Here is a 72,089-nt window from a genome sequence, read left to right as displayed (position 1 = left end):
CTGCCTAAGTGCCCCTTGGAAAAATCCCTAGTGAGAGAGCTAGCAGGTTTTGCCACGTGTCTCTACAAGGTTATACAATATAATTGTGCTGTACAATGTCGTTGTATTCCAGTAGGTGCCATGTTATTGAAGGACACATTACAAACTATATTGTTAATTTAGAAAATGACTACAAACTAATATGAGCAGTATGATCCCATTTTTGTTGTGTTTGTGTCTGGAAGGTTAAAAACAAGTGCTTTTCTCTAAGTGAATTAATTAAACACGATTTTAATTTTTCTTGTAATGCAAATGTCCTAGGCTTCTAAAACATCTTTTTCCTCTCTCCCTCCCTCACTTTCTTTCTTATTTCCTTTCACAACTTAATGTATATTTAAAATTGATTTTATATACTTTACATTTTAAATCATTTTTATATATTTTAGATGTATTTATAATACGTATATTTAATATGTATTTTACATTTATAATTTAATTTTATTTATATTTATTTATTTATTTAGGCTGCGTTGGGTCTTTGTTGCTTGGTGTGGGCTTTCTCTAGTTGCGGCGTGGTTTGTTGTGGTGCGTGGGCTTCTCATTGTGGTGGCTTCTCTTGTTGCAGAGCACGGGCTCTAGGCACACGGGCTTCAGTAATTGCAACATGCGGGCTCAGTAGTTGTGGCTCGCGGGCTCTAGAGTGCAGGCTCAGTAGTTGTGGCACACAGGCTTAGTTGCTGCGCGGCACGTGGGATCTTCCTGGACCAGGGATCAAATCCGTGTCCCCTGCATTAGGAGGCGGATTCTCAACCACTGTGCCACCAGGGAAGTCCCATATTTAATATATATTTTAAATTCAGATCTTAAGTATACCATTCAAGCAATTTTGATGAACACGCATCAAGACACCAAACATTTCCATCAACCCAGAAAATTTCCTCATGTTTCTTCCTAGTCAATTCTCGCCTTATTGGTAATCCCCAAATAACCACTGTTTTCACATCTATTGCCAAAGGTTATTTTTGCCTATACTAGAATGCCCTGTAAATGGAATCATACAGCATGTACTTTTTTTGTGTTTGGCTTCTTTTACTTAGTACAATATCCTTAAGATACAACTGTGTTATAACATCTATTACTAATCTTTTCCTTTTAATTGTTGAATAGTATTCCATTGCGTGAATATACCACAGTTTTCTTCTGTTCATAGGCATCAATTCAATAAAAAATAAAGTATTTATTTTAGAGTCATTTAAGATTTATAGAAAAGTTGCAAAGATAGTACAGTTTCCCTGGTAATGTCTTACATTAGTATGGTACATTTGTCGCAACTGATGAAGCAGTATTGAAACAATATTAAGTAAAGTCTGTAATGTATTTAAATTCCTCAGTTTTCCCCCGAGGACTTTTCCTTGTTGTTCAAGGATCCCATTCAGGATACCATGTTACATTTAGTGGTTTTTGGGGGGTTTTTTTAAGACTCCTCAGGACTGTGACAGTTTCTGACTTTCCTTGGTTTTGATGATCTAAATAATTTTGAGGGCAGGTTTTTTTTAATAGTTTGTCCTTCAACTGGGGTTTGTCTGATGTTTTTCTATAATTAGACTGGGGTTATAGGTTTTGCGAGGAAGACCACAGAGGTGAAGTGCCCTTCTCATCATATCATGTCAAGGATACCTGCTATCGACGTGACTTATCACTGATGATGCTAAGCTTGATCTCTTGGCTGAGATAATACTTGTCAGATTTCTCTCCTATAAAGTTAACCGTTCCCCCCCACCCCCCGCTTTTCCATACTCTGCTCTCAGGAAGGAAGTCGCTTTGCTCAGCCCAAACTCAAAGAGTTATGGAGTTATGCTTCACTTCCTTGAGGGCAGAATATCTACATAAATTACTTGGAATTTCTTATCATCGGAGATTTGTCTATCCTCCTGCATTTGTTTATTTACTCATTTATTTCTATCAGTATGGACTCATAAATATTAGTTTATACTTTGGGGTGAATCCAATACTACCTTACTTATTTCATTGCTAAATTGTTCCAACTTTGGTCCTTAGGAACTCTTTTAGTCAGCTCCTGTGTCCCTGGGGCATGCCTCCATTCTTTTGTTTCTTGAGCATTTTCTTACTTTCTGGCACTACAAGGTGCTGTAGGCTCATCCTCTCTATTTTCTGCCATTGGAGAATCAGCCATTTCTCCAAGGAGCCCTGTTTTTTGTTTTTTTATTGGAGAATAGTATTACATACCAATATCTGGGTGCTGGGTTGTGATTTCTTTTTTATACATAATTTTTTGTCATTCACAGCTCTGCTCTGCGAGGTTCTTTCTGATCACCCAATTTAAAATAGCATCCCATCCCCAACCAATCACTCTCTATGACATAATCTTTAAAATATTTTATAGGACTTACCACGACTTAATATACTTATCGTGACTTGTATATATACACACACACTTGAAACCAAGCTATTCATTGTGTTCTGCAACTTGCTTTTCCCACTTGCACAATATATTATGTATATCTTTCCAGATCAATATATATGATTCTGTCTTATTAAAAAATAACAATTTCATATTCTTTTTTCTTCTCTGTCTCTCTGCACACACGTGATAATCTTTACATTGATGGAACAAAAGAGAATTTCAAATTTTCTACTACTACAAACAGTGCTATGAAGAATGTGTATACCTTTGTGAATTCTTGAGTGTTTAGCAGTGGCTAATATTTTTTAAAAGAATTTACTAAGGGATTTTACATGTATTAAATCATATTTAATCTCAAACAAGTTTATAAGATAGCAGTTACTATCATTCTCATCTTACAGGTGAGAAAGCCTAAGATAGGCCAGGTAACTTCTTCAGTATGACCTACTTGGTAGGGGGCAGAGTCTGGATTTGTCTGAGTCCAGAACCAAAGACTTAAATATCATGCAATTCTTTTTTTATAGCTTTTTTAAAATTAATTTTTATTGGAGTATAGTTGCTTTACAATGTTGTGTTAGTTTCTGCTGTACAGCAAAGTGAATCAGCTATACATATACATATATTCCCTCTTTTTTGGATTTCCTTCCCATTTAGGTCACCACAGAGCATTGAGTAGCGTTCCCTGTGCTATACAGTGGGTTCTCATTATTTATCTATTTTATACATAGTATCAATAGTGTATATATGTCAGTCACAATCTCCCAATTCATCCCACCCACCCCCTGTTTCCCCCTTCGTATCCATACATTTGTTCTCTATGGCTGTGTCTCTATTTCTACTTTGCAAATAAGATCATCTATACCATTTTTCTAGATTCCACATATATGTGTTAATATATGATATCTACTTTTCTCTTTCTGACCTACTTCACTCTGTCTCTAAGTCCATCCACATCTCTACAAATGACCCAATTTCGTTCCTTTTTATGGCTGAGTAGTGTTCCACTGTATATATGTACCACATTTTCTTTATCCATTCCTCTGTTGATGGACATTTAGGTTGCTTCCATGTCCTGGCTATTGTAAATAGTGCTGCAGTGAACATTGAGGTGCACGTGTCTTTTTGAATTATGGTTTTCTCAGGGTATATGCCCAGTAGTGGGAATGCTGGGTGATATGGTTGTTCTATTTTTAGTTTTTTAAGGAACCTCCATACTGTTCTCAATAGTGGCTATATCAGTTTTCTTTCCCACCAACAGTGCAAGAGGGTTGCCTTTGCTCCACATCCTCTCCAGCATTTGTTTGTAGATATTTTTGGTGATGGTCATTCTGACCGGTGTGAGGTGATACCTCATTGTAGTTTTGATTTGCATTTCTCTAATGATTAGTGATGTTGAGCATCTTTTCATGTGTTTGTTGGCCATCTGTATGTCTTCTTTGGAGAAATGTCTATTTAGGTCTTCTGCCCGTTTTTGGATTGGGTTGTTTGTTTTTTGATATTGAGCTGCATGAGCTGCTTGTAAATTTTGGATATTAATCCTTGGCCAGTTGCTTCATTTGCAAATATTTCCTCCCATTCTGAGGGTTGTCTTTTCATCTTATTTATGGTTTCCTTTGCTGTGCAAAAGCTTTGAAGTTTCATTAGGTCCCATTTTTTTACTTTTGTTTTTATTTTCATTTCTCTGGGAGGTGGGTCAAAGAAGATCTTGCTGCGATTTATGTCAAGAGAGTGTTCTGCCTATGTTTTCCTCTAAGAATTTTATAGTATCTGGCCTTACATTCAGGTCTTTAATCCACTTTGAGTTTATTTTTGTGTATGGTGTTAGGGAATTCTAATTTCATTCTTTTACATTGTTGCTGTCCAGTTTTCCCAGCACCACTTATTGAAGAGGCTGTCTTTTCTCCATTGTATATTCTTGCCTCCTTTGTCATAGATTAGGTGACCATAGGTGTGTGGGTTTATCTCTGGGCTTTCTATCCTGTTCCATTGGTCTATATTTCTGTTTTTGTGCCAGTACCATACTGTCTTGATTACTGTAGCTTTGTAGTATAGTCTGAAGTCAGGGAGCCTGATTCTTCCAGCTCTGCTTTTATTTTTCAAGATGGCTTTGGCTATTCGGGGTCTTTTGTGTTTCTATACAAATTGTAAAATTTTCTGTTCTAGTTCTGTGATAAATGCCATTGGTAATTTGATAGGGATTGCACTGAACCTGTAGATTGCTTTGGGTAGTATAGTCATTTTCATAATATTGATTCTTCGAATCCAAGAACGTGGTATATCTCTCCATCTGTTTGTGTCATCTTTGATTTCTTTCATCAGTGTTTTATAGTTTTCTGTGTACGGGTCTTTTGCCACCTTAGGTAGGTTTATTTCTAGGTATTTTATTCTTTTTGTTGCAATGGTAAATGTGATTGTTTCCTTAATTTCGCTTTCTGATCTTTCATTATTTGTGTATAGGAATGCAAAAGATTTCTGTGTGTTAGTTTTGTATCCTGCAACTTTGCCAAATTCATTGATTAGCTCTAGTAGTTTTCTGGTGGCATCTTTAGGATTTCCTATGTATAGTATCATGTCATCTGCAAACAGTGACAGTTTTACTTCTTCTTTTCCAATGTGGATTCCTTTTATTTCTTTTTCTTCTCTGATTGCCATGGCTAGGACTTCCAAGACTATGTTGAATAATAGTGGCAAAGGTGGACACCCTTGTCTTGTTCCTGATCTTAGAGGAAATGCTTTCAGTTTTTCACCATTGAGAATGATGTTTGCTGTGGGTTTGTCATATATAGCCTTTATTTTGTTGAGGTAGGTTCCCTCTATGCCCACTTTCTGGAGAGTTTTTAATCATAAATTGGTGTTGAATTTTGTCAAAAGCCTTTTCTGCATCTATTGAGATCATCATGTGGTTTTTATTCTTCAATTTGTTAATATGGTGTATCACATTGATTGATTTGCATACATTGAAGAAACCTTGCATCCCTGGGTGCAATTCTTGTAAAACAAAGAAATTTGAAGGGAAAAAGATATATACACATTCCTAAAATTCCCAGTACATATCCATATCCAAACTACCTTTCTATAAGCTCTATCCAGTCTTTCTGTCTATAATTCTGCTCCATATCTGGCAAAAATAAGAATTCCTGCTTCTGATAAAACTTACGTGGTTAATCCTCTAATAAAAATATTTCCCAAAGGAACATATATTTCTCTACTTTGATATCTAGGACCTTATTTTTTAGTAGCCATTAGTGCTATTTATCAAATATTTCCAGATCTTTGCTTTCTGGGTGTATGGTAGAATTATATTTCCTCTAACTTTGAGTTTAAATGTGGTGATATTACTTTCTTTGACCAAAGAAATATGACCAGAAGTGATGCATGTCAGACGCCTGCAGATCCACACTGAACATGTCGTGTGAACCAGAAATAAACTCTGGTTGTGTTAAGCCATTGAGATTTTGATTCTGTTTGTTAATGCAATGTAGCCTAATTTATTCTGATGGTTACAGCTCAGTCTACATTTCCAATTTTCCCTCCTGTAATTTTCCATTGTAGAACCTTTACTCCATTCGTATTCCTTAAGAATACTTTATAGCCTCCTTTCTCTGACCCTTTGCCACCCTCCTTTCTGTCTTTTTAAATCATCCTTATTTGCTATGGCCATGATGAAGTTATACCTCTTTCAGGAAACCTCTCCAGACCTCCCAAACCGTAGGTAAAATATGTGGCTTCGGTAAACCTAAATTTAAATAAATCTGTTTTCTGCCACTAACAAGTTGGTTGACTTTGTGCAGGTAATTTGGTGTCTTTGAAATCTTTTGTGTTCATTAACAAATGTTAGCTACAGTAATGGATAAACCCCTGAACATTGGTGGCTTATGACAATAGAATTTTCTCACTAACCATGCAGAGATTCCAGGAATCAGACCCAAGGTGTCTCTGTCATCTTCAACATGTCGCTTCCAGGATTCTTCTGGCTGTGACAGAGAGATGAGGGAAAATGAAGGATCACACAGAGTTTCTGTGGACCAGAGTTCCTCTTGGTCAGGACTCATACCCATAGCCATACCTGCAAGGGATTTTGGGAAATGTAGTCTACATGTATGAACAGGTAAAAGAGAAATGAGTTTCCTCAAGGTTTGTCAGTCTTTGCTACACTGAGTTTCTTCTCCCACTGTATATAAAATATGGAAAATAATTTCTATTTCATGGCTTGTTGTGAGAATTGAATGAGATGCCACATGGAAAGCACTAATATAGTATCTGGAGTATAGTGGGTGCTCAAAAATGTTTGGTTTCCCCATCTTTTGAATTTATGACTTTAACTTGGGTTTTGTAGACAAAACTGCCCTGGCCGATAGTGAGTCTTCTTTATCCTTGAGCTTTCCATTGTGCCAGGCACGATGACTGGCATATGGTAGGTGTTTGATACAGATCTGGTAGTTCATTGCATTTGCTGAGAAAGGGAGAAGGTTGAGGCCTGCAAACTCCAGAACTCCAGGAGTTATAGACGTCAGAGAGCATTAGTTGATCTAAGCCCAGCACTGAGCAGAGAGAAGTGGTTTAATAATTGTGGTGGCATGTTACTTCTTTTTGGCATGCTTTCCTGAAGAAGCAAGGGGGATGAACATTGCTGTGACACCAAGACCACAGTGACCAAGGAACCATGGGTGTGCAAGGCGAGGCTAGGGAGTAGGTGGGGACAATTCCCCCATAAGAGGAAATGCTACCTTTTGCCTGATGTTTCCTCCCTATGTACAGGGACTGTTTTAACTGTGGGTGAAGGGTTGGCAAATTGTGTGGTGGAGATAAAGAAAGTCCAGGCCCCAACCCAGTCTGGTGGGGAATTTGAGCTGGACAGAAATGACTCCGGGTGATGTCTCTTAGATTTTCTTCCTTTGCTCCCCTAAAGGGGAAGTGCGAGCTTCCAGGGTGATGTTAATGACGACCAGCCCCAAGGTGATCTTGGCAGTTTGGCCTGTTGGGGATCCCTTGTTCCTGGGGGCTCCTACAGTCAAGAGGAGTTCTGTCCCAGCTCTACGTCCTCCTGACTTTATGACTTTTCGCCTCACGGACTGTTAGTGTCTCCATTTATGAGATGGGAAGAGTGTTATCTATCTTACAGGGTTGTCGTGAGTGGTATATAAATAATGTATGATATTAAATACACCACCTTGTTATTCCCTGAGCCAAACACGTTTTACCCCTGGCACCATCTAGCTTTGAAAGTAGCACTACTATGCTTCAGTTGCTCCAGCCAGAACCTGGGCATCATACTTGCATATTCTTCTCCTCCAACCACTACATTCTATCAATTGTCAAAGGCTGCTGAATGCGCCTTCTACATGTCTCTGGTCTTCATGCTTTTCTTGGTCTCTCTGATGATACTTTAGTCCAGGCCACTAGCCTCCAAATAGATCTTCCTGACTCTACTCTTGTTCCTAACCAATTCTTTCTCCTGAGTGCAGCCAGGATAATCTTCCCAAGCTGGAAATCATATCAAGTTCTACCCCTGTTTCAAGCCCATTCATGGCTCCCTAGGACTCCTAGAGAGAGTCCACAGTCATTGACATGGCCCACAGTACTTCTCATCCGTGGTTCCATCTACCTCTTCAGCCTCATCTTTCTTTGTGCCCTCAATCTCTGCCTCTCACCCCAGTGCTCTTCTCTCAGTCAGATTGAATCCCTGTCAGTTTCCCAAACACATCAGCCTGCCTTGTACCTCTAGGCCTTTGGCTGGGCTCTCTCCTCTACTTAAAACTCTCTTTGCCAGGCTAACTCTTATTCAGGGTGGGAGGACTAGCTCATGGTCCGTTCTGCTGGGAAACTTGCCTGTGATGCTCCCTTCACTCTTTCCCGAATCATCTGGTTCCTTGTTATCTCCCACACTAGGGCATAAGCCCCTTGAGGTCATGGCTAGCCATGTGTCTAGGGCACATAAGGTCTTGAACTGATAATTGTTAGAGTGAACGGAAATGAATTTAACAACCTATAGTCTCTTTTCTGAAAGAGTCCCCAGTCAAGACAAGGACAATAACTGCTGGTGTTAATGATCATACGCTAACACTGCGCTCGGTACTTGTTTTCTCTTTCTGAATGAAGCAGATTGGTCTGAAACAGCATATTTTCATGTCACTGGAAGTTGCCAGGTAACATTGGGTTTGCAGTAGAGATAGCACCCTGTTGAGTTGCTAGATTCCTCCAAACCTCGTTTCAAGAAAGTTTAGCTCTTGGTGAAGGACTTCCCGTGTGCTTCCAGGTGCCAGAGCAGAGCAAGTCTGATGGCCTTCATCAGTGAGAAGTGAAGGGATGGGGCATAGAGTCCAGAGAGGTACTGGGAGGGGAATCTTGATTCTGTGTGCTCTCAGCTCTCCTTCCTCTCCCCCTTGTCATGGAAGGCCATTTGACTTGGGAATGGGAAGATACTGGGAAAGCCCAACATCTTTTCCCTCACCCTCCTCTCAAAGTTGGGAGGGCAGTTTATTTCACTTCTGAAATCTCTGTGAACATCTGGACCTGTGTAGAACCTAGAACTCTAAGGCTGATGCTGTTGGTTGTAGAGAAAGGGGTAGGTGAGAGTTGGTGGGTCGGAGAGAGGAAGTGTGGGTGAGCTGCGTTCTCACTGTAACGATAGGGGATTCTCTCTTGGGTGAAGTGAACCTCAGAAAGGTGCCTGGGGCTTAAACCTCTGCCCACAGGGGCTGTAGGATGGACTTACCCGGGGGTGGGAGGGTTGAAGGAAGAGGAAGATGTCAAGCCTCCGCTGGGCCTCCCAGCCAGGGGCCTGGGGAGAGAGCAGTCCCCAGAGCGCCCCTCCGCAAAGAACTGCAAACAGCCTGTACAAGAGAGCCTGCATTTGGACACTGGCCCCTAGAGAGAAACAGCCAGCACTTCCAGAGTCAGACTGAGAAGCAGAGACAACCAAAAAGAAGGTCACCCGCCTTCACCTCGGAAGACCCCTGTGGGTTTGCTCGCAAAAAGGAACAAGAGTTATGAGCAATGTAGAAGAGAAGAGAACAGCCGCTCACTCACCAATAGTTGGGTGAGAACAAACATCAACCTCTTTCTCCCTCCTTCCCACCCCAACAGAGGAAGAAAGCCAGGGAAGAAGGAAGAGCGGAGTACGCACCGCATGCAGCTCCTGCCCCAGGCTACTGAAAGCACGAGCACAACCTGGGCTGGGGCCCAGGAAGAGAACTTTTAGGAGGTGGCTTCAAAACCAGGTGGACCAGGCTGTAAAAATAGAAACTAGGCCATGTTTAATATTTAAGGTGACTGAGAAGTAGTAGAACAGAAGTGAACCATATTTAAGGAAGCTTATTATCCAAAGGGAAGGGAAAGCTGGACAGAGTATAAAAGTAGCAAGAATTAGAAAAATAAAATCTTTCACTGTGTATGTACCAATAAATCGAGAGGCTCTTAATCCTTCCCAAAGCCCTGCAGCATAGGTATTATCGCCTTCATTTCCAGAGATAGAAATTGAGCGTCGTTTAAGCGACTTGCTGAAGATCACCCAGCTGAAAGGCGGATAATCATATTACAGTGTGACAGCAACACACACTGGAGAAAGGCGCAAGGTGGGATTGCTCCTGTCTCGGAGCGGAGTGGAAGAATTAACTGGAAGAATTAACATCTAAGCTGGCTTTAGAGTGACGAAGAGCGTTTTCCTGCAATGAAGAGTGCTGGAGTCAGGAAACCCAGAGAGGTGGAGGGGGTCTGGCAAAGGTCGGATGGTGCCGAAGAACAATGGTCTGTGTTTGTAGAGCACCAGTACATCTTACGCAGCTGGATTTTTGATACGTATGTGCTAAATTTCTCTCCATGCTTTCTCTGGCAGTGTATGGAAGTGCCTTTTCCCACGAACCTTGCCTATTTTGCTGTTCACATAAAAGACACTGCCCGTGAGATTTTCAAAACATGCCATTCTCTGATTGCCAATGAAGTTGAAATGTTTTATTAATCTGTTTATTGGCTATTTTATTTTCTTCTTTTGTATATATGTATCCTTTGCCCATTTTCCATTGGGGTGTTTGTTTTTCTTCTTGCTTTGCAAGAATTATTTAAATAGTGATGTTCCTAATACATTTCCTAGTTTTTGGTTGACTTCTTAAATTCTAGTTTTTGATGAATAGAAATTTAAAATATTCATCTGGTCAAAATGTCTTTCCCTTTGTGGCTCCCATTGTCAGAGTTTATAGGAAGGTCGCCCGCTATATCTTCATATGACTTTATCCCTATTTTCTCCTAGTACTTTTGCTGTTTTATATTTTATCCCTACCTAATTTTATACTTCTTAGTTTTGGTAGGTTTGTAAAATGGAAAGTTAAACTTAGCAGAATTACTAGTAGGGTCATAATGAAGGCCTTGCCTTTTTTTCTTTTTTCTTTTTAAGCCAAGTTCGTGAACTTGAGTGCAGGTAATTTTGAGTTATTTGTGGTTTCTCTCTCCCCTTCCTTGCCTCAAATTCTCCTGTCACTTCCATCAGGCTGTGGTCCTGTGGAAGATTAAAGATGGCCACAGTTTCTTTGCTAACCTCCTATTGGAAGGTGAAGACTATTTTCCCTCCCCTTGATTCTGGGCTTACTTTGATTAGTAGGACTTTGTAGAAGCAGTGCTTCGTGACTTCTGAAGCTAGCTCATCAGAATCCCTGCAGTTTCTGCCTGGGTGTGTCTCGTGGTCTGGTCCCTCTTGCGACACTCCTTCTCAAAACTGAGATGCCGTGAGAAGCCTAAGCTACGTGGAGAGGCCACATGTAGTCAGTTTGGTCCATAGCCCAAGTGGAGCTCCCACCTGACTGCCAGCATTAAATTCCATCCATGCTGGATGTTCCAGCTTGATGATTCCAGATGACTGTGATCATCCCAACTCACCACCCGATACTACGTGGAAGAGAGGAACTGCCAGTCAACGCACAGAATGATGAGAAATAATAAATTGTTCTTTTCAAGTTCTTTGTAAGTACTTGGTGATCTGTTACTTAGTGACAGACAACTGAAACAGATTCCCACCACCACACTGAGACACTGCTTTTCAAGTGTACCAACCATCTTCATGTTGTCAGATCCAGTGGTGGGCATTTCTTGGGTTTTACGTTGTGTGGTCTCCCAGAAGTATCCCTTCTTGAAACGCTCTATTCCCTTGGCTTCTGTGACCTCTCACTCTCCTGGCTTTTTCCCTACCTGACTGGGTGACACTTCTGTTTCTTTTGCCTTGTCTTTCACTCAACCTCTAAATCTTGGGATGTCTCAGAGCAGTCTTGGGCTTCTTTCTCCATCTATATCTATATGAGTCTCTCTAGGTGACCTCATTTAGCCCTGTGGCTTAACAACTATCTCTGTGCTGATGGCTCCCCGACATATAGACTGGTGTTGATTTCTCCCTGGGACTGTAGATTCATATTGCCCATTGCTTGTCTGCCACCTCCACCTGGCTGTTCAGTAAGCGTCCCCAAACTTACACAGTGGAATATAACTCTGGGCTCTCCCCACAGCCAAGGCCATTCCTCCGTCTGTTGACTCTAGGAAATGGCAGCAACAGCCACCCAGATGCTAAAGCCCAGAAAACTAGGTGTTAAGGTAACCTTGACTTCTCTCTTCCTTTCAGCACCCACATCCAACCCAGTGTTAAGTCATGTGGTATCTGTTTGAAAAACGTGATCCAAAAGAATCTCCTTCTCTTGAATCTACATCTATAGACTGTGGCCCCATTTTCTCTTGCCTTGGATCATCCAAACAATCTCCTAACTGGTGCCCTTTCTCTCCTACTCTTGCACCTCTATCATCTATTCTCTAAACTGCAGACAGATTGCTCTTTGAACATATAACTCAGATTATGTCACTACCTTGTTTACTGTTAATGGATTCCAACTGCCTATAGATTAAACCCCAACTCTTTTTCCTTATACAGAGCCCTACATGACCTGGCCCCTATCTTCCTCTTTGACCCTATCTCCCACTGCATTGCCTCCCTCCTCATTCTTCTAGGGCTACCCTGGCTTTCTCTTGGCTCCTTGAACACTTCAAACTCATCACACTTAAAGTCTTTGCACTGGTTATTCTCTGTGCCTGGAATTGTCTCTTGTTTGATCAACTCTAATTGGTTCCTTTCTGCCCACTCAATCACTCCTGATTCCATCCATCACCATCTTTAGTTCTCCTTGTAGTGGCTGCTTTGTTACCAGTTTCCCCCACTAGAATATTATCTCCATGAGACCACAGATGTTATCTGTCCTGCCCACTATGGTGTCTCCAGTACTTCCACTAATATCTGGCATATAGTATATACTCAACAAATATTCATTAAAATAACTCTTCTTTTTCATTTTTTCATTCTTCTCTGCTCCCTTTGAGCCAGAGATAAATAAAATGCTGTTTAAAAAGGAAAACAGCAGTGAGCTGTCAGGGCAGAGAGCTCACTAGAAGAAGGGAATATCCTGGACGCACCATCTTGCCTTGACTCTTACAACTCCTCCAACAAAGCCCGGAATCAAGGAGGGCCACACCCAGTTCCACCTGCCACTTCGATCTTATCCACCATTGCTGCTCTGTGTCACTCTCTCTCTCCAGTAAACTCATCTTCTTCCCTAAATAGCCAATTCTTCTCCCTGTTTCTGTATCTTTCCCATTGGTCCCCAAACCGAAGTGCCTGTTCCTTTTGCCTCAGCATATCCTGCCAAATCCATCCTCAGCCCCACCTCAACAGGCTGGCGCACCTTTATTGAGCTCTCACCACAGGTCAGGCCTGTTTAGTCATTGCTGTTGGGCAGACTCAACAGTGGCAGCCACACCTTACCTGCATTCGACAGATGGCCCAGGACTTGGTCTCTAGAGAGGTGAAGAGAGTCAGGGGAAGCTGCATCAGGGAGGGGGAGGCTCTTGGAGTTTCTCCCAGGTCACTTCATCAGAGCCACTCTGCTTTATCTGTTGTATAGTAGAATCCGATCCTAATCAGGGTGGGATTTTAAAGTCAGCCTGTGAAAACCCATTCAGAAGGCATGGCTCTGGAGAGAAACTCTCATTAAGCACTGAACAGCCAGTTTTATCTACGGTAGAGCCGCTGTCCCTTTAGTTGAGCAGCACTGTCCTCCACTTACTGGGCATGTTTTATGGACAGTGCATATCTATACCTTTAAATGACGGAGCTGCCTTCAGCTCACACTCTTAAAGGAAGCGTGGGCTGAGACCACCCCCTGCCCCACGGGTCCAGCAGCATCACACCTGCTCACCTCGTGGAATGACTGGCAGAGCCCCACACGATGAGACTTGCTGATTTTGTGTTTGTGGGCAGTAACCAAAGTAGTTTGGGATCTTGCCCAGTGACTGCCTTGCTTTCAAAGCATCTTATGTTTCATTTAAATATAGGGCTCTGCTATTAACATGTTGCAACCACATGTTGATAGCTGTACTTCAGCAAATTGCTGAATTTGCACTATGCAATATGCATATGTAGTATGTCTTGGAGATGATCTGAGGCCCACAGTGAAATTATTGCTTTCAAGTTATGGGAGCAGGGAATTCATCACCTTGTGCTATAACTACAGCCATGAGAAATGTGGATACATAGGATTAAATCCAGCTGTTTGGGCTAAAAAGAGTGCTATCGAGGTGCTTTTTTTCCTTTTTATTCTAAATTCTCAGAATGTAAGGTTATTAAATCGGCAAGGTCAAGAAAAAAAAGGTTCTCAATTGAATAAATTGAAAGCAGCTTCACTAAGCATTGTGTGAACTGAGTAATTAGGATTTCCAGTCTCTTGTTAAAATACCTCAGTGACTTTCAGGAGGGAAATTTTCCTGAAATTTACAACATATCAACAGAAAGGACTTGATGATGGGCTTGACTATGCATTTTAGAAGGCCAATGCATTCATTTCTTCATTCACCCAGTATTTGTTGAGTGCTTACCTGTTCCAGGCAGTGTTCTATACGCATTAGCCTATAACCATTAACAAATAGGCAGGGTCTCAACTCTCAAGGCGCTTACATTCTAGTGGGGATGGAGAGAGGCAATAAAAACAAACAAACATGATTTTTTTAAATTGAAGTATAGTTGACGTACAATATTATGTAAGTTACAGGTGTACAATAGAGTGATTCACAATTTTTAAAGGTTATACTCCATTTATAGTTATTAAATATTGGCTATATTCCTTGTGTTGTACAATATATCCTTGTAGCTTATTTTTTTTTAAACATCTTTATTGGAGTATAATGGCTTTACAATGGTGTGTTAGTTTCTGCTTTATAACAAAGTGAATCAGCTATACATATACATTTATCGCCATATCTCCTCCCTCTTGCGTCTCTCTCCCATCCCTCTAGGTGGTCACAAAGCACCCAGCTGATCTCCCTGTGCTATGCGGCTGCCTCCCACTACCTATCGATTTTACATTTGTTAGTGTGTATATGTCCATGCCACTCTCTCACTTCGTCCCAGCTTACCCTTCCCCCTCCTGTGTCCTCAAGTACATTCTCTATGTCTTTATTCCTGTGCTGCCCCTAAGTTCTTCAGACCATTTTTTTTTCTTTTAGATTCCATATATATATGTTAGCATACAGTATTTGTTTTTCTCTTTTTGACTTACTTCACTCTGTATGATAGACTCTAGGTCCATCCACCTCACTGCAAATAACTCAGTTTTGTTTCTTTTTATGGCAGAGTAATATTCCATTGCATATATGTGCCACATCTTCTTTATCCATTCATTTGTCGGTGGACACTTAGGTTGCTTCCATGTCCTGGCTATTGTAAATAGAGCTGCAATGAACATTGTGGTACATGACTCTTTTTGAATTATGGTTTTCTCAGGGTATATGCCCAGTAGTGGGATTTCTGGGTCGTATGGTAGTTCTATATTTAGTTCTTTAAGGAAGCTCCATACTGTTCTCCATAGTGGCTGTATCAATTTACATTCCCACCAACAGTGCAAGAGGGTTCCCTTTTCTCCACACCCTCTCCAGCATTTACTGTTTGTAGATTTTTTGATGGTGGCCATTCTGACTGGTGTGAGGTGATACCTCACTGTAGATTAGATTTCCATTTCTCTAATGATAACGATGTTGAGCATCCTTTAATGTGTTTGTTGGCAATCTGTGTATCTTCTTTGGACAAATGTCTATTCAGGTCTTCTGCCCACTTTTGGACTGGGTTGTTTGTTTTTTTTGATATTGAGCTGCATGAGCTGCTTGTCTAATTTAGAGATGAATCCTTTGTCAGTTGCTTCCTTTGCAACGATTTTCTCCCATTCTGAGGGTCGTCTTATTGTCTTGTTTATGGTTTCCTTTGCCGTGCAAAAGCTCTTAAGTTTCATTATGTCCCATTTGTTTACTTTTATTTCCATTTCTCTAGGAGGTGGGTCAAAAAGGATCTTGCTGTGATTTATGTCATACAGTGTTCTGCCTATGGTTTCCTCTAAGAGTTTTATAGTGTCTGGCCTTACATTTAGGCCTTTAATACATTTTGAGTGGATTTTTGTGTGTGGTCTTAGGGAGTGTTCTAATTTCATTCTTTTACATGTAGCTGTCCAGTTTGTGCAGCACCACTTATTGAAGAGGCTGTCTTTTTTCCATTGTATGTTCTTGCCTCCTTTATCAAAAATAAGGTGACCATATGTGTGTGGGTTTATCTCTGGGCTTTCTGTCCTGTTCCATTGATCTATATTTCTGTTTTTGTACCACTACCATAGAGTCTTGATTACTGTAGCTTTGTAGTATAGTCTGAAGTCCACAAGCCTGATTCCTCCAGCTCCGTTTTTCGTTCTCAAGATTGCTTTGGCTATTCGGGCTCTTTTGTTTTTCCATACAAATTGTGAAATTTTTTGTTTTAGTTCTGCCAAAAATGCCATTGATAGTTTGATAAGGGTTGCATTGAATCTGTAGATTGCTTTGGGTAGTATAGTCATTTTCACAATAATGATTCTTCGAATCCACGAACGTGGTATATCTCTGCTTATGTTTGTGTCATCTTTGATTTCTTTCATCAGTGTTTTATAGTTTTCTGTGTACGGGTCTTTTGCCACCTCAGGTAGGTTTATTTCTAGGTATTTTATTCTTTATGTTGCAATGGTAAATGAGAGTGTTTCCTTAATTTCTCTTTCAGATTTTTCATCATTAGTGTTTAGGAATGCAAGAAATTTCTGTGCATTAATTTTGGATCCTACTACCTTACCAGATTCATTGATTAGCTCTAATTTTCTTCTCTGATTGCTGTGGCTAAAACTTCCAGAACTATGTTGAATAACAGTGGTGAGAGTGGACATCCTTGTCTTGTTCCTGATCTTAGAGGAAATGGTTTCAGTTTTTCACCACTGAGAACGATGTTGGCTATGGGTTTGTCATATATGGCCTTTATTATGTTGAGGTAAGTTCCCTCTATGCCTACTTTCTGGACAGTTTTTATCATAAATCGGTTTTGAATTTTGTCAAAAGCTTTTTCTGCATCTATTGAGATAATCATATGGTTTTTCTCCTTCAATTTGTTAATATGGTTTATCACATGGATTGATTTGCATATATTGAAGAATTCTTGCATTGTTGGGATAAACCCCACTTGACCATGTTGTATGATCCTTTTAATGTGCTGTTGGATTCTGTTTGCTAGTATTTTGTTGAGGATTTTTGCATCTATGTTTATCAGTGATATTGGCCTTTAGTTTCCTTGTGACATCTGTGTCTGGTTTTGGTATCAGGGTGATGGTGGCCTCGTAGAATGAGTTTGGGAGTGTTCCTCCCTCTGCTATATTTTGGAAGAGTTTGAGAAGGATAGGTGTTAGCTCTTCTCTAAATGTTTGATAGAATTCGTCTGTGAAGCCATCTGGTCCTGGGCTTTTGTTTGTTGGAAGAGTTTTAATCACAGTTTCAATTTCAGTGATTGTGATTGGTCTGTTCATATTTTCTATTTCTTCCTGATTCAGTCTCGGCAGGTTGTGCATTTCTAAGAATTTGTCCATTTCTTCCAGGTTGTCCATTTTATTGGCATAGAGTTGCTTGTAGTAATCTCTCATGATCCTTTGTATTTCTGCAGTGTTAGTTGTTACTTCTCCTTTTTCATTTCCAATTCTATTGATTAAGTCTTCTCCCTTTTTTTCTTGATGAGTCTGGCTAATGGTTTATGAATTTTATCTTCTCAAAGAACCAGCTTTTAGTTTTATTGATCTTTGCTATCGTTTCTTTCATTTCTTTTTCATTTATTTCTGATCTGATTTTTATGATTTCTTTCCTTCTGCTAACTTTGGTTTTTTTTTTTATTCTTTTTTCTCTAATTGCTTTAGGTGCAAGGGTTGGTTGTTTATTCAAGATGTTTCCTGTTTCTTAAGGTAGGATTGTATTGCTATAAACTTCCCTCTTAGAACTGCTTTTGCTGCATCCCATAGATTTTGAGTCGTCGTGTCTCCGTTGTCATTTGTTTCTAGGTATTTTTTGGTTTCCTCTTTGATTTCTTCAGTGATCACTTCGTTATTAAGTAGTGTATTGTTTAGCCTCCATGTGTTTGTATTTTTTACAGACCTTTTCCTGTAATTGATATCTAGTCTCATAGCGTTGTGGTCAGAAAAGATACTTGATACAATTTCAATTTTCTTAAATTTACCAAGGCTTGATTTGTGACCCAAGATATGATCTATCCTGGAGAATGTTCCATGAGCACTTGAGAAAAATGTGTATTCTGTTGTTTTTGGATGGAATGTCCTATAAATATCAATTAAGTCCATCTTGTTTAATGTATCATTTAAAGCTTGTGTTTCCTTATTTATTTTCATTTTGGATGATCTGTCCATTGGTGAAAGTGGGGTGTTAAAGTCCCCTACTATGAATGTGTTACTGTCGATTTCCCCTTTTATGGCTGTTAGTATTTGCCTTATGTATTGAGGTACTCCTATGTTGGGTGCATAAATATTTACAATTGTTATATCTTCTTCTTGGATCGATCCCTTGATCATTATGTAGTGTCCTTCTTTGTCTCTTCTAATAGTTTTTATTTTAAAGTCTATTTTATCTAATATGAGAATTGCTACTCCAGCTTTCTTTTGGTTTCCATTTGCATGAAATACCTTTTTCCATCCCCTTACTTTCAGTCTGTATGTGTCTCTAGGTCTGAAGTGGGTCTCTTGTAGACAGCATGTATATGCGTCTTGTTTTTGTATCCATTCAGCCAATCTGTGTCTTTTGGTGGGAGCATTTAGTCCATTTACATTTAAGGTAATTATCAATATGTATGTTCCTATTCCCATTTTCTTAATTGTTTTGGGTTCGTTATTGTAGGTCTTTTCCTTCTCTTGTGTTTCTTGCCTAGAGAAGTTCCTTTAGCAGTTGTTGTAGAGCTGGTTTGGTGGTGCTGAACTCTCTCAGCTTTTTGCTTGTCTGTAAAGGTTTTAATTTCTCTATCAAATCTGAATGAGATCCTTGCTGGGTAGAGTAATCTTGGTTGCAGGTTTTTCTCCTTCATCACTTTCAATATGTCCTGCCAGTCCCTTCTGGCTTGCAGAGTTTCTGCTGAAAGATCAGCTGTTAACCTTATGGGGATTCCCTTGTGTGTTATTTGTTGTTTTTCCCTTGCTGCTTTTAATATGTTTTCTTTGTATTTAATTTTTGACAGTTTGATTAATATGTGTCTTGGTGTATTTCTCCTTGGATTTATCCTGTATGGGACTCTCTGTGCTTCCTGGACTTGATCAACTATTTCCTTTCCCGTATTAGGGAAGTTTTCAACTATAATCTCTTCAAATCTCTTCAAATATTTTCTCAGTCCCTTTCTTTTTCTCTTCTTCTTCTGGAACCCGTATAATTCGAATGTTGGTGCGTTTAGTGTTGTCCCAGAGGTCTCTGAGGCTGTCTTCAGTTCTTTTCATTCTTTTTTCTTTATTCTGCTCTGCATTAGTTATTTCCACTATTTTATCTTCCAGGTCACTTATCCGTTCTTCTGCCTTAGTTATTCTGCTATTTATCCCATCTAGAGTATTTTTCATTTCATTTATTGTGGTGTTCATCATTGTTTGTTTCATCTTTAGTTCTTCTAGGTCCTTGTTAAATGTTTCTTGCATTTTCTCTATTCTGTTTCCCAGATTTTGGATCATCTTTACTATCATTATTCTGAATTCTTTTTCAGGTAGACTGCCTATTTCCTCTTCATTTGTTAGGTCTGGTGGGTTTTTATCTTGCTCCTTCATCTGCTGTGTGGTTTTCTGTCTTCTCATTTTAATTATCTTACTGTGTTTGGGGTCTCCTTTTTGCAGGCTGCAGGTTCGTAGTTCCTGTTGTTTTCGGTGTCTGTCCCCAGTGGCTAAGGTTGGTTCAGTGGGTTGTGTAGGCTTCCTGGTGGAGGGGACTAGTGCCTGTGTTCTGGTGGATGAGGATGGATCTTGTCTTTCTGGTGGGCAGGTCCACGTCTGGTGGTGTGTTTTGGGATGTCTGTGGACTTATTATGATTTTGGGAAGCCTCTCTGCTAATGGGTGGGGTTGTGATCCTGTCTTGCTAGTTGTTTGGCATAGGATGTCCAGCACTGTAGTTTGCTGGTCATTGAGTGAAGCTGGGTGCTGGTGTTGAGATGGAGATGTCTGGGAGATTTTCGCCGTTTGATATTATGTGCACCTGGGAGGTCTCTTGTGGACCAGTGTCCTGAAGTTGGCTCTCCCACCTCGGGCACAGCACTGACTCCTGGCTGCAGCACCAAGAGCCTTTCATCCACACGGCTCAGAAGAAAAGGGAGAAAAAGTAGAAAGAAAGAATTAGTAGAAGTAGAAGGAAAGAAAGAAAGGAGGGAGGGAGGGTGGGAGGGAGCAAGGAAGGAAGGAGGGAAGGAAGCAAAAAAAGGAAGAAGATAAAGTAAAATAAAATAAAGTAAGATAAAATGTAATAAAGTTATTAAAATAAAAAAATAATTATTAAGAGGAAAAAAAACCCAAAAAACAAAAAAACAGATGGATAGAACCCTGGAACAAATGGTGGAAGCAAAGCTATACAGACAAAATCTCACACAGAAGCATACACATACACACTCCCAAAAAGAGGAAAAGGGGAAAAAATCATAAATCTTGCTCTCAAAGTCCACCTCCTTAATTTGGGATGATTCGTTGTCCATTCATTTATTCCACAGATGCAGGGTACATCAAGTTGATTGTGGAGCTTTAATCCGCTGCTTCTGTGGCTGCTGGGAGAGATTTCCCTTTCTCTTCTTTGTTCTCACAGCTCCCAGGGGCTCAGCTTTGGAGTTCGCCTTGCCTGTGCGTGTAGGTCGCTGGAGGGCGTCTGTTTTTTGCTCAGACAGGACGGGGTTAAAGGAACCGCTGATTCGGAGGCTCTGGCTCACTCAGGCCGGGGTAGGGAGGGTCACGGAGTGCAGGGCGAGCCTGCGGCGGCAGAGGCCGGTGTGACGTTGCCCCAGCCTGAGGCGCGCCGTGCGTTCTCCCGGGGAAGTTGTCCCTGGATCCCGGGACCCTGGCAGTGGCGGGCTGCACAGGCCCCCCGGAAGGGGGATGTGGATAGTGACCTGTGCTCGCACACAGGCTTCTTGGTGGTGGCAGCAGCAGCCTTAGCGTCTCATGCCCGTCTCTGGGGTCCGCGCTTTTAGCCGCGGCTCACGCCAGTCTCTGGAGCTCCTTTAAGCAGCGCTCTTAATCCCCTCTCCTCGCGCACCAGGAAACAAAGAGGGAAGAAAAAGTCTCTTGCCTCTTCGGCAGGTCCAGACTTTCCCCCGGACTCCCTCCCGGGCAGCCGTGGCGCACTAACCCCCTGCAGTCTGTGTTCACGCCACCAACTCCAGTCCTCTCCCTGCTCTCCGATGGAAGCCCGAGCCTCAGCTCCCAGCCCCGCCCACCCCGGCGGGGGAGCAGGCAAGCCTCTCGGGCTGGTGAGTGCCGGTCGGCTCGGCCCTGATCCTCTGTGCAGGAATCTCTCTGCTTTGCCCTCTGCACCCCTGTTGCTGTGCTGTGCTCCGCGGCCCCGAAGCTTCCCCGCTCCGCCACCTACAGCCTCTACCCGCGAAGAGGCCTTTCCTCCTTCACAGCTCCCTCCCACTGGTGCACGTCCAGTCCCTATTCTTTTGTCTCTGTTTTTTCTTTTGCCCTACCCAGGTACGTGGGGGGTTTCTTGCCTTTTGGGAGGTCTGAGGTCTTCTGCCAGCGTTCAGTAGGTGTTCTGTAGGAGTTGTTCCACGTGTAAATGTATTTCTGGTGTATCTGTGGGGAGGAAGGTGATCTCCGCATCTTACTGTTCCGCTGTCTTCCCAGAAGTCCCTCTAATAACCTGTGATCTTAATTTCCCTACTTGTAAACACTTGAGGCCAAAGGGGATCATATGGAGAAGTTGCACAGCAGAAACACCAGGAAAGGCTCAACATTCCAATTTTCAAAAGCCTTATAAATTGGAATCTCTGAGATTGGGCCTGGATAAGTATTACTTTACATATTTCTATGTGAGGTGATTCAGAATCTCTGTTCTAATCCTTCCTTCTGCAGGGGAATAAGCTGGCGCAGCAAGCAAATAATGAATGATCCCATTCTCTTGCTTAAAACCTTCCAATGGCTTCCCATTGCAGTTAGAATTAAATGTCCACTGTGGCGATTTGCTGACTGTGATCTACAAGGCCCTGCATAACAGGACCCCACCTGCCTTTAACCACGCCCCTCCAGGGATTCTCAGGGACTTTGCACTGGCTGTCCTTGTGCTCATAATGTTCCTCCCAGAATTTTTTGTGCCTCACTCCCTCCTATCAGTCTCAGCTCCAAAGTCACCTTCTTGGAGAGGCTTCCCCCAACCGTAGCAAGCCTGAACCCTACCCCTGCTCCCATCACTCTCTCCGTTGTTCCTGTTGTCCACTCAGAGCATGTACCACTATCCAAAATCATGTTTGTTTGTTTCAACCCAATTAAGAAATGGGCAGGAGAACTGAATAGACATTTTTCCAAAGAGGACCTCCAGATGGCCAACAGGCACATGAAAAGAAGCTCAACATTGTTAATCAGAGATGCAAGTTAAAACCACAATGAGATACCAGCTCACACCTGTCAGAATGGCTGTCATCAAAAAGAACACAAATAATAAACATTGGCGAAGATGTGGAGAAAAAGGAACCGTTGTACATTGTTGCTGGGAATGTAAATTAGTGTAGCCACTGGGGAAAACAGTATGGAGGTTTCACAAAAAAACTAAAAATAGAGCTACCATATGACCCAGCAATTCCACTCCTGAGTATATATTAAAAAAAAAACCAAAACACTAATTCAAAAAGATACATGCACCCCAGTGTTATTAGCAGCGTTATTTACAATTGCTAAGATAAGGAAGTAACCTAAATGACCACTGACAGATGAATGGATAAAGAAGATGTGGGGTGTGTGTGTGTGTGTGTGTGTGTGTGTGTGTGTGTGTGTGTGTATGTATGTATATGTATATACACGCACAGTAGAATACTATTCAGCCATAAAAGTAATAAAATTTTGCTATTTGCACCAACATGGATGGACGTGGAGGATGTTATGCTAAGTGAAATAAGTCAGACAGAGAAAGACAAACATGGTGTGATACCACTTATATGTGGAATCTAAAAAATACAACAAATTAGTGAGCATAATGAAAAAGAAGCAGATTCACAGATACAGAGAACAAACTAGTGGTTACCGGTGGGGAGAAGGAAGGGGGAAGGGGCAATATAGAGGTAAGGGGTTAAGAGGAACAAACTATTAGGTATAAAATAAGCTACAGGGCTTCCCTGGTGGTGCAGTGGTTGAGAGTCCACCTGCCGATGCAGGGGAAACGGGTTCGTGCCCCAGTCCGGGAAGATCCCACATCCCGCAGAGCGGCTGGGCCCATGAGCCGTGGCTGCTGAGCCTGCGCGTCCGGAGCCTGTGCTCCACACGGGAGAGGCCACAACAGTGAGAGGCCTGCGTACCGCCAAAAAAAGGAAAAAAAAAAGCTACAAGGGAGAAAATGGCAGCCTGCAGGGGACCTCATGAGGAGGAATATTCTCTGGAGCTTCTGCCTTTAGTGTCTTTGTCCTCACAGTGAGTCACAGGCACCCCTACCTCCCCAGGAGACCCTCCAAGACCTGCAGGTCCTATGGGAACTTGTCTTCCTGGTGGAACAGTCAATAGAGCCTGCAGACACTTCATGAAATCCATTTCTTGACCAAGGGCCCTGTCTGTAGGGATCAATGAACCCCCAGAGTTTTGGAGGCTCTCATCCATGAGCCAAGCACTTGGAATGGAAGCCATGTGACTGACAGGGTCTTGGTGCTCCGGCCAGGTGTCAGCCCTGTGTCTCTGAGGTCAGAGAGCCGAGTTCAGGACATTGGTCCACCAGAGACCTCCCGGCTCCAAGTAATATTAAACGGCAGAAGATCTCCCAGAGATCTCCATCTCAGTGCTAAGACCCAGCTCCACTCAACGACCAGCAAGCTATAGTGCTGGACACCCTATGCCAAACAACTAGCAAGACAGGAACACAACCCCACCCATTATCAGAGGGGCTGCCTAAAATCATAATAAGGTCACACACACCCCAAAACACACCATCGGACGTGGTTCTGCCCACCAGAAAGACAGGATCCATCCTCATCCACCGGAACACAGGCAGCAGTCCCCTCCACCAGGAAGCCTACACAACCCACTGAACCAGCCTTAGCCACTGGGGTCAGACACCGAAAACAACGGGAACTACGAACCAGCAGCATGCGAAAAGGAGACCCCAAACACAGTAAGTTAAGCAAAATGAGAAGACAGAGAAATGCACAGCAGATGAAGGAGCAAGGTAAAAACCCACCAGACCTAACAAATGAAGAGGAAATAGGCAGTCTACCTGAAAAAGAATTCAGAGTAATGAGAGTAAAGATGATCCAAAATCTTGGAAATAGAATGGGGAAAATACAAGAAACGTTCAACAAGGACCTAGAAGAACTAAAGAGCAAACAAACAATGATGAACAACACAATACATGATATTAAAAATTCTCTAAAAGGAATCAGTAGCAGAATACCTGAGGCAAAAGAATGGATAAGTGACCTCGAAGGTAAAATAGTCAAAATAACTACCGTGAGCAGAAGAAAGAAAAAAGAACGAATAGACTTGAGGACAGTCTCAGAGACCTCTGAGAGAACATTAAACACACCAACATTTGAATTATAGGGGTTCCAGAAGAAGAAGAGAAAACAGAAAGAGACTGAAAAAATATTTGAAGAGATTATAGTTGGAAACTTCCCTAATACGGGAAAGGAAATAGTCAATCAAGTCCAGGAAGCGCAGAGAGTCTCATACAGAAAAATCCAAGGAGAAACACGCCAAGACACATATTAATCAAAGGATCAAAAATTAAATACAAAGAAAAAATATTAAAAGCAGCAAGGGAAAAACAACAAATAACATACAAGAGAATCCCTGTACGGCTAACAGCTGATCTTTCAGCAGAAACTCTTGTTAGCCAGAAGGGAGTGGCAGGACATATTTAAAGTAATGAAAGGGAAAAACGTACAACCAAGATTACTCTACCCAGCAAGGATCTCATGCAGATTCAGTGGAGAAATTAAAACCTTTACAGACAAGCAAAAGCTAAGAGAATTTAGCACCAGCAAACCAGCTTTACAACAAATGCTAAGGGAACTTTTCTAGGCAGGAAACACAAGAGAAGGAAAAGACCTACAACAACAAACCCAAAACGATTAAGAAAATGGTAATAAGAACATACATATTGAAAACTACCTTAAATGTAAATGGATTAAATGCTCCAACCAAAAGACATAGACTGGCTGAATGGATACAAAAGCAGACTCATATATATGCTGTCTACAAGAGACGCACTTCAGACCTAGGGGCACATACAGACTGAAAGTGAGGGCATAGAAAAAGATATTCCATGCAAATGGAAACCAATAGAAAGCTGGAGTAGCAATTCTCATATCAGACAAAATAGACTTTAAAATAAAGTATTACAAGAGACAAAGAAGGATACTACATAATGATCAAGGGATCAATCCAAGAAGAAGATATAACAATTGTAAATATTTATGCACCCAACCTAGGAGTACCTCAATACATAAGACAAAGGCTAACAGCCAAAAGAGGGGAAATCGACAGTAACAAAATCATAGTAGGGGACTTTAATACCCCCCTTTCACCAATGGAAAGATCATCCAAAATGAAAATAAATAAGGAAACACAAGCTTTAAATGATACATTAAACACGATGGACTTAATTGATATTTATAGGACATTCCATCCAAAAACAGCAGAATACACTTTCTTCTCAAGTGCTCATGGAACATTCTCCAGGATAGATCATATCTTGGGTCACAAATCAAGCCTTGGTAAATTTAAGAAAATTGAAATTGTATCAAGTATCTTTTCTGACCACAACGCTATGAGACTAGGTATTAATTACAGGAAAAAATTCTGTAAAAATACAAACACATGGAGGCTAAACAATACACTACTAAATAACCAAGAGGTCACTGAAGAAATTAAAAAATACCTAGAAACAAATGACAATGAAAACATGATGACCCAAAACCTGAGAGATGCAGCAAAAGCAGTTCTAAGAGGGAAGTTTATAGCAATACAATCCTACGTCAAGAAACAAGAAACATCTCAAATAAACAACCTAACTTTACACCTAAAGCAATTAGAGAAAGAAGAACATAAAAAACCCAAAGTTAGCGGAAGGAAAGAAATCATAAAGATCAGATCAGAAATAAATGAAAAGGGAATGAAGGAAACAATAGCAAGGATTAATAAAACTAAAAGCTGGTTCTTTGAGAAGATAAACAAAATTCATAAACCATTAGCCAGACTTATCAAGAAAAAAAGGGAGAAGACTGAAATCAATAGAATTAGAAATGAAAAAGGAGAAGTAACAACTAACACTACAGAAATACAAAGGATCATGAGAGATTACTACAAGCAACTCTATGCCAATAAAATGGACAACCTGGAAGAAATGGACAAATTCTTAGAAAGGCACAACCTGCCAAGACTGAATCAGGAAGAAATAGAAAATATGAACAGACCAATCACAAGCACTGAAATTGAAACTGTGATTAAAACTCTTCCAACAAACAAAAGCCCAGGACCAGATGGCTTCACAGACGAATTCTATCAAACATTTAGAGAAGAGCTATCACCTATCCTTCTCAAACTCTTCCAAAATATAGCAGAGGGAGGAACATTCCCAAACTCATTCTACAAGGCCACCATCACCCTGATACCAAAACCAGACAAAGATGTCACAAGGAAAGAAAACTACAGGCCAATATCACTGATGAACATAGATGCAAAAATCCTCAACAAAATACTAGCAAACAGAATCCAACAGCACATTAAAAGGATCATACACCATGATCAAGTGGGGTTTATTCCAGGAATGCAAGGATTCTTCAATATATGCAAATCAATCAACGTGATACACCATATTAAGAAATTGAAGAAGAAAAACCATATGATCATCTCAATAGATGCAGAGAAAGCTTTTGACAAAATCCAACACCCATTTATGATAAAAACCCTGCAGAAAGTAGGCATAGAGGGAACTTTCCTCAGCATAATAAAGGCCATATATGAGAAACCCACAGCCAACATCGTCCTCAATGGTGAAAAACTGAAACCATTTCCACTAAGATCAGGAACAAGACAAGGTTGCCCACTCTCACCACTCTTATTCAACATAGTTTTGGAAGTTTTAGCCACAGCAATCAGAGAAGAAAAGGAAATAAAAGGAATCCAAATCGGAAAAGAAGAAGTAAAGCTGTCACTCTTTGCAGATGACATGATCCTATACATAGAGAATCCTAAAGATGCTACCAGAAAACTACTAGAGCTAACAATGAATTTGGTAAAGTAGCAGGATACAAAATTAATGCACAGAAATCTCTTGCATTCCTATACACTAATGATGAAAAATCTGAAAGGGAAATTAAGGAAACACGCTCATTTACCATTGCAATAAAAAGAATAAAATACCTAGGAATAAACGTACCTAAGGAGACTAAAGACCTGTATGCAGAAAACTATTAGACACTGATGAAATAAATTAAAAATGACACAGGCAGATGGAGAGATATACCTTGTTCTTGGATTGGAAGAATCAACATTGTGAAAATGACTGTACTACCCAAAGCAATCTACAGATTCAATGCAATCCCTATCAAAATACCACTGGCATTTTTCACAGAACTAGAACAAAAAATTTCACAATTTTTATGGAAACACAAAAGACCCTGAATAGTCAAAGCAATCTTGAGAACGAAAAACAGAGCTGGAGGAATCAGGCTCCATGACTTTAGACTATACTACAAAGCTACAGTAATCAAGACAGTATGATACTGGTACAAAAACAGAAATATAGATCAATGGAACAGTGTAGAAAGCCCAGAGGTAAACCCACGCACATATGGTCACCTTATTTTTGATAAAGGAGGCAAGAACATACAATGGAAAAAAGACAGCCTCTTCAATAAGTGGTGCTGCACAAACTGGACAGCTATATGTAAAAGAATGAAATTAGAACACTCCCTAACACCATACACAAAAATCCACCCAAAATGGATTCAAGACCTAAATGTAATGCTAGATACTATAAATCTCTTAGAGGAAAACATAGGCAGAACACTCTATGACACAAATCACAGCAAGATCCTATTTGACCCACCTCCTAGAGAAATGGAAATAAAAACAAGAATAAACAAATGGGACCTAGTGAAACTTAGAAGATTTTGCACATTAAAGGAAACCATAAACAAGTTGAAAAGACAACCCTCAGAATGGTGGAAAATATTTGCAAATGAAGCAACTGACAAAGGATTAATCTCCAAAATATACAAGCAGCTCATGCAGCTCAATATCAAGAAAACAAATAACCCAATCCAGAAATGGGCAGAAGACCTAAATAGACATTTCTCCAAAGAAGATATACAGATTGCCAACAAACACATTAAAGGATGCTCAACATCACTAATCATTAGAGAAATGCAAATCAAATCTACAGTGAGGTATCACCTCACACCAGTCAGAATGGCCATCATTAGAAAATCTACAAACAATAAATGCTGGAGAGGCTGTGGAGAGAAGGGGACCCTGTTGCACTGTTGGTGGGAATGTAAATTGATACAGCCACTATGGAGAACAGTATGGAGGTTCCTTGAAAACCTAAAAATAGACCTACCATACGATCCAGCAATCCCAGTACTGGGCATATACCCTGAGAAAACCATAATTCGGGAAGAGTCATGTACCATAATGTTCATTGCAGCTCTATTTACAATAGCCAGGACATGGAAGCAATCTAAGTGTCCATTGACAGATGAATGGATAAAGGAGGTTTGGTACATGTATACAATGGAATATTACTCAGCCATAAAAAGAAACGAAATTGAGTTATTTGCAGTGAGGTGGATGGACCTAGAGTCTGTCATACAGAGTGAAGTAAGTCAGAGAAAAACAAATACAGTATGCTAACACATATATATGGATTCTCAAAAAAAAATTAAAGTGGTCCTGAAGAGCCTAGGGGCAGCACAGGAATGAAGACACAGACCTAGAGAATGGACTTGAGGACACAGGGAGGGGGAAGGGTAAGCTGGGATGAAGTGAGAGAGTGGCATGGACATATATACACTACCAAATGTAAAATAGATAGCTAGTGGGAAGCAGCCGCATAGCACAGGGAGATCAGCTGGGTGCTTTGTGACCACCTAGAGGGGTGGGATAGGGAGGGTGGGAGGGAGACGCAAGATGGAGGAGATATGTGAATATATGTATATGTATAGCTGATTCACTTTTTTATCTAGCAGAAAGTAACACACCATTGTAAAGCAATTATACTACAATAAAGATTTAAAAAAAATTGCCTTCTACGTAATAAAAAAATTAACTCATCATTGGTGAGTGATTTATCATTGCTTGGCTAACATATGAGCCAATTGGAACTTACTTTTATTGTGGCTTCATTTTCGTTTCTCATTTTTGTGAGGACATTGTGCTGTGAGGACATTTGTTATTTCTAAATTTTCTAGTTCTTCTGACCATTGCTAGCTCACGCATGGGGAATATTGTGACAAATGCTTAGTCTTGTGATGTTGACATATATTGTATTCTTTTCATACAGTTATAGTGCCATTGTATAATAAACACACTATATTGCCATCTATTTGGCAAAAAAATAATCCTCCACTGTATCTTAAAGCGAGACCTCGGAAGTCCACTTGTTTTTTTTTTAACATGACAGATTTGCATTGGTAATATTAGGAAAAGCTGCATTACAGGTATAAGTATGAAACTCAAAATGCTCTAAGTTATGACTGCATTACTGTGATTTACAGTTTACTGCACAGCCGTTAGAGGTGATGGGAGTGGCAAATACCGGTTCTGTTGGTCTGCTGTGCCATTATTGTGCAAAAGCAGCCATAGATGCTGCCTAAGCAAATGAGCATAGCTGTGTTCTATGCAGTGAGTGTTTTTATGGACAGTGAAATTTGAATTTCATATAACTTCCCACATGTTGTGAAATGTTATTACACTGTTGATTTATTTTCAGCTATGCAACATTAAAAAATTTTTATCTTTATCAAGCCATTTTACCTTGTGGGCTGTACAGAAGTAGACAGCAAGCCAGATATGACCTGCTTGTTGTAGCTTGACGAGCTCTACTTTAAAGTCAATTGTCTTTTTTTTTTGGCGTATAATTGCTTTACAATGTTGTGTTAGTTTCTGCATCACAGTGAAGTGAATCAGCCATATGCATACACACGTCCCCTCTCTTTTGGACCTCCCTCCCACCCATCCACCCAACTAGACCATCACAGAACACGGAACTGTCAATGGTCTTTTAAAAAATTAACAAATAAGGGAAAATTTCTTTTATATTCCCTCTTATATTTGCCATTTCTGGTGTTTTCATTTCTTTGCATAGATCTTTGTTTCCTGTGGTTTCATCTTTCACAAACCTGAAGAAATTCCTTTAATATTTCTTTCAGTGCAGATCTACTACTGATAAATTCTCAGTTTCAGTATATTTTAAATGGTTTATTTTGCCTTCATTATTCCCACCCCCCCCTTTTTTTTTGATGTGGACCATTTTTACAGTCTCTACTGAATTTGTTACAGTACCGCTCCTGTTCTATGCCTTGGTTTCTTGGGTGTGAGGCACGTGGAATCCCAGCTCCCTGACCTGGGATCCACCCTCCTGCCCTGTCCCCACACTGGAAGGTGAAGTCTCAACCACTGGACTGCCAGAGAAGTCCCCATTATGCCCTTTTAAGTATTTTTATTTTCACAAAGACAAAAGAAAAAAGCAGTACACCAAATAATGACAATATTAATAACATTTTAAGGAAATTAGAAGCAATTTGTAGTTCTATTATGTAATCACTCATTTATATTCCATCTTGGCCGTCATAATATCCAATACTATTAATTTCCAATTAGCATTCACACTGCTTATTAGATACATTTTTCTCCTTTCTTTAGTTCCAACATGATGCTGGTACATTCGTTTATGTGATAATGCACATGTCAAGAGGTGTGTGTAAATAGGTGTATGTGTGTGGTATGTGCATGCATGTTTTGGTCCTCTACCCACAAGTTTACGAATGTCAAGAAAATCTGGAGTTCCTCTTTTCTGGATCTTCTTTTGTGTTACACCCTCTCAGTTGTCTCCATCTTCATCAAGGCTTCGTGGAAGCTAAGGTCTGCTTTAATTCCAAAACATTATATTCCTCTGCTCTCAATTTAACTCTTTTTTAAATAACTATCAACCAGTTGAAGTTATTCAGTTAGATGAAAATTCAAATTCTTAAGGTTACCAAAATAAAATTCATGTGTGCTTAAAATTCAGCACATGGAACTCTCCATTAAGGAGAAGAAAGTGCAGAAGAAAGTGCAGTGGCTTTAAAGACTTTTTTTGGTGATCAAGTTTAAGCTGAAATATTTTTGTATGTTTCATAGTTTTCATATACCTCAGGAATAGAATTAACATTTTTTGTAGAATGTTTATACTTCAATTTCAACTTAAAATTTTATCTTACAGACTGGCTATAATTAAAAACTATAAAACTACTTAGTGTAAATATTTAAAGATGTATAATATATGCATTCCTGCCTTTCAGGAAGCTATTTTCCAGTTGAATATTCATTCAACACATTTTTGTTACATAGTCACTATAGTTAGGGCGCTGTGTTAACTGCTGGGATTCTTCAGTGAAACGGCAGATATTCTACCTTATAAGCACTTAAAAATAAACTATGCAAGGTGACATGAAGGAAACAAAAGGGATGCAGGGCTACATGTAGAGTTTCAGGGAACTCTTCACTAAGGTAATCAGTGAATTGGACGACTTTGAATAATGACTGATAAAAACATGGGTGAGAGGGATGGTCTCTGCGGGCCATCTGAGACAACAGTAGATTCATTTCAGGTTACTTGTAGCCATATGGAATCTAGTTTCCTTTCGTTCAGTCTTAGAAGCGTTCCTATGTGTGGCTGCTGAACTGGAGCTATTGCCTATTGCTACAGCTGAGCTCTATTACCTGCTGAAATGTTAGTTCATCAGTGTCCTGAAAGAGCTGCTGCTGGGAACTGTGGTCCAAAAGACCTAGGGTAGCTTCTGAAGAGTCCACTGGTACCTGAATACCAAGACTGTCAACTATAAAAAGTCCAGATCAACTTGTTCCAGGTGTCCAGATTCTGTGTTTCAGCATTTGAAAATTCTTCAACTAGGGCTTTATTACCTATAGAATTAGGAAGAGGCCACAGTTCATCTGGGGGGTTAGTACTGGGGCCCAGATGCTCAACTACTTCAGTTGAGAGACTTGATGACTTCTAGGAGTACACTTAAATCTTTGCAATTAACCTCCATTCCATTTGATAGATTTTTAAAATTTATTTATTTTTTGTTTTTGTTTTAAATTTTTAATTTATTTTTTTACAGTAGGTCCTTGTTGGTTATCTATTCTAAATATAGCAGTATGTACATGTCAGTCCCAAACTCCCAATCTGTCCCTCTCCCCGACCCCCAGAATCATTATCATCATCTCCTTTTTTAAGATCTCTGTCCCCAACTCCATCACTTTCTCCATGGCTCCTATTGCCCATATAGAGCATGTATACTATCCAAATTGTGTTTTTAAAAGATTCTCCACTCCCACCCTACTAGAATGTTAGCTTCTTTTTTTTTTTTTGCTGTACGCGGGCCTCTCACTGTTGCGGCCTCTCCCGTTGTGGAGCGCAGGCTCAGTGGCCATGGCTCACGGGCCTAACCGCTCCGTGGCATGTGGGATCTTCCCGGACCGGGGCACGAACCCGTGTCCCCTGCATCGGCAGGTGGACTCTCAACCACTGCGCCACCAGGGAAGCCCTAGAATGTTAGCTTCTTGAGAGCAGAGACCATGCCTATGTTGTTAATGGTTATAGTCAGGACACATAGAACACTGGTACAAGGTAAGCACTCAACAAATACTGGGTGAATGAATGAGCTGAATGCATTGGCCTCCTAAAACGATATCAAGCCCATATGTCCTTTCTGTTGATATGTTGTCAATCACAGGAAATTCACCCTAGTGAAATTCTCTGGAGTATTTTAAAAAGGGAATCCTAGTTACTCAGTTCACACAATGCTTTCTGATCGCAGAGGCAGTATCACATTTACTGCATTGTTTCCATGAAAAAAACCCTGTCCAGATTTTCTCTGTACCATAAACTGGAACACTGAATGTTGAGAAGTTTCCCATGCAGTCTCTCTTCATTTATTGTCCCCCAAGAAATGTGCCTTTTTGTCGCTTTTGTTAAGGCTCCCAAGGAATCTTTTTCCATAGAAAAAGTTTTCAAAAAATTTTGGTAGTCAAAAGCTATTTCTGGGTGAACAAGTAGAAGAAATTGCCCTTCTGGTCGTGTGTCAGTAAAGTTATCATCATGAGATTTTAACCTGAGATTTTAACCTAAGAGCTTGAGAGTCATGGTTCATTTCATCCACAGACAAACCTAGACTACTGCAATTCTCTCAGGTCTCCCATGCTGAAATCTAATCTCTATTTTGCCTTCATTTCTGAAGGAGAGTTTCACTGAATACAGAATTGTGTGTTGATATATTTTTTCCTTCAGCAATTTAAAGATGTTATTCCACTGTCTTGTTTCTGTTAAGAAATCGGATGTCATTCCTATCATTGTTTCCCTGAATGTAATGTGTATTTTTCTCTGACTGCTTTAAGATTTTTCTCTTCTCCATTCATTTGAATATGATAACCTTCGTTTGGTGTTCTTTTTTTCTTTTTAAAAAACATATCCTGTTGGTGGCTTTAAGTTTCTTTGGTTCATGTGTTGCTTTTTTTCCATTAAATTTGGAAAAATTTTGCTATTATTTCATGTATATTTTCTGCTTCAGTGAATTTTCTTTTCTCTTTTGGGGACTCTCATTAAACATATATTGGACCTGATTTTGTCCCGCAGGTCACTGGGTTTCTGTTAATATTTTCAGTATTTTTTCTTCTTCTGTCTTAATTTGGTTCATTTCTATTAATCTGTCTTTGAGTTCACCAATATTTTTTTTTCTGCAATGTCCATTAAGCTGTTAAACCCATCCAGCAAACTTTGAAATTCGTGATGTGGTATTTTTCAGTGCTAGAATCTTCTTTTGATTGTTTTTGTAGTTTCCAGTTATTCCCTGAGAGTCCAGATGTTTACTTGTCATGTCCATCTTTTGATTTAAAGCAATGACCATATATATAATATCAAATAGATATTGTCCCCTATTTCCAACAGCTCTGCCATCTCTGGATATGTTTCAGTGATTTTTTTTCTTTCTGGCTGCAAGTCACATTTGTCCTGACTTTCGCACATGTCTGGTGATTTTTATTGTATGCTGGATATTATGGATGCTAGGTTGCTGAGAGCCTGGATTTTTGTTGTCTTTGAAAAATGTTGAGCTTTTTTGTGTTTTCTTTTGTTTGTTTGTTTTGTTTTGTTTCTGGAAGTCTTGATCCTGTCAAGCCATGTTCAAAGGGCTTGTTAGGATGAGACTCATGTCTACTAACATTTATCCTATTCCTAAATGTGGTCTTTCTAGGGTCTCAGCTGAATGCCTGGGCTTACAGTCATCTGTCTCTACTCTGGTTGGTCAGAATTCCATCCTATCACAACAGTGTGTGACTTCTGTAATCTCCATTCAGCTCTTAAGCTCCCTGTAGCTGTTTGCTGTGATGCTTCTGCATTTGCACAGTTTAATATTCAACCAAAGGGACCTGCGTGAAGATTCCTGCAGCTTCTCTATACAACATCCTTCTTTCCTGTATCCTTCCGCACAAATTCTAGCTGTCCCCAAACCTGCTGTTTCCTCTACCTTGTAAGACTGCTGCTTTCTCTTTGGGTACCACTTCCCTGGGTCACTGTTTGGAAACTGCATAGGCAGGAAGCTGAGATGAATGTGGAGCACATCTCACATATTTCCTTTCTCTCAAGATCACAGCCCTATGTTGTCTGTTGTCCAATGCCCAAAAGCAGTTGCTTCATATACTTAGTCCAGTTTTACAGCTGTGATGACAGGAAGTCTTTTAGTCATTACTCTGCGTGGCTAGAACTGGAAATCCCAATGTCTTCTTTATCTTTGTTCTCTCAGGGTAGTGCTTAGAGCTAGGTGCTGATGTTGGTTGAATGAGTGCACAATAATTCTGTTAAGTGACCTGGATAAGGGCATGCGGTGGAGCATTACAGGGACCCCATGTCTCTAGCCTCTTGCTTTTCTATGCTGTATTGTAAGGGGCTTCATTTTCTTCTCTCTGTGGTTATGAATTGGGGCCCAGCGTTCACCTTTGCAGAAAGAAGGCTTAAGTTCCTCCCGAATGACTTTTTCTTCCCCATTTAATGAAATTGACAACCACACTTGTGATGAAACCACTTTTAACCTTTCAGGATTCACTTTGGGGGACTATGGGGGAAGCACAGGCAAATGTCCAGTGTTTTTCAGTACTCTATTCGTAGCTTCCTTCTTCATTTACCAAAGCCATGGAACATTGCTTAGAGCATCTGTGTGATTCAATCAGGGGCTGCTTTTCTGTCTTCCTGAATAATCCTAATGATTAGCCTGGTCCATCTGGAGCAGCTATTGACTGGCTCACACTCTTTCGAGTTAACGCTGAGCCATCAATTTCTATTTAAGCCATTTCCTGGGAGTGACTGTGGGGGAAGTCGGGTTAGAAGATTGTGTCAGGTCAGAAATGTAAACCCTGGAAGGAAGAAGGCCTCTGGAAGCTGAGTTCTATTGCTTATGAGGTGAACAGCAGTGGTCAGTTTTCTTACAGCTTTCTAAGCCTCAGTTCCTTCATGTGTAAAACGGGAATATTAATACCTATCTTCTAGGTAAGGTTAAATGAGTTAACAAGTGTAAAGTGCCTTGTGTCACGCCTGCCTCAGGGGAGGTGCTCAGTAATGGCAGATATCCCTCCCTTTCCCTCCCCTCCCCTTCCCCCTCCCCTGTCCTTCTTTCTTCTTTTGGACACTTGGTGGAGGATGGCTGTGCCTCTGAAGTGCTAGGGCTCATGAATATATGGATGGGGAGAATATCCTAGGGGGTTCTAGGTATTTTTGCTGTGAGCTTCTTTGCCATAAACATCTTTGCCATGAGCCTTTTTGCCGAAAATATTTTTGCCGCATAACAAATTGATGGTAAGGCAGTTTTGCTGTGAAAGATAAGATAACTGGCTGACAGTTTGTTTTGACAGTTTGTTTTCAAATGGTTGGAATGAATAGCGTTCTTCCCAGTTAGCGACGTTATTGATGGCTTTATCAAGTTGACAGAGCGTGATGGTTTGCCCCAAGAGTTGGTTTCTTATTTTGAAACACACTACATTGGAGGTGAAATGGGCCAAGGGCTTTGAAGGCACAGAGTTGAACCCACCTTTCCCATGGGATGTCTATCAACGGACACATGCCAGTATGTCAAGAATAAGCAACAGGCTTTCACCATGCAATACAGAGCTCCGCCACAAATACGCGTCCTAGTACTTGGAAATCTCTCTTAACGACAGAAGAAATTTTAGCAAAAAGGAAAATGTATGATGTGGTGAACGAGGAGACGAATCAATAAGCCAAAAAATGTATATTACTGTGAATGAAAGACTTGGAAGACAAGTTCTTAGGTACAACCCACAAAATAAAGTCAGCTCTTTGTGCAGTATTGCCATGAATCTACACACATTTTAAATATATTCAAATATTTTGTATTTTGCAATAAAGTCTTTAACTTTGTTATTCATTTTTCATTATGTTCTTAAGATTTGAGTTTTTTTGAATTTTTTTGAAATTTTTTATTATTATTATTTTTTTTGCGGTATGCAGGCCTCTCACTGTTGTGGCCTCTCCCGTTGCGGAGCACAGGCTCCGGACGCACAGGCCCAGCGGCCATGGCTCACGGGCCCAGCCGCTCCGCGGCATGTGGGATCTTCCCGGACCGGGGCACGAACCCGTGTCCCCTGCATTGGCAGGCGGACTCTCAACCACTGCGCCACCAGGGAAGCCCTGAAATTTTTATTTTATGTTGGAGGATAGTTGATTAACAATGCTCTGTTAGTTTCAGGTGTGCATCAGAGTGATTCAGTTATACATATACATGTATCTGTTCTTTTTTAAATTCTTTACCCATTTAGGTTATTACAGAATATTGAGCAGAGTTCCATGTGCTATACAGTAGGTCCTGGTTCGTTATCCTTTTTAAATATAGCAGTGTGTACATGTCAATCCCAAACTCGCAATCTACCTCCCTGTCCCCCACCCTTCCTCCCTGGTAACCATAAGTATGTTCTCTAAGTCTGTGAGTTTGTTTCTGTTTTGTAAATAAGTCATTATGTCCTTTTTTTTTCTTTTCAGGTTTTTTTGAATTTCTGAATTTTATTTTACTTATTTTTTTATACAGCAGGTTCTTATTAGTCATACATTTTATACACATCAGTGCATACATGTCATGTCTTTTTAAATGTCCCTTTTTTTTTTTTTTTTTGCTGTATGCGGGCCTCTCACTGTTGTGGCCTCTCCCGTTGCGGAGCACAGGCTCCGGACATGCAGGCCCAGTGGCCATGGCTCACGGGCCCAGCCGCTCCGCGGCATGTGGGATCTTCCCGGACCGAGGCACAAACCTGTGTCCCCTGCGTTGGCAGGCAGACTCTCAGCCACTGTGCCACCAGGGAAGCCCTAAATGTCCCTCTTTTTTAAATTATTTTATCTTTTATGGCAAAATTGCCTTACAACCAATTGGCTATGTGGCGAAAAAGCTTGCAGCAAAGATGTCTATGGTAAAAATGCTCACAGTGAAAATACTGGACAAGGTCGTGGAGACGTGAGAAGGTCCCAGTGTGTTGGTCCTTACTCCTCTGTTCCTGCCTGCATCATATCTGCAAGCACTTACAGGGATTTAATTTTGCTGTGTAGACTTCCAGAGTGGGACATGTCTGGCCCTTCTGCTCAGGGACCACACCCTCTAGGGAAGCACTATAGAGGCTGGGAACACTGTATTGGTGTTGCTCAGACATGGCTCCCTTTATTCCTGTGAATCCTTGGGCCTGATGGTTTCCTCTCTAGGCCTCAGTTTACTTCTCTATAAAATGGTTACTGTCATGCAGACCCTATTCTCCTCTCCATGGAACTCTTGGGAGAAGGGATACATGCCACTAATTTTTTTTATGGTGTCAGATTGTGTTTCTTAGTGCCAGGGCAATAACTGGGAGAGTTCCTTAGCACAGGAAGCAAAGTCCAGTTGGGTGTCACTTCTAAAAAACCGCAGAGAGTGCCAAGAAGCATTCTCGATCCCCACGCAGTGGTACAGGAGAAATGTTTCCCATCTGAGAGCATGGAATGGAGCTCCAGGGATTGCTGGGGTGGTTGTTACCAGCCGTGCCAGAAGAGTCCAAGGTGCAGCTCATTTGCTTTTGGCTCAGGGACAGCTGGCAGCTGGCCAGTGCTCAGTCATCTTGTTCTTTGCCCCTGAACCTAGTAATTAGCAATACCCGCTGGCTGAGTCATGCTTGCTATCAGTCAGTAATTGTGTTGTGGAGCCATCAGTCCAAATGTTACTAAATCAGACACACTGAATCACCTATGTGGGTCCCTCTTGTTCTCTATCTTCGCACCCTGTTTGTTTCCTTTAGATGATGGCTTATCAGAATGTATTATTATTTTGTAATTCCTTTATTGTACCCCCCTCACGGTTTCAACTCAATAGCTTGGAAGCTTGGTGAGCTCAATAGCCATGCCGATTTCACTCACAACTCCCAGCAGGAGCCTAACACATGGAGGGTGCTTGTTAAATATCAGTTGAATGAATGAATAACCAAATCTGCAGCTCATCATCTACCCTACCCCATTTCATTATAATCTTATAATTTCCGTAATTTGCTTTTGCTTCCTTAAATGCGGAAGAAAAGAAATACAGGGAGCAGAATCTCAGGTCATTTTCTGACAGAATGTCAGCCGCCATTTATTGAGCTCTGAGCAGGGGCCATGCACCTTCATGGGCAATATCTCATTTTATCTTCACAAGGACACCTGAGGCATGCACGATCGTCATTCTCATTTTGCAGATGAGGAAGGTCAGGCTCAGCTAGACTAACTAATCTGTCTGAGGGCTCACAGCTGGAGCAGGGTGGAGTTGAGAACATAAGGCGGATCTGTCTAGCTTCAGGGCCTTGCTTTTTGCTTCATAGGCCAGTGCTTCAAAAATTCTGGTTCAACTCTGGCTGCACCTTGGAATTACCTAGGAGTTAAAAAAATACAGTTGCTTGTCTTGCATTGTTGGAGATTCTGACTTAATCAGTCTGGGGTAGTGCCTGGACATCAGGTTTTGTTAATCTAGCCCCATTCCTCCACCCCAGCTCTGGCCAAAGTGTAGTCAAAATTGAGAACTATTGCCCTGTAAAGCATGAGAGAAACATACAGCCAGACAAGCCGCTTTGCTTGGGGACAGAGCCCCCTGGGAAAGGCTTTGATGACGGTTCATCATGGTCCCCTGGGATGAGCGCACAACCTGGAGAGGAGAGGGATCTGGGTAGGATGTCCCCTTAAAAAGAAAGACCTGATCTTACTCATCTATAATATGGCGATGATGACAATTCTGGCATTGCTCAGCTGGGATTCCGAGGATCTTAGGCTGGAAATGAACTTAGAAATTCACATTGTGGCCCAGAGACGTTAGATGGCTTGCCCAAGGCCACACAGTGGGTAAGAGGTAGAGACGTGGGCAAAACAGAGAAGCAGAACATGACGGTGGATAAGAGGTTGGGATTAGGCTGACTGATGGATCCAAATCCAGATTTATCACTCTGGCTGTGTGCCTTTGAGAAAGTCACTGTGCTTCCCTGAGCCTCAGATTCCTCATTTACAAACTAGCCATACTGGTAATAGTATCTACCCTCTAGTGTTTTGTGAAAACACTAAGAGGAAACTGTGTTTGCAACATGCTTAGCATTGTGCTTGGCCCTGGGTAGGTGCTCACATCTTTCTGGGGTTGACAAAAGCAGAATGGAGAATCAAGACAAAGGCAAAATGGGGCTCTAGTGGTAGGTGGTGATATTGGCAACACCCTGGGGCCAGTAGAGAAGGAAATCAAGTGAGCTGGAGCTGGCGTGAGGGATGAGTGTGTCCAGATTTAGGGCGTCCCAGCTGGGGTAAGTTTGAGCTGACAGGACAGTGGTGCTGCCAGTGTTCCTATTCCAGGTACCAGGATTAGGACATCAAGTGGGACGTGGTATTCAGGAAGGGAGGGCATCCTTGGATCCCTTCTCAGGTTAGAGTGGTTGTTCAATCAGTGGTATTACACTGCACAGAAGACCCAGTCATCTTTGGAGGTCCGTTCCTGAGAATGCCAATCTCTGTGGGAGCAGATGTGTTTTACTGATTTGAGACTAGGAAATCAGCCTCTGACTGAGGATTAAATGAGATGATGCAGTGCTTATCTAAGTGCCCACTGAATGTCAGTGATTGTTATTTACTGCTAACAATAAACCCTGAGAGTTGGGCACTTTTATCCTGCCTGGGTTCAAATGTTGACTTAGCTGAGTAATTCTGGGCAGGTAAACTTAATCTTTTAGGCTTCATTTCCCTCATATGTAAAATGGGGTAATAGTGCAATCTCATCACATTGGGAAGTAAGATGAACTGTCTGAAGAGTTGAGTTCAATGTGTTCCATAAGGTAAGAACACAAAAAATGCCAGCTCTAAGCACTAGCGTTAAAGTCCAACCTCAGCCCGTGAGGGGCCATCCCTGTTAAGTGGAATGGTGAGTGGGCTGCCATACCCGGTGGAGAATTGGGGTGGGAGGGGCAGAGGGGCATGGGGAGTGTTGTCAGCATGGAACAGCGTTCACCGACCCTGGAGTTGAGGTCTCAGTTCCAGCTACCTTTCCATTTCATGCCCCGAAGGGGTAAAAAGTCCCTGTGTGCCAAGTGTAAGGTACATGAAGTGTACAGTACATGGGGAATTTTGCTTTCCCTTGCAGAAACCCTCTCCTCTACCCCCACACACTGAAAAAGGGAAGCTCGTTTGAAAGTCAAGCATTATAAGCATAGAATATTGAGACCAGTTTCTAAACTACAAATGGAAGGGGCTTTAGCTCACTTTATCCACTGCTACTCATGATTCTCACAGGAGGACGTTGAGATTCATAGGAATGAAGTGGTTGGCCCAAGGCCTCAGAATTTGCCAGCTGGCAGACCTGGGCCTGGAACGAAGATCTGTTGACTCCAATCCACTGTGTTTTCTACAATTCCACCCTGGAGCATTATTATTATTATTATTATTACTGCTGTTATTTTGGTGTGTACATGTGGGTGAGTGGAAGCAATGTGAACAGGGATGGTAAATAAAGATAGTCAGACTATCTAACAGTTGGTCAGTTTTGTCTCCTTGATCTAAAGTTGCTAGGGATGAAGAGTCTCTTAGAACTGAGTGCAAAAGTTGTGTTTGGTGAGCTGGATTAGGAGAACAATCTTTTTCATCTGGAGAACTGGCATTATGACTTTTGTAGACATTTGGCTTTTAATAAATTCAGGGCAAATAATTCATTTCTTTACATAAGGGTAAAAAATGTTTTGTTCTCATCACTCCCAGGAGTTGGGTACAAGCTAAAAGTGAGAACTGCACTTCAGAAGGACACCACTACATGCTTAGATTTCCCACTGGGAGGGGAAATTTTGAGACTGAGTTTTTGGAGGAGAGCGTTACCCTCTTCTCCCTTAATCCATGTCTCATTTTACCTACAGCTATTAGCTGGAAACAAATGAAATTTCAGTGTGACCCTTTTTGACCCACAGAAATGGCAATTTAATATGGTCCCACGCTGTTATTGGCTGAGCATCAATGGTGACTAACTACTGCTCTGGGAAATGGAAAGAGATGGATGAGTTGAACCCTTTTAATTCTTGCTGATTGCCGTTTCATGAGTGGCAGCATGTATAGTGTCAGAGAGACCTGGGTCCAAATTCTGGCTCCATCAAGTACTAATATTACTCTCTCTGGCCTTTCTTTCTCTTTTTTTAGGGTTGTTTGCTGTGAGTTTAAGCCACTTAACCACAGAGTCTCCTAATTCATAAAAAGGAACTAAGTATATTCCCTCCTTCTCTTCCTTTCCCTCATCTGACCAGAGTGGCACAATCTGTGGGGTTTCATAGTCAGTTTGTCATAGGATTTATTATGACCTGTGAAAATCAGTTGCCATTTTGAATTCAAATACATGGAGAACTAGAGGCATTTTAAAACCCCAAGAGGTTATCCTTAGACCTTAATCTAGAAAGAAAAATAAATGAACAGATGGACAAAAGAATTGATCTAATTATTAAAATTCTGCAGCTTTCAATGCCAATTTATTAAGTTACATCTGTTAAATACTTTAAACACGTACGACATTTCATTCACAGTGATTGGAATCCATACAGTAGTGCTGGAAGACAGGGCACTTACATCAGTTAAATACATATCCAACAACATACAATATGCAATTTACCTTGGGTTTGTGATGTTTTAACATAAAACATAAAATCAGTAAAAGCACATGGGGCTTATCATTAAAACCACATAAACACCTATACTTGTTTAATCTTTTCACCCCTGAAACAAAAGGGGGAAGTTACATATTTTAATGACTTTACAAATAAAGTCATCTGATTAAGTTCAGCTACTTTATTTACTCAACATTGTGTGTCTCCTTCCTCCTGAACACATATGCAACATGGTAGTGGGACTTGCCTGTCATACTCCCTCTTGCCTTGGCTCTCCAGCATCTAGGTAAGTGCTGCCATGTGACATATGCTCAAGAAAATAACTGAGTCGTGGATGACATGGAAAGATTGCTGGGCTGGGTGTCAGGAGATATGCATTCTGGCCTCACACTGGTACTAGCTACTGTCTGGCATTGGGCCATTTACATCACCTTTCTGAGCCTTGCTTCCTTCATCCTTAAAATGATGTAACTTGGAGCAGATAAGCTCTGCAGATCCCGTCAGCTCTAAAATTCCATGATGTGCTCTATTGGTCAACATCTCAGAGTCACTGTGTTGGACAATCTCTGAACAAGTGGGAAATGGCAACCACTTCTAAGCTAGAAGTCCAGAACTCTTGACAAGACCTGTCAGGTTCTTAATGATCAAATAGAACACACAGAAGTCAATTGAAAAATGACCGTGTAATCAAAGATTTGGAAAAGACCTCAGAAATCCTTTGGCTCAATCCTTTCTCTCACCTCAATGAAGGAATGGTTTCTACAAAAGCCTTGAGATGAGCCCTTTGCTTGAATGTCTCCTGGGACTGAGCAATCACTATCTGGGGACATTCTATTTTGGGGTGGAAAGTTCATTTGGATATCAAGCCAGAAATGGTAACCCTGTAACTTCAACTTATTAGCCCTAGCTTTTTCCTCTAGGGAGACACGGAAGAAATTTCTTCCCCCTTTCTATGTCACCCCATAGATATTTGATAATATTTCTCATGTCTTTCTCCAATTTCTCCTCCAGTTGTTATTAATTACTATTTAATAAGAGCAGAGGGTAATTGGGTGAGCCTAGGATTATGATTCAGGGGAACAGTATCCTAGCTCTAGATCACCATTAACTCATTGTGTGGTCCTGAACAAGTAAGTCCTGTCTGAGCTGGTATGGTATTTTCTTCTTAAAATGGGTGATGGAATGGATGGCAGGGGTAAATGTGTCTCAGAGCTTGGAAAGTTGTAAATATGGTTAACAGAGTGGAGCAGGGCATAGATGCGACTACTCTGACCCTCACTCTCACTGCTGGAGCAAAAGCATTCAGGGGTTAACAGTCCACTGAATTCTTCCCAGGCCCAGCTGTCAGTGTGATGCAATAGCTCTTAATATCCAGGACAGCGGTACATTGTTTAAAAAATTTCTCCTAAAAATGGCAGAATACTTCCAGGACTCTGGGTCTTGGGAGAGTAAGAAGTCTTGAGGCGAGTGGCTTCTGCATGTGTTTTGCAAGGTGTAACGTGTAAAGAGTCCTGTGCTGAAGAATTAATCCCCGGTGTCACAATCATGGAAACACGACAGGGAGAGGACTTGGGAAAATACCTTGCGAGAGAAACTTGGTAACAGACCTGCCGTGTCCACAGTGAGCTAGTTGAACTTTTATAAGCCAGAGGGGTTATTGACGATCGCAGAGGTGGAATTTCCTCTGGGGTGACATAGCCTAGACTGAAATAGAGGCAAGGGCTCTGGCATGCCTAGTTATTGAACTGAACCAGACACCTTTCTGGATGTGAAAGTGTACTTTTTCACGTTCTACAGTATGTTAGTCAAAAAAAGCTAGGAATTTTAGTAGCTTAAGCAATTTTGTTCCAAATAGATCTAAACCAGGGTCAAAATACTAGTGACCCCATGCATTTTGATCATGGCTTCTGTATTGGCTGAGAAACACAGGCTTTTCAAAACATCTGGGTTATCCATAAAGTTCTAATATTTTCATGGGTGTTGATGGCCAAACTCTAGTCCAGGAGATAATAAACCTTTCTCTACGTGTGGCTTAAATAATGGATTTTAGCACAGAAAGTACCTTTATTTTCCCCCCTTTTATTTATGGAGAACTATCCTTGAATAGCTATTTAAAAAAACACTTAGAGTAAACACAAGTCATTTTGTTAATGATCATCCTTCATCAAATGTCACCCATTTTTGTAATGAGAAAATATCCATGTGTCTAAAGTTAGCTAATTAATTAGCTAATACAACCAAAATAATAAAGGATCTGCAGACAGTGGAGGTGCTAAGCAGTTAGAATGAATACGTCTGAGACTAAAATAATTTATCTTTGTATCCCCAGGGCAAGTAGGTACTCAGTAAGTGTTTGTGGAATTGATTTGAATTCAGCCTTTTCAGAGACGTGGAATCGGTAAAACATTTTCTCCCTAAATTAACTATTTTCTAAAGCACATAAGCATGCTCCTTTTTCCCTTTCAAATCTTTGGATGCACCCCATTTACTCCTTTTAGGGGACCATCACATTCTTAAAAATCATTCTCCCACCTCGCTCTCCCAACTAGTATGCTAAGTTTTGCTATGGACATAATGCCTAGGAAACAGAAGTTCTGACTTGAGTTCCACTAGGAACGTCTGGCTGGGCCTATCTGAACAGTAAAAGAAATATCAGAGAGAATTTAACAAATTCAGCAGTGACGACTTGAGCACAATACAATCTTCAGTAAACAAGCTTATGACAGGAGCAAAGCAAATGTGTGGCAGGGATTTTTCCAAAGCCCCAAGGCTTCCAGGGTGGTAGGGAGTTCCTCTTTGTTGGATAAACTTCCAAATTCACCAGACTCCCTGTGGAAGAGAGGGAAGGTTTGAGGGCCCTTGGTATAGGGGTTCCTTTCAGTGGAGGGGACTCTGGACTCTTCTATGCATGCAGATCCTTTGCCACATCCCAGGTTGCTGGGTGTGCTCATGGAGGTGCAGGCAGAGCATTTTCCTTCCCTAATAGGGTGTTAGTTCTGATCTTGGAGCCAGACTGGAGTCATTGATAAAGCATTCCTGATTTAACAATAAATATTGTTCTAGGAGTCGGTTGAGGAAACATTCTCTCATCAAGCTGAGTTTGTAGTTACTGAGGAACCTTTCCTTTCTGCTTTAAGTAAAGGGTAATTAGTCTGTCTGAGATGCCCTTTCCCTGAGGCCATCCGCTGCCTGCCCACCTCCTTTCAGGAGTCACTCAGGCTTCACTCCCCTTGTGAAGTCACTTCTGAACCAGGTGGAGGTGACCGTGCCCTGCTCTGTGCTCATGCTGGGCCTGTGCTGTTCTGAGAAGCTGAGGGCTTTAGAACCTTAACCTCCCAACTCAGAAATTAGAAGTTAATTTTTATTTAATTATAACTCAACAGATATTGATCAAGTACTGCTACACCAGTCATCATGTTCAGGAACCCCATAATGCATGTCTCTGCCGCTGTAGTCTCCTGGTGAAAAGAGTAAGTGAGAGTGATGTCATTGCCAAATTTGCTTTCAGACCAACCTGTGAGGTCTCTCACAATAGGGAACATTTATTATAGAGACCAAGGTGCTGGAGATCACTCCGCATGTCACACTGACATGCTCTCAGACTTCACAGAATGCTTGAAGTTAGCATGTTTCATCCCCATGAGCTCATTTGATCCTGGGAAACAGATTGGTGGATTCCTCCTTTACAGACAAGTCAACAGAGGCTAAGAGAGCAGAAATGCCTCTCCAACCCTTGACATATGAGTGCAGAAAACTCATACAGATTAGAGGATATGAACTCATTGAAGCAATGGAAGGACCTTCTCAATGTTCAGCCTCTTCTTCAGGAAAGATGCCTTGGCTGGGCTGATTAGCCAATTCTACATTTAAATCCCTTTGAATATTTTAAGAGAAAAATACCCATATAATGCTCTGCATAGAAAGTTGTGAATCAAACCTCAGAGCAGATCTCGGTTAACATCTCCAGATGTGGTGACTGATATTTCCCCCCCAGGGAATAAATCCATTGTCTCTTGGCATCAGTCAAGTTTGTTATATAATTGGTCTGTTAGCTAGAACTCTGTCTTCAAGTTTTTTGAGTGACCTAATCAGCTGGTTATATTACATAGTCAGGAGAGCTTCAGAAATCTTCTGTAACAGTGTCTGATTTGTTAGAACTTAGAATTAGTCCTTGGAATATGTAGAGCGATATTTGACCAGAAGCCATCTAGTGTATTCATATACATTTGGGTAGAGTCTGTCTCAAGTCTTCATAGTGTCTTTTGGGTTAAGGTAGCACACACATAAAAGGCGCTCAAGAACACTGTTCTGAATAGATGCTATTGTTATATGTATTTCGACATACACATGTGGAACTCACACTTGCTTGTTTTGATGCATGTGTACATAGTAAAGAGAAAGGTAGTTTTTCTCACTTGCCATAGATGGCGTGAAAATCAGTTTCTTTTTTTGAGAACATTTATGAGAAATATCAGCTCTCTTTTCACTTTTGTAGGCAAGGCATTAAAGTATGTGTTTAGAGGAACTGACGTAGGATTTTGCCTCTCAAGGGTTTACACTGTTTTCTAGGGCATTAGGTTTTGTTTTCAAGGTTCCTGAACCGAAGCAAATGCTTCATAATAAAATTGAACAGTATCTGGGCCCTCTGGTGACAAATGTGTAGTAGGAAGGCGTGGAAATGTTCCGTTCATCTGGTGATCAGTGTTTTAATGTTTAGAAACTCACCACTCTTCCAAGAAACCATGATAATAGGTCTGTTCTCTTATGCCTTTTTCCAATTAGTATTCTCATCAGTAAGGCACATAAAGTGTGAACTTTGGGCCCCTAAATTTCATGGCTTAACCACTGTCTCTATGGATGTTCCAAAAAAACCTTCTAGTTATAATTACATATGAATGAGGAAAATTAGGAGCTAAGAGGCAGAGGACCTTCACACAACGACATCTGCCTTGCCACTATAGCAAGAAGGCTCCGAAGAAGGTTTTATCTTCTTTTGTGTAATCCACCAAAGAGATGTCACTGACGTTCACCATGAGCTTGTCCCCTTCATTCAGGAAGAACATGGCCCCTAGGTAGATGGGTTGGAACCAGTTGCTGCCTATTTCACACACTGACTTGGTCCCCATTAGGAGCTGGGTCGGCTCAGGGTAGCTGTCCGTTACCTTGGTGATGACCACGATGATGGAGTCTGGCTTGTTTAGTCGGCTCCCTTGGCTGATTTCACCACACTCGGATGTGGTCCCTCGGAATGTGACCTGGGAGTAAACAAAGTAGTCTCCTGACTCTGGGATCACCAGAAATTTGTTGGTGTAGTTCATCCGGTTCTTGGTGAAGGCCAAGCCAAGTTCATGTTCCCAATGCAGAGCTGGGAACTGATTTTTCAAGGACTGCGTGGGAGTTTGTCTCACAACTGCAAAGACAAGAGGGAGGTTTCATTTGCTTGTGTCAGAACCTGTGGAATTTGCTAAAAAGAGTCTTAAATCATTTTCAAAGAGTAAAGAGATTGGATAAAACCAACAGCTAGCAAGTTCCTTGAGGAGGAATGAGTAGAGGATGTGTGAGTGGACATACACATCTGTTCAGAGAGTAGCATCTTAGGTAGGTGACCTCAAGCAAATTGCTTTGCCTCTCTGAGCCTGAGTTTTCTTATTTGAAAATCTTGAATTTTTTCCTGAGCCCTGTGATCCTGGAAAAGAGTTAAGGTTAAAAAATCTCTTTACTCCTCTGTGTTTTGGAAAACAGCTTACAACAAAGAACTCCTCTTCCCCAGTGACCTAGATAAAACTGATGGATGACCTCCCTTGTTTAACTGTGCCAGGGCCAGACACCAGCCCCTCCCAATTCCCATTCTTTGCTTCATAAGTGATTAGCTGGACTGTTTTATCCTCACTGATTCATCGGAACAAAATGTTTTTTAACCAAACTTCAGTTAAGTTTCTCTCCTTCCTCCAGGCCCCTGAACTTTGGCCCACCCTCAACCTGACCCTCAACCTGAACCAGCCTCCTGAAAATAGGCTGGCCTCAGGGTAAAACATTCTCTGAGCCTGTCAAGCCAACCTTTCATCCCACTTCCCCACACCTGGTTCATTTCCGCTTTGTGTCCTCCTCTCTATAAAAGAAAAACCCTTTTAGCCTAACTCTTGAGACACTTGCAGACTTTATGGTCAGAGGTTCTCCTGCCTGCAGTAGTCCCTCACCTCCCCTACCTCCCCACCTTGTGATAATCCTTTTGCTTAAAGTATTTCTTTACTAAGCAAAGATTTGCTTTTTTGATGTACCTTTCCTTAAAAAACAAACAAATAAGAAAAAAAGAAGAAAGGAAAAGGAGATAATAATGCCTGTGGAAAGGATTAAGAGATGGTTAATTTTTTTTTTTAATGTGGATTAAACTACATTTACTTTTGTTAGGCTTCTGGTTTCAGAAATGCTCTGCTACAGACAGAGGGCATTGCAGAGAGAGAGAGTCATGTTCCTTGTTACTCCCTTCCGATGCATGGTCCAAAGCCACATGAAACACAGGTGGTAACTAATAAAAAATTAGCTTGCAGAACACCAGAGATCCAGAAGATTTTGTAAATGCTTCTCCCACATCAACAGGGCCAAAATGTAAGACAAAATATAATTGAGTTGTGGAGTGAAAGGGACTGGGGCTCCGGGCTTCCGACTCTGTATCATGTAGGTTCTTCTCTCTGAGTCTCACCTTCCTGTCTGTGAACTGGAGACAAAGCTCCCTTATAGTGTTGTTCTGAAGATCAAATGAGTGAAAGAGACATGGACATATTTATCATGGTGGCTGGATACAGTGTTACTCAATACATATTTATTTTCTTTCCTCAAATAAACTAACATCTTTCATTTTGACAGATTAAAAAATAAGCCTGTTTCATTTTATATATTTTTATATGTTTTTATGTTTGCATTATTTACAAGTATATGTTATATAGAACATATGAATGAATGCTTCTTGTGAGGTTATATCTATAGCAGAAAAAAAAGAATAGAATCACACCATTGATTCAAACCAAATAAGATAACCTGCAATAAAACTAATACTTTTCAGAAAAAATTAAAACACATTTTAATTTCCTACAACCTCTTTTGAAATCCATAGCAATTACCATTATGCACCGTTGGCCATAGTTTTGGGATAGGTCATATTTAAGTAAGTGTTCAGCAAACTTCTCACCTGGTAATTGACCAAAAACCTGGTTCCTGGATTTTTCTAAAGTGTCTTTCCCATTGCTGACTAGACTATGGCTTCTTTTGCAATTATGACACATGTTCAGAATGTGTGTGTCTCCCCTGGCCCCTGTACTAAGTGGCCCCTGGAGAGCTCTGTTGCTTCTTTGCAAGATCTGTAAAGGGCATTTTTATTAGTCACCTCTTATAGTCTCTACTCCTTTGTGGGTGATGCAATAGATTTAACAAATTCATCTCAGATGATTAAAAGCAAAAATCATGTATTTTCTAGACAAAGCAAGTTCTATTAACTTGGTATGCAATTAGGCCAACACAGCAGCAAGTAGGAGATTGGGTAGGAAGTATTTGTAATGGAAACAGTTGGAGTCAGTCTCAGATCTCAACCCTCCTAGTCCTATGACTTGGGATAAGTGAATTTAGTTGTCTGAGCCTCAGTTTCCCCATCCTGTTTTGCTGATACGCAGATTAAAAGAGATCCTGGATGTAAACTGCCTACCACAGTGCTTGGTACATATTAAAAGCTCAGTAGAACCTAGATTCCTTTCCCCATTTCCACTCCCCCCATTCAATAGGAAGAGGGTTGGCATCTCCATACTCAGTTTCTAGGATTTTCCTGCCCAGCCTGTTCAATAACCCCCATTCTTAGATGCAAGTGGTAAGTGATGGTGACTGGCATCTCCCTGGTCCTAATCCTCACTCAGGACTCACCGCAGTTCCCTCTTGGTCAAACGTTAAGACAGGTGTTGTGGGCCACAAGGATATCCCCCTTCTGGGTTGCAGGTTTTCTTACAGCTCAGAAGAATATGCTTGTTTTTTAACTTTCTAGTTTTTCAATGGATTCAGCAAAGTTTATTTATTTATTTTAAAATTTGTATTGGAGTATGGTTGCTTTACAATATTGTGTTAGTTTCTACTGTACAGCAAAGTGAATCAGCTATACGTATACATATATCCTCTCTTCGTTGGATTCTTTCCCATTTAGGTCACCACAGAGCACTGAGTAGAGTTCCCTGAGCTATACAGTAGGTTCTCATTAGTTATCTATTTTATATGTAGTATCAATGGATTTTTAACACGTATTTCTGCACTGTCTTGCTCTTTTCTCTGGAGTCGTAGAAGTATATGTGACTCCAGATGTGAGGTGTCAGGAATTTCGACACTAGACTTGGGAATCTGGCCAACCGGTGATGTTAAGAGATTGCTCTTAATCTCTTTACATCAATGAAAATTCTTTAGAAATACCTACCTGAATCTAAGTGTCCAATAACTTCTTGAATGGACTCAATAAATTGGCTTAGGGGAGCTTTCATCTTTGACTAGATTCAAAATTACATGAATCTCTGAATCTGAGGAAAGCCATTTCTGAATGACTGAGTGTGAGAATGAAAGAGAGAAACAGTAGATAAGGAAGAGAGCTGATAGAATCTGGAAGAAAATGCCCAAGAAACATGGGGCTTTGGACACTTCGAGAGAGGAAGACATCTGAAGACCCTGACTGAGAGGAGGAGTCTGTTACCAAAGGGTGTGGTTTCCAGTTTAAAGCTACAAGAATGAGTTTTGGCAAACACTGAAAGAAACCTCAAGCCCAGGGCCCATAGTCTCCTGGAAAACACACCCGGAAGAATTACCTGTTAGGTGTGCCCTTGGCTTATCCCCACCGGCTCCAGGAGGTGCGTCTGTAAGGAAAGGAGAAAAATGCTTTGTATGAGTCAGAGGGTGATTGGAGTGAAGACAGCCTTTGGTGAGCTGCGCGGTGCCTGCAGCTGGAGAGAAACATTCCTCTCCTGCAGTTTGGTCCAGGTCTTTCTTGGGGGTGGGCAGGGACAAGGCAGCCTCAGGAGAAATAATCTTGAACACAAATGAACCTTGGCCCCATGACTTTGGACAAGTTATCCATCCTGTCTGAGACTCTGTTTTCTCGTATCTAACATGGGTACATCAATTCCTTCCATGGATGATGGGTGCTCAGAACGATTCCTGGCACATGCTTGGTGTTCAGCAAAGCTCACCTCGCCTCTCCTTTGCTTCTGTTGGTTCTGTGGGAGCTGGTTGGCCTTTTGCCTTCTTCGTAGTCCCTTTAACCATATCCACTGAGCCATCTGGATGTCCTAACAGAACTAGGTGGGGACTACTCTGTAGCTATATGACCTTGGCAAATCCCTTTCCCTCTCTGGACCTCTGTTTCCCTATCAGTTCTCCAGAAGGCCTCAGCATTTCCTTTTGGTTCTCAGAGATGACTATACTGGACAAGTGTGTTCTAACTACAGTGATAAAGATGATGTTATTGATGATAAAAGGAAAAATTATTGCATACTTTTGATGTGCTAGGTATTGTTCTAATATCTTTAAAGGAATTAACTAATTTAATCCACACTAACCCTGGGAGGTAAGTACTATTATAACCACTTTTATTGGTGAGTAAACTGAGACAGAGAAAGGTGAAATTATTTGCCTAAAGGCTGTCAGCTCCACAGGCCATGCACTTGGCCAGGGCACCATTTTGCCTTCTTAGTGACTGGGGAGGAGCCTCTCTTTTCCTCTGGGTCCTGCCTCTTAACTTCCCATGTATCAGACTATGAGAAATGTGCTTGTCCCCCACAAGAAAAGGCATAAAATATGAACACACTTACAAGATCGCTGATATGAAGGTCCAAGCTCCTGTCCTTTTGGAGTCTATTGGGAAAGAAAGATATGGTTCATATTATCTTGTGGTCCTTTTGACCCCATACCCATGCAGCTGCCCATGTTATGGGCGTGTTTAAGATGCTGCTGCTACCCAGCCTCAGTACTCAGAGATAAGGGAAATGGGAATGAGAATATTGAGTTGATGGGAATCTTGCACCCAAGCTCTCTTCTTTCATCTTCCAGCACCCCAATGACCTTTCTCTCTCCTATGCTTGTCTCTGAAGCTCAACTTTAAAGTTTTGTCCTGAGAGCTTTTCCTGTTCCATTCTAGGGCACTCTGTCATCTTATCATTGCTTCTTTTATTTGAACAAATAGCCTCACTTGCTTTATTTTCTTTTCTTCAGCACAATTTAAAAATTGGAACTGTTGCAAAAAGTGATACCAAAAAAGGAATAATGACTATGCTCTCTTTCTCATCAGCCTCCAAAATCCTGCCTTGTTTCCATGCAATATATGAAGACTTTTTTATTCTTGCAACCCTAGTTTGTGAGCCATTTCAGATACCACATGGTAGTTAAAAAGAGTAACTGATTTGGGGGTAGACAGACCTGAATTTGAATCCTGGTTCCACCATTTATTAACAATATAATCTTGAGCAAGACACTTCCGCTCTGAGTTTTGGTGTCATCATCTGAAAAATGGGAATAATAACAACCCCAGCGATAGATAACTCCCAGATTTGAGATGAAGAAAATGTATGAGTCAATGCAAAGAATGCATGGAAAATGAAGAACCACCATTCACAAGACCTGCGTATAAACTCAGGAGCAAAACCAAGCTCTTAGTTTAGGAATGACATCACTCTCTTACATTTTCCAATGTTCTCTTCTCTGATACAATTTTGACTCAATCCAGAGTCTTCTCATTTGATCCTCATAACTACACAGTCCCCAAGACCACTGATCCTCATGTCACCATGAACACTTGTCATTTTACATCTTAAAATTCATGTGTGTTTGTGTGAGTGTGTGTGTGTGTACTTGTGAATGAGAAATTGTATGTCCATGTGAGTATGAGAGAAGACAGCTTCATCAGTGGAAGAGGGTATGAGTCAATGTGTTTTTGCATCTGTGTGTCTACGTGTGTCTGTGGTCTGGTGTTGTGTGCATGGATTCTCTACACGCATGTGTGGTTGTGTGGATGCAGCTGTGTCGTTGGTGAGTCTAGGTCTGCGAGCAGTCCTGTGATAACAGTGATCTTATTAGAGCCCAGAGCACCAGGCTCTTTTTGCTCCAAGGCATGTTACCTAACCTCTATTGGAAGCCCTCTTGAAGGCAGAGATCTTGTCTTTGAATGCCTAACTGACTTTCTCCCCTTTCCAGTGCTCTTTTTTCCACTTCCTAGTTCTGTTGATGGCAACACTACTGCCTCTCCTCAGTTACCAAGCCTGAAATTTCTTTCTTTCTTCTTCCGCAAACCCAAGCTGTCATTTCTATTTTGGAGTTTTTCTCATTCATGCCTCTACGCCAGGCCTCAGCACGCTGCTCTCCGGGATTCTTCCCATAGGCTCCTAACAGAGCTTCCTCCACCTGGTTCCTCCTTTTCTTGAACCCGTCTCTTAGCCTGCCTCCAGAGGGCTTTTTCTAAAGCATCCCTTTGAGACACGTCTCTGTTCATAAACCTTCAATGGCTCCCCATAACCTTTAACACAGTCCCGAATACTTATGTTGGCATTCAGAGTGCCAACTGCCATCCCAGTCTTGGTACCTACTGTTTATCCTTCTCCAGGTTCTCTGTACTCCAGCCATGAGAGGCGACCACGGTGAATGATTCAAGGGACATGAAAAAGGCAGTAAGTGTAGCTACCGTTTATTCACCGAGTAGCGGCGCTGGGCCGTGCCAAGCCCTTCACGTGCCTTATCTCCTTCAGCCTGGCAGTGACCCTCCACGGTGGATGCTGTTTATATCCTCATACTGAAAATTAGGCCTAGGACATTAAGAAACTTGCCCAGTGTCTTATACCTGGAAAGCGGAGGAGCAGGATTTTAACCCAGGTCAACTGACTCCAGAATCCCAAGCCCTCAGCCATTGCTCCTTATAACTTCCAGGCAAGCCCCTCATCCGCTGAGGTGGATGGATAAGTACTAGTGGTTCCCTGCACTGTGACAGTGGGGGAAACACAGAGACCAGAAAACAGGAACCTGGCCCAGAAGTGGGAGAATCAGGGGGGATTACACCTGAACTGCATCTTATATATACTCACAGGTATATAATACTCACAGGTATTAACCAGGTAATAAAGATAATGACCATTTCAGACAAGGCTAAAAGCTTGTGCAAGAGTTAGGAGGCCCAACAGAGCACAGGAGCAGTTGGGAAACTGCAAGAATTTCTGCTGCCAAGTGAATATATTATACGCTTTTAGCATAGGGTCATGAGTACCATAGTCTTTGAAAACCTAAACCCAATCGACATGACTGCTTATCCAGCATCAGTAACTTTGATGATCTTGGGAGGTGGAGAAGCAGCCTAGAAATGGCCTTATTCTGTAGACTGTTTCCTTACTTGCTATTGACAGAGCTGACAAAGAACTCGATCCTTTGGCAAGGCAGAAAACTGAAGGTGAACTCAAAAAATTTGGAAGAGCCTGGTTGCATCCCCTTGTGTAGGAAATGGCTGCCTTGGTTGGCCACCTTCTACTTCATTTAGTTCTCTGCTGAGAAACCTTCTTGAACATCCTACTTATTTTTGTCTAAGCAGACCCTCAGCTAAGAGTCTGGAGCATTTCTTCTGGTTCAGAGTCCCATTGTCATTAGCAAGAATTTGAGAGTGAACACATTTCCTTATTTGCTCTGCTGGATTTCTGTAACTTAGACACATTTTATTTTCATATATGGATGGATGTGTGTGGGTTTTAAGTGGCCCACCCGGAATACTACTAAACTTCTGGAGGCTAAGATAGTGCCTGTTGGCAGGTTTGAAGAACACAACATTCCAAGAGTCTCCACGAAGAACATCAGCTGGGACCCTGTTTCCAAGAACAACATCTAAAGGCTTCCATTGCTGTTTCTCTTAATAATCACTCTGTTTGTCATGGGAGGAAGATTATTGTGATAAGAAGCAGGAATGAATGAAGAGGAGATTTGAGAGGATGAGCTAGTAGGTCTTTGAGGAAAGGTTTATGCATGTGAGCTGGCTCAATGCCTGCTCTCGAGATGGTTGCTTATAAAAAAAGTCAATAAATGGCTTACTGTCTTCCAGCTCTGACTCATGTCCATCACTTCTGATTATTCTGGGATACCAAGGAGATGATGGCTCCCGAGAGATGCTGGTCACTGCAACATTAGCTTCCAAATCTGAATAGACATGGAGTCCAAGAACACCCCTGAAGAATGTGATTTATTTCCCCTTACATACCTTCTCAAATCACTAGCTGAGAACCAGGGTCCAATTTTATTTCCCCTTCGGAGCATTTATTACTCCCTCAAGTGATATGACTTATTTGTGTGCTATTGATTTTCTCTCTCTAGCAGAATTCCAGCTGCCTGTAGAATACTGCCTGTCTTGCTCACCACTATATTTGTAGCACCTCAGACAGTGCCTGGCACTCCCACTGGATTAGCCAGTTGGCAAAATACACTGATGCTCGGGCACCAGTGAGACAGGCAGGAAACAGAGCAGAAGATGGAGTCAAATTCAGCTTCAGTGACTGTAGCCAGAGTTTTACAATTAAAAAAACTAGGAAAGAGACCCTGTAATTTTAGAATACATGCAGAGTTTTGAGTTTTTGTTTCAATTTAAAAACGTGATTATGTAGAGGTGGGTAGCCATAATCTTTTAGTACTGGGGCCTCCAGAGTTTTTCATCAGGCTCTGCTTGGAGCATAGCCATGGCTCTAGAAATGCTTGTTGAGAGTCGTGACAGTTGGCCAGGATCAGAGCCAGAAAAGGCAGATGTGTCTGCCGATGGGCATACATATTAGTGGGAGAGTGGGTTGCCTGCCACCCTGGTATTTATTAGCCCGAGCAAAGTAAGCTGGTGCTTTTCACCCCTTAGTTCTTACAGGTCAGGGAATTTTCAGTCTCACTTGATTTTATTTCCTTTTTTCTTCTTGCTTTTTTTTTGGGGGGGGTGGCTGCATATAGATTGGTAAACCCCAACTCAAACTAACCATGACCTATTACTTTAAGCATTTTCGGAATTCTCTAATACTTCCAACAAGGAACAAAGAAGGATGGAGGGAAGGAGGAGACTACTGTCTAGCTGAGGGTTTCCCTGTGCCAGGTCCTTCTGGTGTTTGTGTGGGCTTCTCAGCTAGTAAGTACTCCAGCTGCTCTCAGAAGAGGTTATCACCTGATAATAGTCTTTGTAAGCCAAAGGCAAAGAGTACATGAAAGGCCTGAGAGCTAAACCTTTAGACCAAGTACAGACTGGCACATATCAGGAGCCCCGTAAACGTTAGCTGACTACATAATGGATGAGCCTGAAGCGATGTGGTCTTTGAGATTCTCTTATTGGCATTTCCCCAGAAAAATCCCCTGAGCGTATTTTAACTAATGACCCATTTAGCCTTTCTCCCATATTCTGTACTCACTCTCTAGTATATTCATAAACAGGAAGAGATAGCTATTTCTTGCCGTCATAAATGCCACAATTGCAAAGGCATAAACGTTTTATGATCCATAACATCCTCCCAGCACTTCTAGGAGAAATACACAGACATTTGCCTTTTCCTCTTGCAATTTCCTGTTTATACTTGCACAAGGATACATCCAACCTGGACGTGTTTGATTCCAAGGTGGTTTCATTTCATCCTCCTCTAAGGTGCACTGGACGGTGGTGTTTTTTTCCCCCAGATCTTTATTGGAGTATAATTGCTTTACAGTGTTGCGTTAGTTTCTGCTGTACGACGAAGTGAATCAGCTATATGTATACATATATCCCCATATCCCCTCCCTCTTGAGCCTCCCTCCCACCCTTCCTATCCCACCCCTCTAGGTCATCGCAAAGTATCTAGTTGACCTTCCTGTGCTATGCAGCAGCTTCCACTAGCCATCCATTTTACATTTGGTAGTGTATTTATGTCAATGCTACTCTCTCACTTCATCCCAGCTTCCCTCCCCACCCCCATGTCCTCAAGTCCATTCTCTACATCTGTCTTTATTCCTACCCTGCCACTAGGTTCATCAGTACCATTTTTTTAGATTCCATATATATGTGTTAGTATACGGTATTTGTTTTCCTTCTGACTTCACTCTGTATGACAGACTCTGGGTCCATCCACCTCACTACAAATAACCCAATTTCATTCCTTTTTATGGCTGAGTAATATTCCATTGTATATATGTGCCACATCTTCTTCATCCATTCGTCTGTCGATGGACATTTAGGTTGCTTCCATGTCTTGGCTATTGTAAATAGTGCTGCAGTGAACATTGTGGTACATGTATCTTTTTGAATTATGGTTTTCTCAGGGTATATGCCCAGTACTGGGATTGCTGGGTCATATGGTAGTTCTATTTTTAGTTTTTTAAGGAACCTCCATACTGTTCTCCATAGTGGCTGTAACAATTTACATTCCCACCAACAGTGCAAGAGGGTTCCCTTTTCTCCCCACCCTCTCCAGCATTTATTGTTTGTAGATTTTTTGATGATGGCCATTCTGACTGGTGTGAGGTGATACCTCATTGTGGTTTTGATGTGCATTTCTCTAATGATTAGTGATGTTGAGCATCCTTTCATGTGTTTGTTAGCAATCTGTATGTCTTCTTTGGAGAAATGTCTATTTAGGTCTTCTGCCCATTTTGGATTGGGTTGTTTGTTTTTTGATATTGAGCTGCATGAGCTGCTTGTAAATCTTGGAGATTAATCCTTCGTCAGTTGCTTCGTTTGCAAATATTTTCTCCCATTCTGAGGGTTGTCTTTTCGTCTTTCTTATGGTTTCCTTTGCTGAGCAAAAGCTTTTGTTTCATTAGGTCCCATTTGTTTATTTTTCTTTTTATTTCCGTTACTCTAGGAGGTGGGTCAAAAAGGAACTTGCTGTGATTTATGTCATAGAGTGTTTTGCCTGTGTTTTCATCGAAGAGTTTTATAGTGTCTGGCCTTACGTTTAGGTCTTTAACTGGATGGGTCTTTACATGCAACACTTAGAGTGGTACAGAGCAAAGAATGTGGTGTTTGCAGCCCAGCAAATGTGGAAATCCCATCTCTATTATTTCCTAGTTGTCACTTAACCTCAGTAAGGCTCAAGTTTCCTCATCAATAAAAGTAAACAATGGGGCTTCCCTGGTGGCACAGTGGTTGAGAGTCCGCCTGCCAATGCAGGGGATGTGGATTCGTGCTCCGGTCCGGGAGGATCCCACGTGCCGTGGAGCAGCTGGGCCCGTGGGCCGTGGCTGCTGGGCCTGCATGTCTGGGGCCTGTGCTCCGCGGCGGGAGAGGCCACAGCAGTGAGAGGCCTGCATACCCCCCCGCCCCCCCCACACACAGTAAACAATGATTCTTTCCTCCCAGGACTGTTGTGATGGCTAAGAAAGACCAGACGCATAGAGTGGATAGCCAATTCATTTTCCTTCTGTGTTTGTGCTCAATCAATCCTTGTGGTATGTATTTTTGGTTCCATATACCTTCCCCTTGGTCCCACCACTGTAGTGGTAAACAGAAGCCACCTGTGTGTCTCTTTATGACCAGCGGCACAGAGATCATTTCGGAGCTCTGGATGGCTTCCCGCTTCTCCCAACAGGAGGGGCCTCCTCAGTCCACAGTTTGCTTCTGGACTCCTGCCGTTTCACAGTCTCCAGGAGTTTAGGGAATGGGATATCCCTCCACCCATTCATACTCCATGCTTGTTGCCGCTGTCAGCTCCTGGGCCTCATTAAGGACACCAGGCTGGGAGATGACCTCTTACAGCCACGGTGCTGCGGCTGCTGGGCTGCCTGTGGTCTGTTAGATGAGGAAGCTGGGGTTGAGCGATGTGCGTGTTGATTTTAAAGGGGGAATGAATGGATCGTGGAATCACCAGCCAGGAGCTGCAGCGGCGGTGTGGGATTCACTCTCCCTGCTCGCTTGCTCTCCCTTCATTTCATTTCGACAGCGCACCCTCACCTTCTCTGGATTCTCTGTCCTTTGCCCCTGGCCTGACCTTGGGAGTGAGCTGGGCTTCTCCTCCAGCTGTGCCAGGGCTCCCTGAGGCTACAGCAGAGGCAGCCACTGAGTGCTCAGTGTTTTGCAAAGGGGCTTATCGTTACCATCCTCATCCAACAGAGGGAATTGCTTGAGTGAAATAAAAGGCTCAGATGTGGAGTCTGTAGAGAAGTAATGTCTGTGGAGCATCTACCTTATGGCAACAGCTTTCCGGACTTGTCCTTGCAGAATTCTCAGCAAAATGCTATGAAGAAAGTGTGTTACACTCCCCATTTTGTAGACAGGTAGTATGACTTAGGGAGGTCAGGTACCTTGTGCACCTCTCCATCCTTCTCTCCAACTGGGGAATGCTTAGTGAGTGCCTCTGTATGCCAGGGATAGCTAGGTGTCCCCAGGGGAGGAAGGGAACTAGCATTTATGAGCACTTACTATGTGAAAGGTATTTTCTAGGGTATCATTTTTAAATCCCCCTGACCACCGCCAGCAAGTGAATAATTTGCTGGGTTTATACTCAGAGGCACACTAGCGTAGTGGCTAGGAGGAGCATACACGTGGGTTTGAATCCCAGTGTCACACTCTGTGTGACTTTGGACATGTGGTTTCGATTTTCTAAGCCTGAGATTCATCTTCTTTAAAGTGGAGATAACAGTAGTACTTTCTTCATTGTGCAGTTTCAAGGATTAACTGAGATGATGCATGAAGTACCAACGGTAAACATGTAGTACACGTGTTATATGCCAGACCTCACATTAAGAACTTTATATCATGATCTCATGTACTCTTCTCAAAACGCTAAATATGAAAAAACTTAGAATGGAGTCTGATATATAATAAATTATTATAAGGCCACAGTTGTGATGTGGTGGGGCCATGGCTTTCCTTCTAATCTGTGTACCTCTGAAGCCTGAGCTGGCCTCACTGTGGGGTCCTGCTGGTCTGGATGGAAACCAGGGCCTCTCAGGGGAATGTGTAGGAGAAAGGAGGTGCAGGGAACAAGGACTAGGAGCCTTGCGTGGATTTTCGGGAAGGGTCGAAAGTGAGATTGGAGGGGACCAAAGAGAGGTGAGGAGAATGTGTGCAGATGATTCTAGAAGTAGGACTTGGAGGGAAGGGCAGAGACTGACAGTGGTGCAGCCCTGGGAAGCAGTGCCTCCCTTGGCATCCCTGACTCTTCATTGCACAGTGCTGAGTCCCCGTTCTGTGCTGGGCTTGGGCTGAGCCAGTGTGGTGCATTCAGTTATGCCTGGAGCATAGAGTCCTGTGTTCTGGAGCAGTGCTTGGGGAAGACAAAGGCCTGGCCTCTGGGGACCTGTGGGCCAGAGCGGGGGCGGTGGACCTGTCCTGAAGGCAATGGATGCCACTAAGGACCAAAAGAAGGCCCAGGCCATGGTCAAGTGCAGCCGGTAAAGGATGGATTGGAGCGTGGGTTGAGGGTACAAGACCAGGGTGGAGAAGGAGGCACGAAGATAGCTCACAAATATCAGGGGCCAAGAAAAGCCCTCCAGTGCCAGAACCTGCTCCCTGGACTGGTGATGGCAGATTCCAGGGCAGCTGCAGAATTCGTTCTCTTTGACATAATTTCCATGAGCAGGGAAGTTCCGAGGACATAACTGTTACACTTGCTAATCCTCCACCCCCTGCCACATACTTTAAGGGTTTTATTTCTAATTATCTCTGTTTCATACATTAAAAAACGGAGGCCAGGAAGCTTAGGTAACATGGCTAAGAAGTGGCTAAGCCAGAAATCAAACTGGGTTTGAACTTTTGACCCATGGTTTTTCCACGTTGCAAATCTATCTAGCATTCTCCAGGAGTCTAAAGATCCTAAAACATTTTACTGTGTTGCTCTCTCTATATTTTTTTTATATATATATATATATATATATATATATATATGTATTTTTCTGTATAGGTAACATATACATTTTGTACAAAAGGATATAGGTTCAAAAATGTGTCCCCATTTCCCTTGTTACCCAGCCACCCAGTTTCCCCATCTGGATGCTAACAGAGTTACCAGACTCCTTGTTCATCTTCCTGAAATAGTCTATGCCTTTATAAATACATTCATATATATTAATGTACATTATTTTTTCAGAAAATGAAGTGTTTCACATTCTATATGCTGTTAATGTACTTTGATTTTTTCACTTAATATACGTCTTCAAGAAATTCCCTATCCTTACACGTAGAGATGCTTCATTTTAATTTTCCATTGCATGAAAGGACCATGATATATTTAATCGATGCTATATTTATGGTCACTTCACCTAAAGGCAGTTAACCCAACCTTCTCAAATCTAATTTTGATTTCTGCTCTGCAACTTACTGGATAATAAGTTTGTCATGTTGAATCTTGCCTTACACAACCCCTGAAGGAAGAGTCCAGTTTAAAATATTTTTTAACAGTCCTGGTGACCGTTTTTGTTGCTGCTAATAAAATCCTGGAACATTACTCACAAGTTGCTGTTGCTTTTCCACAGTCTGGTCTAGGGACCCAGCAGGAAAGGAGTTGGTCCTGTTTTCTGGTAGAACGAGGCCAGGCAACATAGAAATAGTATCTAGTTCTAGGTCTGCCCCCAACCTGCTCTGTGACCCTGAACTTTTCCTTCCCTTCTCTGATCCTTGGCTTCTTCAAGTGTAAAACGAGGAGATTAGACTAGATCAAGGGTCAGCAAACTTTTCCTGTAAAGGGCCACATAGTAAATATTAACTTTGCAGGTCATATGGCCTCTGTCACAAATACTTAACTCCTTTGTTTAGTGTGAAAACAGCCAAGGCAGTACGTAAGCAAGTGGGTGTGGCTGTGTTTCAATAAAACTTTGTTTATAAAACATGCAGTGAGTGAGATTTGGCCCATGGGTCATAGTTGCTGGCCCTGGGACTAAGGGCACTTCCATCTCTTAATTTCTATAAATCTGTGAAGAGCTTTTCCACTTAGGGGAAAGAAAGGGACAAATACCCAGCTAGTGCCCATATTGCAAGCACTTGTGAGGGGCTTTATAGAGATTCCTTAGAACCCTCACTGCACTTCAGTAGGGTGGGTATTATGGGAAGACTGAAACTCGGGGAGCTTCTGTACTTTGCTCACTCTCTTCCTTTCAAGTCCTTTTGAGCCTTCTCTTCTCAAGCCTCAACTCCCTCCTAAATTAGAGTAGAAAAGATTCTCAGGGATGCTGGCCTCCTCTGGTTGCTACAAGGATGGAATGAGGAAGTCCCTTAGGGCAGCCCTGGCAGAGGGAACGGCCCCGCTGAGGACTGGGGACAGGAGAGCACTGGAGTCCTGAGGGAACTGAGGGAAGCCGGGGTGGCTGAAAGGCCAGAGGCAGGAGAGAAGGGAAAGGGGTAGAAGATGAAGCCACAGAGGTGACACAATGCAGTGAAAGCTTCCAAGGAATAATTTTGGCTCCTGTGTGGAGAATCAAGACCAGGCCCATCTTTACAGAATTTCCTGTTTCACAGAATACTCCTGTTTCCTGTCCTCCTCAACACATGAGGGTGATCCCCTCATTCATCCACAAAAAGGGCAGATGGAAAGTATTTTCGTTGATCGAGAGCTTGACTGTGGTTGGGGAGGAGGTGGAAGGGAGGCAACAGGGAAGCCGAGAGAAACCGGATTTGCCAACTGAGACTTGGCTCCGTCCCTCCCCGCTGCGACCTTGGGTGCTCACGTAGACGCTCTCTCTCCAAGTTCCTCGTCTGCCACACGCCACTGCTCACCGTCTTACTGCATCTCTGGGTTGGTGTGAATATCCCGCGGGATCATGTTTGGGAGAGCTCTCTACGAGTCTGAGGTGGGAGCTCATATCTTGTCGTTATTATTGTCATTATTATCATCAGCTTATCCTCTGCTGCTGCCGAGCCAGCTCTTCAGGCCTGTGAATGTATCTGAGGGTCTGTGTGGCCCTCCTCTCTCAGTTTTTCTTGTGTTAGGATTGAATTGCCTTTTGCCTGGCCACTGTGGGAATGGAAACCTCATTCCATAAACAATCTCAGATTCCATGGATCTCATGAAGGCTGTGGGCAGAAGAGGAGGACTGTGGGGCTGCGTGCGGGAGGTGAAGAGGAGGGGGGAGCAAGGCTGGGACACGGGGGAAGCGGGTGTAGGTGGCGGCGAAGGTGGCTATTGGCCCCTAGGTGAGTCTGGGGGAGTCCACGCGGGCAGATCACAGTGGGGCTTTGTATTTGCAGAGCTCGTGGAATGTTCCAGGCTTTGAGGGAGACAGATCTGAGTTTGAGTTCTGGATCTAGGTCTTACTAACTGTGGGGTCTAGATCATAAGAACAAGTGCAAATGAAAAATAAGAGGCTTAGTTCCCCCTGTTGAAAATAAGGGACGAGATTTCTTTCCCTTCCTTTTTCCTAGAGCATTTAGGTTAGAAAACTTGTAAGTACTTTCTTCTTGCTTTGAAATGTATTTAAATCCTTTTGAAGAACAGATAGGCCTTTTCTTCCCCCCCTGCCCCCGTGACCTGGGAGCATCTCTCTGAAATGTGAACACCAGGAGAGGTAATGCCCCCACCTCCCAGTTTCTGTAGGAAGACAGGTGCCTAATTTAGGTGGGCACCTTGCTCCAATTTGCCAAACTACCATAAGGAAATTAGAAGTTGGTTTTTCCCCTGGAGAAAGCCAATTACCTAACACAGATGGTCACTTCAATTAAGAGGAGAAGTTTGGACGAACTCTGCGTGACAAATGGTGCTGTCGAGTCCTGTTACTGCGTAATTGTAGCTCTCCCCACATTCCCAACATATAAACTGCTCCTGCACATACCTTATTAGTGCTGTCAGAGAACTGATATTAGTATCTTTTTTTGGTAGAAAGAGAAACAGACTCCAAAAAAAAAAAAAAAAAAGCCATGTGCTTATTTACACAGCTGGAGGTTATGGAGCTGGGAGTCAAACTCAGGTGACTAAGAGTCCTGACATTTCATTGTTATGTCCCCAAGCTGTCCCGGTGACCTGGTTTTCCCACTTGAATCCCATCTTCTTGCATCTCTTTTGAGCTGGTTATTGTCTGTTAGCCCCTGCGGATCCACTCTATGCCCTGAGCCCTCACTGACCTCCTGGCACACTTGCTCCTTGGCTCTTTTGAGCCCGGCTTCCAATTGAGTCTGGCCAAGGGGATGAGAGGCTGGGGGCAGACTGGTCAGAGTTTCCCTCGCTGCTTTCTGTTCCCTCCCTGCTGCTTTGGCAGATGGCCTTCCTCAGCTCAACCCTCAGCTCCTCCAGGCAGGCCTTCTCCTACGTTTTAGGTCTCCTTGGGTTCCTCTAAAACTTTTCCCTCTATTTGCCTCTTCAGCCCAAGGGGTGGTGACGAGCTTCATACTGTGGTAACCCCAGGATGCTTCCGGCCCTGCGGTTCTCATTAATCCGTCTGCAACTCAGTAAATTGACCTTTCTTTGAACTCTTTAAGCACTCTTACTTAAATCTCTTCTTTGAATGGGCCAGGTGTTTCTTTTCAGTACTCCCTTTGTTTCATGTGCCCCAGCCTTAGCCCCATTTTCCTTTCTTTTTCTTCTGACTAAGTTATATAGCTTGGCCAAACCACAGCTCCAAAGGTCCCCATGACAGAATGGGGTATTGGCCTTTGCATCTCTTTTTTTTTTTTTTCCGGTACGTGGGGCTCTCACTGTTGTGGCCTCTCCCGTTGCGGAGCACAGGCTCCGGACGCGCAGGCTCAGCGGCCATGGCTCACGGGCCCAGCCGCTCCGCGGCATGTGGGATCTTCCTGGACCGGGCCACGAACCCGCGTCCCCTGCATCAGCAGGCGGACTCTCAACCACTGCGCCACCAGGGAAGCCCAGCCTTTGCATCTCTTGAGTGCCTGCAACAGGGCAGGCATGCAGCTCCTTCCCTCGAGGGGCTTCCTGGGCAGCGCCAGCTTGTGCCTCACACTCTCTTCCTAAGCACATCACTGGCCTCCACTGTACCGTGGCATCGCACCCGATGGACTTCTAGATCAACACAACATGGGCAATCTCAGACATCGTTTGGGGCAGAGGGAGTGTTTTCATCAGAACGCAGGAGAGCTCAGGTTACCGGAAGCCACTTACTGCCTCATTCAAGAACAGCCATCTCTTTCTGGCTAAAGAGGGACTGAGTCCAGAATGCTGACTGCACGCTGCAGTTTGACTTTGTTGGAACCAGCCCCATGGCGGTCTAGGCATCACAGCCTGAACCCCCGTGCCCTCCCATTCTCCTGGAACATGAACAGCATTTCCAGTTGTCTGCATATTTCTACATTTCCTGAATGATGGCATGTGGCCATGGATGTTGCTGTCTGAATCTCAGTCTGTTTGCTGACCCTCATGGGTGGTGAAAGTTACACATTAACCATGGCTTGCTCATGGTCTCTGCTTTGAAGTTGCCAGCAGTGCTTAGAAAACAGGTTTCCAATTAAACCAACTGAAAAACCTGTTTTCCCCTCTGGAATTTAATACTTTGGACCGAGGTTGAATTGCCTACCAGAGATTATGTAGGAGAGTTGTTTTTGGTTTTTTTTAAAGGGTATCCCTTGAATGACACATTCTTCAGGTTTTAAGGTTTTTGAAGTTCCTAGTCTAGAACTATGTTTTCCCCATCACCTGTCAGCACCTGCCCACCATTGCACCATTGTTTTCCCTAGACCCTGTATTCTTTTTTGACTAAGCTTCCTGACATCCCACCCCTACCAAGACCAGAGATAAATAATCAGGTGGGAGATTCTTTCTTGGGCTTCGAAAAAGAATATTTCTAAACCCAAGAAAGGGGAGTTGATTGAATTACAGCATCTACATACATAAGAATACAATACAACCATCTGTATCATCATGCTGCTGTGAATTTACTAACAATAAACAAAATCATAATAGGAGACTCAAAACAATCCCATCTTATTAAAAAGTATGAAATTATATATCCCCAAATGTTAATAATGGTCACTCTACGCAGTTATGGGTAATGATAATTATCTTCTTTTCCTTATCTGTGTTTTCTACCTTTTTTCAATGACTATGTATTAGTTTTGTAATTTAGGTTTTTTTTTTTAGTTTTTCATTTTTTTTAGAGAAAATGAATGTTCCCAAATTATCAGTGCACTATGATTATAATTATTTAAAATAAGTGGCTTGTGGTTGTTTCCATATAAACCTAAAAAGGCACAATTCATCCCCCAGAAATACTGAGAATAAAAACCAAATTGGAGTTCTCCACCTTTCACATTCTACCTTTCCTTTGCATATGGAAGCAGGGACCATGATGGACCAAGAAGCTCTGTCCAGAGCTGCGATAGCGGCCAGGTGGCCCCAGGGGGGTCTGCTGATCCCCCAGGTCACTGCGGAGTCTTGCTTACCTGAAACACACAGGCCTCTCCTTGGGCCCGGAGCTGGCCAACGAGCAGGTAGGCGGTGAGTCCTGCCAGGATAGGGAGCAACACGAGGCAGCAGGTCAGAGCGCAGCGTGCACTGTTGCTCCTGGATGCTAGCCCAGCTCTGGCCTTGGGCCTGCAGCCTCCGTCCTCGGGCAGCATTTCGACACTGACTGTTTCCCCAAAACCCGGCCCTAGATCCTCTGCCATGCCCCTGATGGTCCTAGAGTTGCCTCTAACTCCTTCAGAGCAGAGAGACCCCCCCATTAAATAGAAGCCCAGCTCTCACAGTGGGTGAATTAATCACTGCCTACTCCTCCCCCTGCCCTCCCCACTCCACTTTCCACAGCACACTGTGCCCCACCCTACCCTGCTAGGGAATGCACCGCCTACAACAGAAACCAAGTTTGGTTTAAGAAAAAGAAAAAAAGAGAAGGAGAGAAGAAGAGGAAAGCTTTCCCAAGCATATTTATATATACAGTGTGCTCATGTGCACCTTCCTTCATTTACAGAAGGAAGTTAGGAAAGTCCCTGGAGGAGGAGAAAATAAATTCATCAAGTCAGTGGGAGGGGCCAGTGAAAATATACCTGCTCCCTGAACTGGAGGCCTGCCAGTGTGCCAGTCTGGGGAGTGTGCTTCTTCCGGAAGTGAAAGTGAGTATGGGTGGTGTGGCTTGCAGACTGGGAGATGGAAACCACGTTTGCATCACCAGTTTGCTAAGTGCCGCCAAGCCCTCTGTCTTTTTGAGTCTCCTAGGAGCTCGTTCCCATTGCACAGATGGGACTACTGACGTTCTGGAAGGAGAAGGCACTTGCCCTAGGTCAGCCAGGGATTAAGACGGAGGAGCCAGGAAGAGGATCTAGTTTTTCCAAATCATGGTTTAAGGTTCTTGCCTCTACTACACGGTTGCCTGTGAAAGGAAAGCGTATTTCTAGCTTGTGTTGACCAATTGCCTGAGGAAAGAGTATGAGGTCATAGAGGTGACTGTCCATAAGGGGAGGACATTGACTTCTACTCTCTGATGAGTCCAAAGTTGACTGAGCTTACAGTTGGGTGTGTACGGGGGCCACAACATGTAACAAAGGCTAAGACTGATTAAACGCTGGCTTTGGGCCAGTCACTCTTCTGAGTGAGTTAAATGTATCCATGAAATTATTCCACCCTGAGATAATCTTTTGACATAGAAATGTTGTTATTTCCACCTGACAGATAAGGAAACTGGAGCGTAGAGAGTACGCAGTAAAGCCAGGCTCGGAACTGGGGCAAGCTGGTCCTAGAGCATCCTGCTGATTACGCTATACTGTATGTGATGCTATACAGCGCACCTGCACAGACACCCATACCCACTCTACCCGGAGTAGGCCATCCCTTCCAGTTAGGGGTTGGGAGGCTTCCTAGAGAAAGAGGTGTATTGGAACAAGGTCTGGAAACTTAGGGACGGTGATAGTGGACAAGAATAGAGGGCCCTGCAAAAAGATGGGTTACAGAAAGAGGAAAGCTTAAGGATGTCCTGTGGCATTTGGTAGAAACCAGTCTGACTAGTGCCTCCATTCAGTGGCTGTATCTGCTTATATCATAGCCTAAACCCTTCAGGCTACTTGGAAAAGCCTTTCATGACCTGCCCACCATCATCCCTCCTCGGCATCCAGCTCTTCTCTTACTACATTCTAAGCTGCAGTTTCTCCAAATGCACTGTGGACTAGCTGCACTGTTATATCTGCTGTTCCCTCCACTGGGAAATCTTCCATTCCTTTCCTTTCATATCACCAAGCTCCCATATTTTTTTCAACTTCACGTAGAAAACTTTCCTGCATCTCCCTGCCTCCAAGATGGGGTGAGATGCTCATCTATGTTCTTACAGCTTCCCATTCTTCCTCTGTGATTGACTACTTCATACTGGACTGTGATTGATTGTTTTTCATCACCCTGATTAAGGTAGCAAATCTAAGAGGGCAGTCACAAGCCTTCCCTGTAGCTTCTAACATAGTAACTGTCACACAGAAGACTCTTAACCAACATCTATTGAAATAAGCATCTAACATATTTTCAAAGAATTCCAGCAAAGGATGATTTTTTTTGTGTTCCGTGGTTACCCATTCTTGGTTTAACAAATCAAATAAGAAACTTTTCCTTGAAACTAACCTAACTCTTTGCTGTTGTAACTTTTAAACACAAAATCACACTTAACATCAAATCATCTTGAAGGGATTTACAGGTGTGTTCTTACCCTTGTATTTCTTTTTTAGAAAGTTGCTGTGCTTGATCAAACCAGAGTCTTAAACGTGGTAAATGTATGGGTTCAAATGAAGAGATGTGTATTCTCATCCATAATGCAAGAAGGCCTTAAAAGATGGTGAATACTAAAAACACCAGACTGGGGATTGGGATACCTGGGTTTTAGTCCCTTTATTGTGTGGCCTTGAGAACTCTAGCAGGCTCTCCTCATTCTAATGTATCTAGCTATCTGCAAAAGAGTTTGTGCCTGGGGAACTTCTGTGGGAAGAGGATAAGAGTTTTAGGGCATGGACCTACAGACCTTTATTTGAGATAACTGTAGAGGTAGATTTACATATAGTTGTAAGAAAAAATAGAGAGAGATTCTGTATACCCTTTACTCTGCTTTCCCCAAAGACAACATCTTGCATAACTATAATATTGATATAATACCACAACCAGGAAGTGGACACTGATATTCAGATTCTATCAGCTTTATATGCGCTTTTTTGTGTGTATGTATTTAGTCCTGTGATGTTTATCACATGTATAGAATCCTGTGACCAACGCCACAGTCAAGATACAGAAAATCTCCATCAGAAAGATCCCTCGCGCTGCATTTTATGGTCACAGCTGCTATCCTCCCCCTCTTCCTCCCTTAATTCCGGGCAACTACAAATCTACTTTACAGCTTGGAGTTACCTTATTTGCCAATGTAATATAAATGAATCATGTGGTCTGTGTCTTTTGGGGACTGGCTTTTTTTTCCCCACTCAGCATCACTTCCTTGAGGTCTATCCAAGTTATTGTATGATTAATACATCATATCTTTTAATTGCTGAATGGTGTTCCATGGTATGGATGGACCACAGTTTGTTTAACTAGTTACCCACTGATAAACATTTGGGTTATTCCCAGTTTAGAGTTATTATGAATAAAGCTGCTATGAATACTGCTGTACAGGTTCTTGTGTGAACACGTTTTTATTTCTCTAGTGTAAATGCCCAAGAGTGAAATTGCTGGGTCATACAGCTGGCGCATATTTAGTTTGTAGGTAACTGCCAGACTCTTTTCCAGAGTGGTTGTATCATTTTATTTCCCACCAGCAATGTGTGAAAGAACCAACATCCTCTCAGCATCCTCTCTCTAGAATTTGGGGTTACTACTCTTTTTTTTTTTTTTTTGCGGTACACAGGCCTCTCACCATTGTGGTCTCTCCCGTTGCGGAGCACAGGCTCAGCGCCCATGGCTCACGGGCCCAGCCGCTCCGCGGCACGTGGGATCTTCCTGGACTGGGGCACGAACCCGCGTCCCCTGCATCGGCAGGCGGACTCCCAACCACTGTGCCACCAGGGAAGCCCCTACTACTCTTTCTTATTTTAGCTATTTTGTTAAGTGTAGAGTGATATCTCACTGTGGTTTTAATTTGCATTTCCCTAATGGCTAACAACATTGAACATCTTTTCATGCACTCATTTGCCATCTGTATAACCTTTTTGGTGATACAGACATCTATTTTGGCTGCTACAAGGTACTTCTCCCTTCCTTCTTGATTCTCAGTGGATTCTAAGGCAGAGGTAAATAGCTTACAAATAAATAATGAGCTATTGTACTTGAGCGCTTACTATTGGGTACAATATAGTGTTCTAGGTGATGGGGTAAAGCAGTGATGAAAACGGATAAAAATCCCTGGTTTCATGAAGCTCATATTCTAGTGGGCGGAGATGGCCAGTAGACAGCAAAAATAAGTTACATTTATAGTATAGTAGATGACCTTAGTGCTTTAGAAAAAAATTAAAAAACAGAAAAGAGAGCCAGGGAGTTACCTTAGTTGCAGTTTAAAATAGGGTGGTCAGAAGAGGCAACCTTTCCTGAGAGTGGACATTTGAGTGAAGACCTGGAGTGAGGGGAAGCTCTGAGGGTGTCGGGTAGAAGATTTCTCCTGGCCTTGAAGCAGGTGTGTTCAAGGAGCATCAAGGTGGCCAGGATGGCTGGAGCAGTGTTGGAGGAGGGTGACCACACAGGACTTCTGGGGTGAGAGTTGGGTAGGACTTGGCTTCTCCTTCAGTGAGTTGGGGAGGCTTTGGAAGGTGTGGTGCAGAAGGGTGGCAGGTTCCGATTTCAGCTTCAAAAGGATGATCCTGTTTGCTCTGTTGAGAGTGGCCTGAAGACAGGAGGGTGGCATCAGGGAGACCACGTTGGAAACTACTGCAGTTTCCTAGGTGAGGAATGATGGTGGATTGGATAGGGTGGTGGCAGGGAGGATCGCAAGAAATGGCAGATTCAGAATATATTTTGTAGTAGAGCAGATATAATTTCTTATTGAGCTGAATGTGAATGAGCGGGAAAGATAAGAGAGAAGTCTGAGTCCAAGTTCTTGGTTGGAACATCAGAAGGATGGAGATGCCTTTCATGGAGACAAGGAAGACTGGGGGAGGGAGTTCAAGATCTCGGATCAAGATGTGCATCCTTGGGGCTTCCCTGGTGGCGCAGTGGTTGAGAGTCCGCCTGCCGATGCAGGGGACACGGGTTCATGCCCCGGTCCGGGAGGATCCCACATGCCGCGGAGCGGCTGGGCCCGTGAGCCATGGCCGCTGAGCCTGCGCATCTGGAGCCTGTGCTCTGCAACAGGAGAGGCCACAACAGTGAGAGGCCCGTGTACCGCAAAAAAAAAAAAGAATGTGCATCCTTTAAGGTGATTTAGACACTAAGTGGAGAGGACATGATGAGGAGGCAGTTGGATGACTGGGGTCCTGGGGAGAGGCTTGGGTGGAGATATTAAATTTTGGGTCACTTCTGAGGCAGTACCTATCACATAGTTAGTGATTTAAAATGGAGGCTTCTTTTGTAATCACAGGTCCTCATGTCCTTAATGCAAAATCCTCGGGACCAGGTTTTAGAAAAGCATTAAATTGAATATGAAATTGCCAATATCTGACTCTTCTTGATGTACAATAATAATAATTTTATTATTTCACTGTACTATTTCACTGTAATAGTACATTCCAATTGCCTTATATTATGTAACACTCGCAGTGCGGTCTGGAAAAGTACTCTATAGTCAAGCATGGAGGTATTTCTGTAAGTCCAGCACACTCATACTGAGTGGGATTTATCCACACACACACTCACCCTTTCAGGTCAGCTTTGCTGCCAAAGGCATCATAACAGTGTTTTACATTTGTGTCTCACATTTTTAGATTTTGGATTGTGACCTT

The 72,089-nt window shown here is 42.3% G+C and overlaps 1 protein-coding gene and 1 long non-coding RNA gene across 3 annotated transcripts in view; both read right to left on the bottom strand.

The window, feature by feature from the left end:
• Positions 1 to 13,511, bottom strand: part of LOC137226982 (uncharacterized) — an 18,190-nt gene extending 4,679 nt beyond the window's left edge. The window contains exons 1-2 of the long non-coding RNA XR_010944639.1: positions 13,194 to 13,511; positions 6,305 to 6,378 (exon numbers count right to left, since the gene is read on the bottom strand). This is a non-coding gene — a long non-coding RNA (uncharacterized lncRNA). The remainder of the gene's footprint in view (positions 1 to 6,304; positions 6,379 to 13,193) is intronic.
• Positions 13,512 to 42,222: 28,711 nt separating this feature from the next.
• TNFSF15 (TNF superfamily member 15) lies at positions 42,223 to 66,990 on the bottom strand. 2 transcript variants are annotated; one of them, XM_067743542.1, is made up of 5 exons: positions 66,642 to 66,990; positions 52,171 to 52,213; positions 51,169 to 51,216; positions 47,503 to 47,750; positions 42,223 to 45,798 (listed from the first exon to the last, which is right to left on the bottom strand). In XM_067743542.1, the coding sequence occupies exons 1-5, from the start codon at positions 66,921 to 66,923 to the stop codon at positions 45,706 to 45,708; spliced, it is 714 nt and encodes a 237-aa protein (XP_067599643.1). In that variant the 5' UTR covers positions 66,924 to 66,990; the 3' UTR covers positions 42,223 to 45,705. The 2 variants fall into 2 exon arrangements, with proteins under 2 accessions (XP_067599643.1, XP_067599642.1); XM_067743541.1 differs by having other exon boundaries at positions 45,679 to 47,750.
• Between the last annotated feature and the right edge of the window lie 5,099 nt (positions 66,991 to 72,089).

Source organism: Pseudorca crassidens, chromosome 7, assembly GCF_039906515.1.
Source record: "Pseudorca crassidens isolate mPseCra1 chromosome 7, mPseCra1.hap1, whole genome shotgun sequence".
Taxonomy (NCBI): domain Eukaryota; kingdom Metazoa; phylum Chordata; class Mammalia; order Artiodactyla; family Delphinidae; genus Pseudorca; species Pseudorca crassidens.
The sequence above is the reverse complement of the archived record's forward strand: the minus strand, read 5'-3'. Positions and strand labels throughout refer to the sequence as shown.

Coding starts and splice junctions, on each gene's coding strand:
- TNFSF15 (XM_067743541.1), bottom strand. CDS start 66,923: ATGGGGGGGTCTCTCTGCTCTGAAGGAGTTAGAGGCAACTCTAGGACC. Junction 52,214..66,641: donor GAGAGGCCTGTGTGTTTCAG/GTAAGCAAGACT, acceptor CTTTCCCAATAG/ACTCCAAAAGGACAGGAGCT. Junction 47,751..51,168: donor GCCAAGGGCACACCTAACAG/GTAATTCTTCCG, acceptor TTGTCTTTGCAG/TTGTGAGACAAACTCCCACG.